A 72089-nucleotide genomic window follows, 5' to 3' on the forward strand; every position below is an offset into this window, starting at 1 on the left:
GATATCTGAGGGTGAGTAGAGTGCAGATATCTGAGGGTGAGTAGAGTGTAGATATCTGAGGGTGAGTAGAGTGTAGATATCTGAGGGTGAGTAGAGAGTAGATATCTGAGGGTGAGTAGAGTGTAGATATCTGAGGGTGAGTAGAGTGCAGATATCTGAGGGTGAGTAGAGTGTAGATATCTGTTCAGGTGAGTAGAGTGTAGATATCTGTGCAGGTGAGTAGAGTTTAGATATCTGTGCAGGTGAGTAGAGTGCAGATATCTGTGGAAGTGAGTAGAGTGTAGATATCTGAGGGTGAGTAGAGTGTAGATATCTGTGCAGGTGAGTAGAGTGTAGATATATGTGGAGGTGAGTAGAGTGTAGATATCTGTGGAGGTGAGTAGAGTGTAGATATCTGAGGGTGAGTAGAGTGAAGATATCTGAGGGTGAGTAGAGTGTAGATATCTGTTCAGGTGAGTAGAGTGTAGATATCTGTGCAGGTGAGTAGAGTTTAGATATCTGTGCAGGTGAGTAGAGTGCAGATATCTGTGGAAGTGAGTAGAGTGTAGATATCTGAGGGTGAGTAGAGTGTAGATATCTGTGCAGGTGAGTAGAGTGTAGATATCTGTGCAGGTGAGTAGAGTGCAGATATCTGTGGAGGTGAGTAGAGTGCAGATATCTGTGGAGGTGAGTAGAGTGCAGATATCTGAGGGTGAGTAGAGTGCAGATATCTGAGGGTGAGTAGAGTGTAGACATCTGAGGGTGAGTAGAGAGTAGATATCTGAGGGTGAGTAGAGTGTAGATATCTGAGGGTGAGTAGAGTGCAGATATCTGAGGGTGAGTAGAGTGTAGATATCTGAGGGTGAGTAGAGTGTAGATATCTGAGGGTGAGTAGAGAGTAGATATCTGAGGGTGAGTAGAGTGTAGATATCTGAGGGTGAGTAGAGTGCAGATATCTGAGGGTGAGTAGAGTGTAGATATCTGAGGGTGAGTAGAGTGTAGATATCTGAGGGTGAGTAGAGTGCAGATATCTGAGGGTGAGTAGAGTGTAGATATCTGAGGGTGAGTAGAGAGTAGATATCTGAGGGTGAGTAGAGTGTAGATATCTGAGTGTGAGTAGAGTGCAGATATCTGAGGGTGAGTAGAGTGTAGATACCTGAGGGTGAGTAGAGTGTAGATATCTGAGGGTGAGTAGAGAGTAGATATCTGAGGGTGAGTAGAGTGTTGATATCTGAGGGTGAGTAGAGTGCAGATATATGAGGGTGAGTAGAGTGTAGATATCTGAGGGTGAGTAGAGTGCAGATATCTGAGGGTGAGTAGAGTGTAGATATCTGAGGGTGAGTAGAGTGTAGATATTTGAGGGTGAGTAGAGTGTAGATTTCTGGGGGTGAGTAGAGTGTAGATATCTGAGGGTATGTAGAGTGTAGATATCTGTGGAGGTGAGTAGAGTGTAGATATCTGTGGAGGTGAGTAGAGTGTAGATATCTGTGCAGGTGAGTAGAGTGCAGATATCTGTGGAAGTGAGTAGAGTGTAGATATCTGAGGGTGAGTAGAGTCTAGATATCTGTGCAGGTGAGTAGAGTGTAGATATCTGTGCAGGTGAGTAGAGTGCAGATATCTGTGGAGGTGAGTAGAGTGTAGATATCTGAGGGTGAGTAGAGTGTAGATATCTGTGCAGGTGAGTAGAGTGTAGATATCTGTGTAGGTGAGTAGAGTGCAGATATCTGTGGAGGTGAGTAGAGTGTAGATATCTGAGGGTGAGTAGAGTGCAGATATCTGAGGGTGAGTAGAGTGTAGATATCTGAGGGTGAGTAGAGTGTAGATATCTGAGGGTGAGTAGAGTGTAGATATCTGAGGGTGAGTAGAGTGTAGATATCTGAGGGTGTGTAGAGTGTAGATATCTGCGGAGGTGAGTAGAGTGTAGATATCTGTGGAGGTGAGTAGAGTGTAGATATCTGAGGATGAGTAGAGTGTAAATATCTGAGGGTGAGTAGAGTGTAGATATTTGAGGGTGAGTAGAGTGTAGATATCTGAGGGTGAGTATAGTGTAGATTTCTGTGAAGGTGAGTAGAGTGTAGATATCTGTGCAGGTGAGTAGAGTGTAGATATCTGTGCAGGTGAGTAGAGTGCAGATATCTGTGGAAGTGAGTAGAGTGTAGATATCTGAGGGTGAGTAGAGTCTAGATATCTGTGCAGGTGAGTAGAGTGTAGATATCTGTGCAGGTGAGTAGAGTGTAGATATCTGTGGAGGTGAGTAGAGTGTAGATATCTGAGGGTGAGTAGAGTGTAGATATCTGTGCAGGTGAGTAGAGTGTAGATATCTGTGTAGGTGAGTAGGGTGCAGATATCTGTGGAGGTGAGTAGAGTGTAGATATCTGAGGGTGAGTAGAGTGCAGATATCTGAGGGTGAGTAGAGTGTAGATATCTGAGGGTGAGTAGAGTGTAGATATCTGAGGGTGAGTAGAGTGTAGATATCTAAGGGTGAGTAGAGTGTAGATATCTGAGGGTGTGTAGAGTGTAGATATCTGTGGAGGTGAGTAGAGTGTAGATATCTGTGGAGGTGAGTAGAGTGTAGATATCTGAGGGTGAGTAGAGTGTAGATATCTGTGGGTGAGTAGAGTGCAGATATCTGAGGAGCTGAGTTTACATATCTATGGAGCTGAATATTGTGCAGCAGATATCTGAGGACGTGAGTAGACGGCTGTTATCTGGAAGTATAATATTACTTTACAAAGAATATGATTCCACAAAACACCTGCCACTTGGTTAAATCGGTCCGGTATCATACGCTGCAGACAGTGAGCATCAAGTTTGAAGCTTTTTACTCTTACCAAACTTTAGTTGTTCCTGTTAGAGGCGTAGACATGGATAGCAGACATGGATAGACATGGGGGCACCCCGCCACCCCCCCCCCCCCCCCGAAAAGATGCCTGGTAGAAACTCTGATGGGTAGTGGCGCGTTTTGTGGAGGTTTTGTCCACGTCAAGGAAAATATTAATAGAGTACTAATTAAGGGAATCAGTTTCATATAGTTTTGACTTGTAATGATTAACATAATATCTTCGCAATGAAAGCTCAGAGTATTAGTATAAATAATCGTGTGTGACGTGTTTTGTAAAAGCTTCGGATACATTTCGTTCTCGTCTTCTCAGCACCTTTGAAGCGTAAAACAACTAAAATTTGTCATAATAAGACTAATTAAAACAATTAGACTAATTAACACAATTAGACTAATTAACACGATAAGACGAATTAACACAATAAGACAACTCAATACAATAAGACAAACGATACAATACGTCTGATTAACACAATAAGACATATCAACACAATACGACTAAACACAATACGACTAGACACATTACGACTAAACAAAGGTTCCCAGAAAGAACCGCAACGGAAAAAAGCGCAACGGAAAAAAGCGCAAATCAAAAAGCGCAACGGAAATAAGCGCACACGGAAAAAAGCGCAAAGAGAAAAAAGCGCACACAGAAAAAAGCGCAAACAGAAAAAAGCGCAAACGGAAAAAAGCGCAAAGAGAAAAAAGCGCACACAGAAAAAAGCGCAAACAGAAAAAAGCGCAAACGGAAAAAAGCGCAAAGAGAAAAAAGCGCACACGGAAAAAAGCGCAAAGAGAAAAAAGCGCAAACAGAAAAAAGCGCAAAGAGAAAAAAGCGCACACAGAAAAAAGCGCAAACAGAAAAAAGCGCAAACGGAAAAAAGCGCAAACAGAAAAAAGCGCAAACGGAAAAAAGCGCAAACAGAAAAAAGCGCACACGGAAAAAAGCGCAAACGGAAAAAAGCGCAAACGGAAAAAAGCGCAAACAGAAAAAAGCGCAAACGGAAAAAAGCGCAAACAGAAAAAAGCGCACACAGAAAAAAGCGCAAACAGAAAAAAGCGCAAACGGAAAAAAGCGCAAACGGAAAAAAGCGCACACAGAAAAAAGCGCAAACGGAAAAAAGCGCAAACAGAAACAGAAAAATGCGCAACCAGAAAAAACACAACGAAAAATGTGCAAAAGAGAAATTTAGCACAAAGACCATATGGACTAGATGACACATTTATACATGACTGTTAGGGCTGCTGTGAGAGTGTCGTGTTTGATCACGTGATCTACTACCATTTAAAGCGTACCACTACCATCTGCATTCCCATCATCACGATACAGGCGATAATCACTTTACACAATGCCTATTATTTTCTTGGTCAATAATTATTCAACTACTATTCTCGTATAAACATAAAACTATCGACATTACACGAAGTATCTTTCACATTCTCCCTAGTCCGAACTACCTAGCTTGCATACTATAACAACCCGTTCCTATGGCAAAACTTCACTCTCTTTCATCCGCGTCATCAAACATGCATTCGTCATATCTCTCGTAACAACATTCATTCGCACCAAAATAACAATTTTGTATTTAATATTTTTTCACATCATGACGCACCTACCTACCTACCTACTACCCACCTACCCACCTACCTACCTACCTACCTAACTACCCACCTACCCACCTACCCACTTACCCACTTACCCACTTACCCACCTACCCACCTACCCGCCTAGCATGTAATTGAGTTAGTTCGAAGTGAGTTTTCATACAAGCCCAACGCACTAATTAAGGTTGTCGCAAAATGTAACATATATGTAACAAATGTCAATGATGTCAATGAATTTTCATTAAAAAAATGATGTCTAGTACAGTTTACGAAACTTACGAACTTAGCCGATCCTTTTTTGGTGGGTAGTTTGGTAAGTATGTAGGCGGGTAAGTGGGTAAGTGGGTAGGTGGGTAGTTAGGTAGGTAGGTAGGTAGGTGGGTAGGTGGGTAGTAGGTAGGTAGGTAGGTGCGTCATGATGTGAAAAAATATTAAATACAAAATTGTTATTTTGGTGCGAATGAATGTTGTTACGAGAGATATGACGAATGCATGTTTGATGACGCGGATGAAAGAGAGTGAAGTTTTGCCATAGGAACGGGTTGTTATAGTATGCAAGCTAGGTAGTTCGGACTAGGGAGAATGTGAAAGATACTTCGTGTAATGTCGATAGTTTTATGTTTATACGAGAATAGTAGTTGAATAATTATTGACCAAGAAAATAATAGGCATTGTGTAAAGTGATTATCGCCTGTATCGTGGTGATGGGAATGCAGATGGTAGTGGTACGCTTTAAATGGTAGTAGATCACGTGATCAAACACGACACTCTCACAGCAGCCCTAACAGTCATGTATAAATGTGTCATCTAGTCCATATGGTCTTTGTGCTAAATTTCTCTTTTGCACATTTTTCGTTGTGTTTTTTCTGGTTGCGCATTTTTCTGTTTCTGTTTGCACTTTTTTCCGTTTGCGCTTTTTTCTGTGTGCGCTTTTTTCCGTTTGCGCTTTTTTCTGTTTGCGCTTTTTTCTGTGTGCGCTTTTTTCTGTTTGCGCTTTTTTCCGTTTGCGCTTTTTTTCTGTTTGCGCTTTTTTCCGTTTGCGCTTTTTTCCGTTTGCGCTTTTTTCCGTGTGCGCTTTTTTCTGTTTGCGCTTTTTTCCGTTTGCGCTTTTTTCTGTTTGCGCTTTTTTCCGTTTGCGCTTTTTTCTGTTTGCGCTTTTTTCTGTGTGTGCTTTTTTCTGTTTGCGCTTTTTTCCGTTTGCGCTTTTTTCTGTTTGCGCTTTTTTCCGTTTGCGCTTTTTTCCGTTTGCGCTTTTTTCCGTGTGCGCTTTTTTCTGTTTGCGCTTTTTTCCGTTTGCGCTTTTTTCTGTGTGCGCTTTTTTCCGTTTGCGCTTTTTTCTGTTTGCGCTTTTTTCTGTGTGCGCTTTTTTCTGTTTGCGCTTTTTTCCGTTTGCGCTTTTTTTCTGTTTGCGCTTTTTTCCGTTTGCGCTTTTTTCCGTTTGCGCTTTTTTCCGTGTGCGCTTTTTTCTGTTTGCGCTTTTTTCCGTTTGCGCTTTTTTCTGTTTGCGCTTTTTTCCGTTTGCGCTTTTTTCTGTTTGCGCTTTTTTCTGTGTGTGCTTTTTTCTGTTTGCGCTTTTTTCCGTTTGCGCTTTTTTCTGTTTGCGCTTTTTTCCGTTTGCGCTTTTTTCCGTTTGCGCTTTTTTCCGTGTGCGCTTTTTTCTGTTTGCGCTTTTTTCCGTTTGCGCTTTTTTCTGTTTGCGCTTTTTTCCGTTTGCGCTTTTTTCTGTTTGCGCTTTTTTCTGTGTGCGCTTTTTTCTCTTTGCGCTTTTTTCTGTTTGCGCTTTTTTCTCTTTGCGCTTTTTTCCGTGTGCGCTTTTTTCTCTTTGCGCTTTTTTCCGTTTGCGCTTTTTTCTGTTTGCGCTTTTTTCTGTGTGCGCTTTTTTCTCTTTGCGCTTTTTTTCCGTTTGCGCTTTTTTCTCTTTGCGCTTTTTTCTGTGTGCGCTTTTTTCTCTTTGCGCTTTTTTCCGCGTGCGCTTATTTCCGTTGCGCTTTTTGTTTTGCGCTTTTTTCCGTTGCGCTTTTTGTTTTGCGCTTTTTTCCGTTGCGCTTTTTTCCGTTGCGGTTCTTTCCGGCCACCCTAAACAAAATACGACTAAAAATACGACTAAACACAATACGACTAAACACAATACAAATAAACACAATACGACTAAACAAAATACGACTAAACACAATACGACTAAACACAATACAAATAAACACAATACGACTAAACACAATACGACTAAACAAAATACGACTAAACACAGTACGACTAAAAATACGACTATACACAATACGACTAATTAAAATACGACTAAACACAATACGGCTAAACACAATACGACTAAACACAATACGAATAAACACAATACGGCTAAACACAATACGACTAAAAAATACGACTAAACACAATATGATTAATTAAAATACGACTAAACACAATACGACTAAACACAATACGACTAAACACAATAAGGCTTATCTTCACAGAAAATTTGGATGTCACAGATACTGCCTGGAGTCCAAAATAAGATAAAAGTGGCTCTTGTTTTGACAAGTTTCACGTAAAGTTTGACTATCATAATGGCGATTATACCAGAAAGGGTTGAATCATGGTGTATCGTAATGGACACTGAACCCAATTCTGCTGTTGGTTCAAGTCGTGTTGCATGTTACAATATAAATATCGTTGGGTCACTGTAGCCATTGAATAGTTTTACAATCAGAATATATATAAATATATATATATATATATATATATATATATATATATATATATATATATATATATATATATATATATATATATATATATATATTGGAATATAACGAGTATCGTACAAGGATTTTGCTTAAACAATACAGTTAAATCAGGACGGCTTAATCTTATAGGTCGTCTCTCTCTCTCTCTCTCTCTCTCTCTCTCTCACTCCCTCCCTCTCGCTATGTATATATATATATATATATATATATATATATATATATATATATATATATATGTGTGTGTGTGTGTGTGTGTGTGTGTGTGTCTGTATGTATGTATGTATGTGTGTATGTATGTATGTATGCTAAAGGCTTGAATATAACTTGGCATTCTCTGCCCTTCTCCCAATCAAAACCCTGACGACGCCCCTGGTGAAACTGAGACATATTATTTATTATCATGTTAAGGATAAAGCTGCTTAAAATCTTGTGTTCTACCATATTATTTTCTCATGGAACAGGAAACTATGAGAGTAATAGAGATTATCAAATGCGGGTCACTAACTTAGTCCTTAAAAGAAGCAGTGGATTTTTAAAACGTGTGCAGGTTCAAAACATAGTGTATGTAGGAGTGACAGGTACTAAAACTACATCTGTATAGAAAAGAGAACTTGTAAGTACATAAGGGTTAAGAACTTTTAAATTGTAGATTATTTGCTCCGTATATTTCTATTTGTAAGATATTTATGTCAACTATTTTAAGTTTAAAAAATAACGATTACTCAAGATGTAACAAGTAACAAAAAATTTTTTATCATTGTCCATAAAACTCACAAACAATTTCAGCGTCAATAATGGCCTGCGTCGGCGGTCTGACGGCAGTTTTTCTACTGCTGCTAGCGCCACTACATGACTGCTACATCTACCCGCTACCTAACCTGTTCAAACCAAAAGCACCACTGCCAAACCCACAACCAAAATCATCAAACCCATACCTACTTAATCCACATCTAAAACCATCAAACCCACACCTATTTAACCAACAGCCAAAACCATCAAACCTACATATACTAAACCCACGCCTACTAAACCCAAACCTACTAAACCCAAAACTAATAAACCCAAATTTACTAAACCCACATCTACTAAACCCAAATCTACTAAACCCACATCTACTAAACCCACATCTACTAAACCCACACCTACTAAACCCAAACCTACTAAACCCACACCTATTAAACCCACACCTACTAAACCCACACCTACCATACCCACAACCGCTACAACCACCACCACAACTACGACCAATAAACCCAAAACCAGCTATGTTTCACCTTCCTACATATATCACCACGCCAACAACCACCACAACTAAACACCCAATAAGCACAACCACCCAAAAATACACAACTACAAAGTCAAAATTATCAACTCCTAATACCACATCAACACTAAACAGCACCACCCTAAAAAACATAACCAAAACATCAATCATTCCTACCACAACACCAGCAACAACCACAAAGCCCTCAATAAACAACAAAGACCTAAAAAACGCAACCATTACTCCAAAACTATCTACTTATAATACCACAACAAATCCAGCAAACACTACAACACAAAAAGTAAACAAAACCACTTTAAAATATACAACCACAAATTCAAAATTATCCACAACTACAAAACACCCAATAAACAGCACAACACTAAAATACACAAACAAAACAACAACCATTCCTACAAAAACCACAATACCAGCAACAACTACAAAGCCCCTAATAAACAGCACAGCCTTAAAATACACAACCATCTCCCAAAACTTGTCGAATTTTAATAACAAAACGACAGCAACCACTACAAAAATCCCAATAAAAAGCACAACCCTAAATTACACAAGTACCACTCCAAAACGATCCACTAAGAATACCACCGCAACACCAGCAACCACTAGAAATCACCCAATAAACATCACCACCCCAAAGTACACAACCATAAACCCAAAATTATCCACCTCTAATAACATTGATACACCAGCTACAATTTCAAAAAACCCAATGAAAAGCAACTTAACCATTCCGACCACAACCAGAACACCAGAAACCATTGCAATAAACACTCCTACTAAACCCACAACAAATACAACACGAGACATTTCTACAAATAGAAAAAAAATTCTTACTACCACCACAAAACCAGAAAATATTACTACAACTACACCTAACATTCCAAATATAACCACAACACCACAAAACATTAGAACAGCTAAAACCACAAATCGTATTAAAACCACAGCACAAGAAACAGTTACAACAACTACACCTACTATTCCTACCACCACTACAAAAACAGCAGCCATATTTAAACCGACCACATTAACCATTCCTGCCTCAAACAAAACCTCAGAAACCATTACAACTAATAAAATAAGCATTCCTACTATCACCACAACAATTACAACACCTACAAAAATAATTCCTATCACCACAACTACACGAGAGACCATTACAACAACTAGATTAACCATGCCTACTACAACCACAACACCAGAAAACATTACAACAACTAAACCAACCATTCCTTCCACCACAACAACCAAATACATTGCAACAGCTACAACAACTATTCCTACCACCACCACAACACCAAAAACAATTACAACAACTACAAAAATAATTCCTACAACCACAACACCAGAAAAATATACACCAGAGACAATTCCAACACTTACACCAACCATTCCTACTACAACCACAACGGCAGAAAACATTACAACAACAAATCGTATTACAACCACAGCACAAGAAACAATGACAACAAGCACATCTACTATTCCTCCCATCATTACAACACCGGAAGCCATCTTTACACCAACCATAAAACCACCCATTACTGCTGCAACCACAAAACCAGAATCCTTAACAACTAATCACACAACCATTCCAAATATAATCACAACTACAGAGAACATTACAACAAGTACACCAATCATTTCTTCCACCACCACAAAACCAGAAACAATTACAACAGCTACAAATATAATTCCTACCACCACAACTACACCAGAGACCATTACAACAACTAGACTAACCATGCCTACCACAACCACAACAACAGAAACCATTACAACAACTAAACCCACCATTCCTTCCACCACAACAACCGAAAACATTGCAACAGCTGCACCAACCATTCCTACCACCACCACCACACCAAAAACAATTACAACAACTACAAAAATAATTCCTACAACCACAACACCAGAAACCAGTACAACAACTAAACCAACCATTCCTTCCACCACAACAACCGAAAACATTGCGACAGCTACACCAACCATTCCTCCCACAACCACAACACCAAAAACAATTACAACAACTACAAAAATAATTCCTACAACCACAACACAAGAAACAATTACAACAACTACTCAAATAATTCCTGCCACCACAACTACACCAGAGACCATTTCAACACTTACACCAACCATTCCTACAACCACCACAACGGCAGAAAACATTACAACAACAAATCGTATTACAACCACAGCACAAGAAACAATGACAACAAGCACATCTACTATTCCTCCCATCATTACAACACCGGAAGCCATCTTTACACCAACCATAAAACCACCCATTACTGCTGCAACCACAAAACCAGAATCCTTAACAACTAATCGCACAACCATTCCAAATCTCACCACAACACCCGAGAACATTACAACAAGTACACCAACCATTTCTTCCACCACCACAAAACCAGAAACAATTACAACAGCTACAAAAATAATTCCTACCACCACAACTACACCAGAGACCATTACAACAACTAGACTAACCATGCCTACCAGAACCACAACCGAAAACATTACAACAACTAAACCCACCATTCCTTCCACCACAACATCCGAAAACATTGCAAAAGCTGCACCAACCATTCCTACCACACCCACCACACCAAAAAAAATTACAACAACTACAAAAATAATTCCTATAACCACAACACCAGAAACCAGTACAACAACTAAACCAACCATTCCTTCCACCACAACAACCGAAAACATTGCGACAGCTACACCAACCATTCCTCCCACAACCACAACACCAAAAACAATTACAACAACTACAAAAACAATTCCTACAACCACAACACAAGAAACAATTACAACAACTACTCAAATAATTCCTACCACCACAACTACGCCAGAGACCATTTCAACACTTACACCAACCATTCCTACAACCACCACAACGGCAGAAAACATTACAAGAACAAATCGTATTACAACCACAGCACAAGAAACAATGACAACAAGCACATCTACTATTCCTCCCATCATTACAACACCGGAAGCCATCTTTACACCAACCATAAAACCACCCATTACCGCTGCAACCACAAAACCAGAATCCTTAACAACTAATCGCACAACCATTCCAAATCTTATCACAACACCCGAGAACATTACAACAAGTACACCAACCATTTCTTCCACCACCACAAAACCAGAAACAATTACAACAGCTACAAAAATAATTCCTACCACCACAACTACACCAGAGACCATTACAACAACTAGACTAACCATGCCTACCACAACCACAACAATAGAAACCATTACAACAACCAAACCCACCATTCCTTCCACCCCAACAACCGAAAACATTGCAACAGCTGCACCAACCATTCCTACCACCACCACCACAACAAAATTAATTACAACAACTACAAAAATAATTCCTACAACCACAACACAAGAAACAATTACAACAACTACTCAAATAATTCCTACCACCACAACTACACCAGAGACCATTTCAACACTTACACCAACCATTCCTACAACCACCACAACGGCAGAAAACATTACAACAACAAATCGTATTACAACCACAGCACAAGAAACAATGACAACAAGCACATCTACTATTCCTCCCATCATTACAACACCGGAAGCCATCTTTACACCAACCATAAAACCACCCATTACTGCTGCAACCACAAAACCAGAATCCTTAACAACTAATCGCACAACCATTCCAAATCTCACCACAACACCCGAGAACATTACAACAAGTACACCAACCATTTCTTCCACCACCACAAAACCAGAAACAATTACAACAGCTACAAAAATAATTCCTACCACCACAACTACACCAGAGACCATTACAACAACTAGACTAACCATGCCTACCAGAACCACAACCGAAAACATTACAACAACTAAACCCACCATTCCTTCCACCACAACATCCGAAAACATTGCAAAAGCTGCACCAACCATTCCTACCACACCCACCACACCAAAAAAAATTACAACAACTACAAAAATAATTCCTATAACCACAACACCAGAAACCAGTACAACAACTAAACCAACCATTCCTTCCACCACAACAACCGAAAACATTGCGACAGCTACACCAACCATTCCTCCCACAACCACAACACCAAAAACAATTACAACAACTACAAAAACAATTCCTACAACCACAACACAAGAAACAATTACAACAACTACTCAAATAATTCCTACCACCACAACTACGCCAGAGACCATTTCAACACTTACACCAACCATTCCTACAACCACCACAACGGCAGAAAACATTACAACAACAAATCGTATTACAACCACAGCACAAGAAACAATGACAACAAGCACATCTACTATTCCTCCCATCATTACAACACCGGAAGCCATCTTTACACCAACCATAAAACCACCCATTACCGCTGCAACCACAAAACCAGAATCCTTAACAACTAATCGCACAACCATTCCAAATCTTATCACAACACCCGAGAACATTACAACAAGTACACCAACCATTTCTTCCACCACCACAAAACCAGAAACAATTACAACAGCTACAAAAATAATTCCTACCACCACAACTACACCAGAGACCATTACAACAACTAGACTAACCATGCCTACCACAACCACAACAATAGAAACCATTACAACAACCAAACCCACCATTCCTTCCACCCCAACAACCGAAAACATTGCAACAGCTGCACCAACCATTCCTACCACCACCACCACAACAAAATTAATTACAACAACTACAAAAATAATTCCTACAACCACAACACAAGAAACAATTACAACAACTACTCAAATAATTCCTACCACCACAACTACACCAGAGACCATTTCAACACTTACACCAACCATTCCTACAACCACCACAACGGCAGAAAACATTACAACAACAAATCGTATTACAACCACAGCACAAGAAACAATGACAACAAGCACATCTACTATTCCTCCCATCATTACAACACCGGAAGCCATATTTACACCAACCATAAAACCACCCATTACTGCTGCAACCACAAAACCAGAATCCTTAACAACTAATCGCACAACCATTCCAAATCTCACCACAACACCCGAGAACATTACAACAAGTACACCAACCATTTCTTCCACCACCACAAAACCAGAAACAATTACAACAGCTACAAAAATAATTCCTACCACCACAACTACACCAGAGACCATTACAACAACTAGACTAACCATGCCTACCAGAACCACAACCGAAAACATTACAACAACTAAACCCACCATTCCTTCCACCACAACATCCGAAAACATTGCAAAAGCTGCACCAACCATTCCTACCACACCCACCACACCAAAAAAAATTACAACAACTACAAAAATAATTCCTATAACCACAACACCAGAAACCAGTACAACAACTAAACCAACCATTCCTTCCACCACAACAACCGAAAACATTGCGACAGCTACACCAACCATTCCTCCCACAACCACAACACCAAAAACAATTACAACAACTACAAAAACAATTCCTACAACCACAACACAAGAAACAATTACAACAACTACTCAAATAATTCCTACCACCACAACTACGCCAGAGACCATTTCAACACTTACACCAACCATTCCTACAACCACCACAACGGCAGAAAACATTACAACAACAAATCGTATTACAACCACAGCACAAGAAACAATGACAACAAGCACATCTACTATTCCTCCCATCATTACAACACCGGAAGCCATCTTTACACCAACCATAAAACCACCCATTACCGCTGCAACCACAAAACCAGAATCCTTAACAACTAATCGCACAACCATTCCAAATCTTATCACAACACCCGAGAACATTACAACAAGTACACCAACCATTTCTTCCACCACCACAAAACCAGAAACAATTACAACAGCTACAAAAATAATGCCTACCACCACAACTACACCAGAGACCATTACAACAACTAGACTAACCATGCCTACCACAACCACAACAATAGAAACCATTACAACAACCAAACCCACCATTCCTTCCACCCCAACAACCGAAAACATTGCAACAGCTGCACCAACCATTCCTACCACCACCACCACAACAAAATTAATTACAACAACTACAAAAATAATTCCTACAACCACAACACAAGAAACAATTACAACAACTACTCAAATAATTCCTACCACCACAACTACACCAGAGACCATTTCAACACTTACACCAACCATTCCTAAAAAAACTACAACGGCAGAAAACATTACAACAACAAATCGTATTACAACCACAGCACAAGAAACAATGACAACAAGCACATCTACTATTCCTCCCATCATTACAACACCGGAAGCCATCTTTACACCAACCATAAAACCACCCATTACTGCTGCAACCACAAAATCAGAATCCTTAACAACTAATCGCACAACCATTCCAAATCTCATCACAACACCCGAGAACATTACAACAAGTACACCAACCATTTCTTCCACCACCACAAAACCAGAAACAATTACAACAGCTACAAAAATAATTCCTACCACCACAACTACACCAGAGACCATTACAACAACTAGACTAACTATGCCTACCACAACCACAACAACAGAAACCATTACAACAACTAAACCCACCATTCCTTCCACAACCACAACCGAAAACATTGCAACAGCTGCACAAACCATTCCTACCACCACTACCACAACAAAATTAATTACAACAACTATAAAAAAAATTCCTACAACCACAACACCAGAAACCAGTTCAACAACTAAACCAACCATTCCTTCCACCACAACAACCGAAAACATTGCGACAGCTACACCAACCATTCCTCCCACAACCACAACACCAAAAACAATTACAACAACTACAAAATATATTCCTACAACCACAACACAAGAAACAATTACAACAACTACTCAAATAATTCCTGCCACCACAACTACACCAGAGACCATTTCAACACTTACACCAACCATTCCTACAACCACCACAACGGCAGAAAACATTACAACAACAAATCGTATTACAACCACAGCACAAGAAACAATGACAACAAGCACATCTACTATTCCTCCCATCATTACAACACCGGAAGTCATCTTTACACCAACCATAAAACCACCCATTACTGCTGCAACCACAAAACCAGAATCCTTAACAACTAATCGCACAACCATTCCAAATCTCACCACAACACCCGAGAACATTACAGCAAGTACACCAACCATTTCTTCCACCACCACAAAACCAGAAACAATTACAACAGCTACAAAAATAATTCCTACCACCACAACTACACCAGAGACCATTACAACAACTAGACTAACCATGCCTACTTCAACCACAACAATTAAAACCATTACAACAACTAAACCCACCATTCCTTCCACCACAACAACCGAAAACATTGCAACAGCTGCACCAACCATTCCTACCACCACCACCACACCAAAAACAATTACAACAACTACAAAAATAATTCCTACAACCACAACACCAGAAACCAGTACAACAACTAAACCAACCATTCCTTCCACCACAACAACCGAAAACATTGCGACAGCTACACCAACCATTCCTCCCACAACCACAACACCAAAAACAATTACAACAACTACAAAAATAATCCCTACAACCACAACACAAGAAACAATTACAACAACTACTCAAATAATTCCTACCACCACAACTACGCCAGAGACCATTTCAACACTTACACCAACCATTCCTACAACCACCACAACGACAGAAAACATTACAACAACAAATCGTATTACAACCACAGCACAAGAAACAATGACAACAAGCACATCTACTATTCCTCCCATCATTACAACACCGGAAGCCATCTTTACACCAACCATAAAACCACCCATTACTGCTGCAACCACAAAACCAGAATCCTTATCAACTAATCGCACAACCATTCCAAATCTCACCACAACATTCGAGAACATTACAACAAGTACACCAACCATTTCTTCCACCACCACAAAACCAGAAACAATTACAACAGCTACAAAAATAATTCCTACCACCACAACTACACCAGAGACCATTGCAACAACTAGACTAACCATGCCTACCACAACCACAACAACAGAAACCATTACAACAACTAAACCCACCATTCCTTCCACCACAACAACCGAAAACATTGCAACAGCTGCACCAACCATTCCTACCACCACCACCACCACACCAAAAACAATTACAACAACTACAAAAATAATTCCTACAACCACAACACCAAAAACCAGTACAACAACTAAACCAACCATTCCTTCCACCACAACATCCGAATACATTGCGACAGCTACACCAACCATTCCTCCCACAACCACAACACCAAAAACAATTACAACAACTACAAAAATAATTCCTACAACCACAACACAAGAAACAATTACAACAACTACTCAAATAATTCCTACCACCACAACTACACCAGAGACCATTTCAACACTTACACCAACCATTCCTACAACCACCACAACGGCAGAAAACATTACAACAACAAATCGTATTACAACCACAGCACAAGAAGCAATGACAACAAGCACATCTACTATTCCTCCCATCATTACAACACCGGAAGCCATCTTTACACCAACCATAAAACCACCCATTACGGCTGCAACCACAAAACCAGAATCCTTAACAACTAATCGCACAACCATTCCAAATCTCACCACAACACCCGAGAACATTACAACAAGTACACCAACCATTTCTTCAACCACCACAAAACCAGAAACAATTACAACAGCTACAAAAATAATTCTTACCACCACAACTACACCAGAGACCATTACAACAACTACACTAACCATGCCTACCGCAACCACAACAACAGAAACCATTACAACAACTAAACCCACCATTCCTTCCACCACAACAACCGAAAACATTGCAACAGCTGCACCAACCATTCCTCCCACCACCACCACACCAAAAACAATTACAACAACTACAAAAATAATTCCTACAACCACAACACAAGAAACAATTACAACAACTACTCAAATAATTCCTACCACCACAACTACACCAGAGACCATTTCAACACTTACACCAACCATTCCTACAACCACCACAACGGCAGAAAACATTACAACAACAAATCTTATTACAACCACAGCACAAGAAACAATGACAACAAGCACATCTACTATTCTTCCCATCATTACAACACCGGAAGCCATCTTTACACCAACCATAAAACCACCCATTACTGCTGCAACCACAAAACCAGAATCCTTAACAACTAATCGCACAACCATTCCAAATCTTATCACAACACCCGAGAACATTACAACAAGTACACCAACCATTTCTTCCACCACCACAAAACCAGAAACAATTACAACAGCTACAAAAATAATTCCTACCACCACAACCACAACAACAGAAACCATTACAACAACTAAACCCACCATTTCTTCCACCACAACAACCGAAAACATTGCAACAGCTGCACCAACCATTCCTACCACCACCACCACACCAAAAACAATTACAACAACTACAAAAATAATTCCTACAACCACAACACCAGAAACCAGTACAACAACTAAACCAACCATTCCTTCCACCACAACAACCGAAAACATTGCGACAGCTACACCAACCATTTCTCCCACAACCACAACACCAAAAACAATTACAACAATTACAAAAATAATTCCTAAAACCACAACACAAGAAACAATTACAACAACTACTCAAATTATTCCTACCACCACAACTACACCAGAGACCATTTCAACACTTACACCAACCATTCCTACAACCACCACAACGGCAGAAAACATTACAACAACAAATCGTATTACAACCACAGCACAAGAAACAATGACAACAAGCACATCTACTATTCCTCCTATCATTACAACACCGGAAGCCATCTTTACACCAACCATAAAACCACCCATTACTGCTGCAACCACAAAACCAGAATCCTTAACAACTAATCGCACAACCATTCCAAATCTCACCACAACACCCGAGAACATTACAACAAGTACACCAACGATTTCTTTCACCACCACAAAACCAGAAACAATTACAACAGCTACAAAAATAATTCCTACCACCACAACTACACCAGAGACCATTACAACAACTAGACTTATCATGCCTACCACAACCACAACAACAGAAACCATTACAACAACTAAACCCACCATTCCTTCCACCACAACAACCGAAAACATTGCAACAGCTGCACCAACCATTCCTGCCACCACCACCACACCAAAAACAATTACAACAACTACAAAAATAATTCCTACAACCACAACACCAGAAACCAGTACAACAACTAAACCAACCATTCCTTCCACCACAACAACCGAAAACATTGCGACAGCTACACCAACCATTCCTCCCACAACAACAACACCAAAAACAATTACAACAACTACAAAAAAAAATCCCTACAACCACAACACAAGAAACAATTACAACAACTACTCAAATAATTCCTACCACCACAACTACGCCAGAGACCATTTCAACACTTACACCAACCATTCCTACAACCACCACAACGACAGAAAACATTACAACAACAAATCGTATTACAACCACAGCACAAGAAACAATGACAACAAGCACATCTACTATTCCTCCCATCATTACAACACCGGAAGCCATCTTTACACCAACCATAAAACCACCCATTACTGCTGCAACCACAAAACCAGAATCCTTAACAACTAATCGCACAACCATTCCAAATCTCACCACAACATTCGAGAACATTACAACAAGTACACCAACCATTTCTTCCACCACCACAAAACCAGAAACAATTACAACAGCTACAAAAATAATTCCTACCACCACAACTACACCAGAGACCATTGCAACAACTAGACTAACCATGCCTACCACAACCACAACAACAGAAACCATTACAACAACTAAACCCACCATTCCTTCCACCACAACAACCGAAAACATTGCAACAGCTGCACCAACCATTCCTACCACCACCACCACCACACCAAAAACAATTACAACAACTACAAAAATAATTCCTACAACCACAACACCAAAAACCAGTACAACAACTAAACCAACCATTCCTTCCACCACAACAACCGAAAACATTGCGACAGCTACACCAACCATTCCTCCCACAACCACAACACCAAAAACAATTACAACAACTACAAAAATAATTCCTACAACCACAACACAAGAAACAATTACAACAACTACTCAAATAATTCCTACCACCACAACTACACCAGAGACCATTTCAACACTTACACCAACCATTCCTACAACCACCACAACGGCAGAAAACATTACAACAACAAATCGTATTACAACCACAGCACAAGAAACAATGACAACAAGCACATCTACTATTCCTCCCATCATTACAACACCGGAAGCCATCTTTACACCAACCATAAAACCACCCATTACTGCTGCAACCACAAAACCAGAATCCTTAACAACTAATCGCACAACCATTCCAAATCTCACCACAACACCCGAGAACATTACAACAAGTACACCAACCATTTCTTCCACCACCACAAAACCAGAAACAATTACAACAGCTACAAAAATAATTCCTACCACCACAACTACATCAGAGACCATTACAACAACTACACTAACCATGCCTACCGCAACCACAACAACAGAAACCATTACAACAACTAAACCCACCATTCCTTCCACCACAACAACCGAAAACATTGCAACAGCTGCACCAACCATTCCTCCCACCACCACCACACCAAAAACAATTACAACAACTACAAAAATAATTCCTACAACCACAACACAAGAAACAATTACAACAACTACTCAAATAATTCCTACCACCACAACTACACCAGAGACCATTTCAACACTTACACCAACCATTCCTACAACCACCACAACGGCAGAAAACATTACAACAACAAATCTTATTACAACCACAGCACAAGAAACAATGACAACAAGCACATCTACTATTCCTCCCATCATTACAACACCGGAAGCCATCTTTACACCAACCATAAAACCACCCATTACTGCTGCAACCACAAAACCAGAATCCTTAACAACTAATCGCACAACCATTCCAAATCTCACCACAACACCCGAGAAAATTACAACAAGTACACCAACCATTTCTTCCACCACCACAAAACCAGAAACAATTACAACAGCTACAAAAATAATTCCTACCACCACAACCACAACAACAGAAACCATTACAACAACTAAACCCACCATTTCTTCCACCACAACAACCGAAAACATTGCAACAGCTGCACCAACCATTCCTACCACCACCACCACACCAAAAACAATTACAACAACTACAAAAATAATTCCTACAACCACAACACCAGAAACCAGTACAACAACTAAACCAACCATTCCTTCCACCACAACAACCGAAAACATTGCGACAGCTACACCAACCATTCCTCCCACAACCACAACACCAAAAACAATTACAACAATTACAAAAATAATTCCTAAAACCACAACACAAGAAACAATTACAACAACTACTCAAATTATTCCTACCACCACAACTACACCAGAGACCATTTCAACACTTACACCAACCATTCCTACAACCACCACAACGGCAGAAAACATTACAACAACAAATCGTATTACAACCACAGCACAAGAAACAATGACAACAAGCACATCTACTATTCCTCCTATCATTACAACACCGGAAGCCATCTTTACACCAACCATAAAACCACCCATTACTGCTGCAACCACAAAACCAGAATCCTTAACAACTAATCGCACAACCTTTCCAAATCTCACCACAACACCCGAGAACATTACAGCAAGTACACCAACCATTTCTTCCACCACCACAAAACCAGAAACAATTACAACAGCTACAAAAATAATTCCTACCACCACAACTACACCAGAGACCATTACAACAACTAGACTAACCATGCCTACCACAACCACAACAATTAAAACCATTACAACAACTAAACCCACCATTCCTTTCACCACAACAACCGAAAACATTGCAACAGCTGCACCAACCATTTCTACCACCACCACCACACCAAAATTAATTACAACAACTATAAAAATAATTCCTACAACCACAACACCAGAAACCAGTACAACAACTAAACCAACCTTTCCTTCCACCACAACAACCGAAAACATTGCGACAGCTACACCAACCATTCCTCCCACAACCACAACACCAAAAACAATTACAACAACTACAAAAATAATCCCTACAACCACAACACAAGAAACAATTACAACAACTACTCAAATAATTCCTACCACCACAACTACACCAGAGACCATTTCAACACTTACACCAACCATTCCTACAACCACCACAACGGCAGAAAACATTACAACAACAAATCGTATTACAACCACAGCACAAAAAACAATGACAACAAGCACATCTACTATTCCTCCCACCATTACAACACCGGAAGCCATCTTTACACCAACCATAAAACCACCCATTACTGCTGCAACCACAAAACCAGAATCCTTAACAACTAATCGCACAACCATTCCAAATCTCACCACAACACCCGAGAACATTACAACAAGTACACCAACCATTTCTTCCACCACCACAAAACCAAAAACAATTACAACAGCTACAAAAATAATTCCTACCACCACAACTACACCAGAGACCATTTCAACACTTACACCAATTATTCCTACAACCACCACAACGGCAGAAAACATTACAACAACAAATCGTATTACAACCACAGCACAAGAAACAATGACAACAAGCACATCTACTATTCCTCCCATCATTACAACACCGGAAGCCATCTTTACACCAACCATAAAACCACCCATTACTGCTGCAACCACAAAACCAGAATCCTTAACAACTAATCGCACAACCATTCCAAATCTCACCACAACACCCGAGAACATTACAACAAGTACACCAACCATTTCTTCCACCACCACAAAACCAGAAACAATTACAACAGCTACAAAAATAATTCCTACCACCACAACCACAACAACAGAAACCATTACAACAACTAAACCCACCATTTCTTCCACCACAACAACCGAAAACATTGCAACAGCTGCACCAACCATTCCTACCACCACCACCACACCAAAAACAATTACAACAACTACAAAAATAATTCCTACAACCACAACACCAGAAACCAGTACAACAACTAAACCAACCATTCCTTCCACCACAACAACCGAAAACATTGCGACAGCTACACCAACCATTCCTCCCACAACCACAACACCAAAAACAATTACAACAATTACAAAAATAATTCCTAAAACCACAACACAAGAAACAATTACAACAACTACTCAAATTATTCCTACCACCACAACTACACCAGAGACCATTTCAACACTTACACCAACCATTCCTACAACCACCACAACGGCAGAAAACATTACAACAACAAATCGTATTACAACCACAGCACAAGAAACAATGACAACAAGCACATCTACTATTCCTCCTATCATTACAACACCGGAAGCCATCTTTACACCAACCATAAAACCACCCATTACTGCTGCAACCACAAAACCAGAATCCTTAACAACTAATCGCACAACCTTTCCAAATCTCACCACAACACCCGAGAACATTACAGCAAGTACACCAACCATTTCTTCCACCACCACAAAACCAGAAACAATTACAACAGCTACAAAAATAATTCCTACCACCACAACTACACCAGAGACCATTACAACAACTAGACTAACCATGCCTACCACAACCACAACAATTAAAACCATTACAACAACTAAACCCACCATTCCTTTCACCACAACAACCGAAAACATTGCAACAGCTGCACCAACCATTTCTACCACCACCACCACACCAAAATTAATTACAACAACTATAAAAATAATTCCTACAACCACAACACCAGAAACCAGTACAACAACTAAACCAACCTTTCCTTCCACCACAACAACCGAAAACATTGCGACAGCTACACCAACCATTCCTCCCACAACCACAACACCAAAAACAATTACAACAACTACAAAAATAATCCCTACAACCACAACACAAGAAACAATTACAACAACTACTCAAATAATTCCTACCACCACAACTACACCAGAGACCATTTCAACACTTACACCAACCATTCCTACAACCACCACAACGGCAGAAAACATTACAACAACAAATCGTATTACAACCACAGCACAAAAAACAATGACAACAAGCACATCTACTATTCCTCCCACCATTACAACACCGGAAGCCATCTTTACACCAACCATAAAACCACCAATTACTGCTGCAACCACAAAACCAGAATCCTTAACAACTTATCGCACAACCATTCCAAATCTCACCACAACACCCGAGAACATTACAACAAGTACACCAACCATTTCTTCCACCACCACAAAACCAGAAACAATTACAACAGCTACAAAAATAATTCCTACCACCACAACTACACCAGAGACCATTACAACAACTAGACTAACCATGCCTACCACAACCACAACAACAGAAACCATTACAACAACTAAACCCACCATTCCTTCCACCACAACAACCGAAAACATTGCAACAGCTGCACCAACCATTTCTACCACCACCACCACACCAAAAACAATTACAACAACTACAAAAATAATTCCTAAAACCACAACACAAGAAACAATTACAACAAATACTCAAATAATTCCTACCACCACAACTACACCAGAGACCATTTCAACACTTACAACAACCATTCCTACAACCACCACAACGGCAGAAAACATTACAACAACAAATCGTATTACAACCACAGCACAAAAAACAATGACAACAAGCACATCTACTATTCCTCCCATCATTACAACACCGGAAGCCATCTTTACACCAACCATAAAACCACCCATTACTGCTGCAACCACAAAACCAGAATCCTTAACAACTAATCGCACAACCATTCCAAATCTCACCACAACACCCGAGAACATTACAGCAAGTACACCAACCATTTCTTCCACCACCACAAAACCAGAAACAATTACAACAGCTACAAAAATAATTCCTACCACCACAACTACACCAGAGACCATTACAACAACTAAACTAACCATGCCTACTTCAACCACAACAATTAAAACCATTACAACAACTAAACCCACCATTCCTTCCACCACAACAACCGAAAACATTGCAACAGCTGCACCAACCATTCCTACCACCACCACCACACCAAAAACAATTACAACAACTACAAAAATAATTCCTACAACCACAACACCAGAAACCAGTACAACAACTAAACCAACCATTCCTTCCACCACAACAACCGAAAACATTGCGACAGCTACACCAACCATTCCTCCCACAACCACAACACCAAAAACAATTACAACAACTACAAAAATAATCCCTACAACCACAACACAAGAAACAATTACAACAACTACTCAAATAATTCCTACCACCACAACTACGCCAGAGACCATTTCAACACTTACACCAACCATTCCTACAACCACCACAACGACAGAAAACATTACAACAACAAATCGTATTACAACCACAGCACAAGAAACAATGACAACAAGCACATCTACTATTCCTCCCATCATTACAACACCGGAAGCCATCTTTACACCAACCATAAAACCACCCATTACTGCTGCAACCACAAAACCAGAATCCTTAACAACTAATCGCACAACCATTCCAAATCTCACCACAACATTCGAGAACATTACAACAAGTACACCAACCATTTCTTCCACCACCACAAAACCAGAAACAATTACAACAGCTACAAAAATAATTCCTACCACCACAACTACACCAGAGACCATTACAACAACTACACTAACCATGCCTACCACAACCACAACAACAGAAACCATTACAACAACTAAACCCACCATTCCTTCCACCACAACAACCGAAAACATTGCAACAGCTGCACCAACCATTCCTACCACCACCACCACCACACCAAAAACAATTACAACAACTACAAAAATAATTCCTACAACCACAACACCAGAAACCAGTACAACAACTAAACCAACCATTCCTTCCACCACAACAACCGAAAACATTGCGACAGCTACACCAACCATTCCTCCCACAACCACAACACCAAAAACAATTACAACAACTACAAAAATAATTCCTACAACCACAACACAAGAAACAATTACAACAACTACTCAAATAATTCCTACCACCACAACTACACCGGAGACCATTTCAACACTTACACCAACCATTCCTACAACCACCACAACGACAGAAAACATTACAACAACAAATCGTATTACAACCACAGCACAAGAAACAATGACAACAAGCACATCTACTATTCCTCCCATCATTACAACACCGGAAGCCATCTTTACACCAACCATAAAACCACCCATTACTGCTGCAACCACAAAACCAGAATCCTTAACAACTAATCGCACAACCATTCCAAATCTCACCACAACATTCGAGAACATTACAACAAGTACACCAACCATTTCTTCCACCACCACAAAACCAGAAACAATTACAACAGCTACAAAAATAATTCCTACCACCACAACTACACCAGAGACCATTACAACAACTACACTAACCATGCCTACCACAACCACAACAACAGAAACCATTACAACAACTAAACCCACCATTCCTTCCACCACAACAACCGAAAACATTGCAACAGCTGCACCAACCATTCCTACCACCACCACCACCACACCAAAAACAATTACAACAACTACAAAAATAATTCCTACAACCACAACACCAGAAACCATTACAACAACTAAACCAACCATTCCTTCCACCACAACAACCGAAAACATTGCGACAGCTACACCAACCATTCCTCCCACAACCACAACACCAAAAACAATTACAACAACTACAAAAATAATTCCTACAACCACAACACAAGAAACAATTACAACAACTACTCAAATAATTCCTACCAACACAACTACACCAGAGACCATTTCAACACTTACACCAACCATTCCTACAACCACCACAACGGCAGAAAACATTACAACAACAAATCGTATTACAACCACAGCACAAGAAACAATGACAACAAGCACATCTACTATTCCTCCCATCATTACAACACCGGAAGCCATATTTACACCAACCATAAAACCACCCATTACTGCTGCAACCACAAAACCAGAATCCTTAACAACTAATCGCACAACCATTCCAAATCTCACCACAACACCCGAGAACATTACAACAAGTACACCAACCATTTCTTCCACCACCACAAAACCAGAAACAATTACAACAGCTACAAAAATAATTCCTACCACCACAACTACACCAGAGACCATTACAACAACTAGACTAACCATGCCTACCACAACCACAACAACAGAAACCATTACAACAACTAAACCCACCATTCCTTCCACCACAACAACCGAAAACATTGCAACAGCTGCACTAACCATTCCTACCACCACTACCACACCAAAAACAATTACAACAACTACAAAAATAATTCCTACAACCACAACACCAGAAACCAGTACAACAACTAAACCAACCATTCCTTCCACCACAACAACCGAAAACATTGCGACAGCTACACCAACCATTCCTCCCACAACCACAACACCAAAAACAATTACAACAACTACAAAAATAATTCCTACAACCACAACACCAGAAACCAGTACAACAACTAAACCAAACATTACTTCCACCACAACAACTGAAAACATTGCGACAGCTACACCAACCATTCCTCCCACAACCACAACACCAAAAACAATTACAACAACTACAAAAATAATTCCTACAACCACAACACAAGAAACAATTACAACAACTACTCAAATAATTCCTACCAACACAACTACACCAGAGACCATTTCAACACTTACACCAACCATTCCTACAACCACCACAACGGCAGAAAACATTACAACAACAAATCGTATTACAACCACAGCACAAGAAACAATGACAACAAGCACATCTACTATTCCTCCCATCATTACAACACCGGAAGCCATATTTACACCAACCATAAAACCACCCTTTACTGCTGCAACCACAAAACCAGAATCCTTAACAACTAATCGCACAACCATTCCAAATCTCACCACAACACCCGAGAACATTACAACAAGTACACCAACCATTTCTTCCACCACCACAAAACCAGAAACAATTACAACAGCTACAAAAATAATTCCTACCACCACAACTACACCAGAGACCATTACAACAACTAGACTAACCATGCCTACCACAACCACAACAACAGAAACCATTACAACAACTAAACCCACCATTCCTTCCACCACAACAACCGAAAACATTGCAACAGCTGCACCAACCATTCCTACCACCACCACCAAACCAAAAACAATTACAACAACTACAAAAATAATTCCTACAACCACAACACCAGAAACCAGTACAACAACTAAACCAGCCATTCCTTCCACCACAACAACCGAAAACATTGCGACAGCTACACCAACCATTCCTCCCACAACCACAACACCAAAAACAATTACAACAACTACAAAAATAATTCCTACAACCACAACACAAGAAACAATTACAACAACTACTCAAATAATTCCTACCACCACAACTACACCAGAGACCATTTCAACACTTACACCAACCATTCCTACAACCACCACAACGGCAGAAAACATTACAACAACAAATCGTATTACAACCACAGCACAAGAAACAATGACAACAAGCACATCTACTATTCCTCCCATCATTACAACACCGGAAGCCATCTTTGCACCAACCATAAAACCACCCATTACTGCTGCAACCACAAAACCAGAATCCTTAACAACTAATCGCACAACCATTCCAAATCTCACCACAACACCCGAGAACATTACAACAAGTACACCAACCATTTCTTCCACCACCACAAAACCAGAAACAATTACAACAGCTACAAAAATAATTCCTACCACCACAACTACATCAGAGACCATTACAACAACTACACTAACCATGCCTACCGCAACCACAACAACAGAAACCATTACAACAACTAAACCCACCATTCCTTCCACCACAACAACCGAAAACATTGCAACAGCTGCACCAACCATTCCTCCCACCACCACCACACCAAAAACAATTACAACAACTACAAAAATAATTCCTACAACCACAACACAAGAAACAATTACAACAACTACTCAAATAATTCCTACCACCACAACTACACCAGAGACCATTTCAACACTTACACCAACCATTCCTACAACCACCACAACGGCAGAAAACATTACAACAACAAATCTTATTACAACCACAGCACAAGAAACAATGACAACAAGCACATCTACTATTCCTCCCATCATTACAACACCGGAAGCCATCTTTACACCAACCATAAAACCACCCATTACTGCTGCAACCACAAAACCAGAATCCTTAACAACTAATCGCACAACCATTCCAAATCTCACCACAACACCCGAGAAAATTACAACAAGTACACCAACCATTTCTTCCACCACCACAAAACCAGAAACAATTACAACAACTACAAAAATAATTCCTACAACCACAACACCAGAAACCAGTACAACAACTAAACCAACCATTCCTTCCACCACAACAACCGAAAACATTGCGACAGCTACACCAACCATTCCTCCCACAACCACAACACCAAAAACAATTACAACAATTACAAAAATAATTCCTAAAACCACAACACAAGAAACAATTACAACAACTACTCAAATTATTCCTACCACCACAACTACACCAGAGACCATTTCAACACTTACACCAACCATTCCTACAACCACCACAACGGCAGAAAACATTACAACAACAAATCGTATTACAACCACAGCACAAGAAACAATGACAACAAGCACATCTACTATTCCTCCTATCATTACAACACCGGAAGCCATCTTTACACCAACCATAAAACCACCCATTACTGCTGCAACCACAAAACCAGAATCCTTAACAACTAATCGCACAACCTTTCCAAATCTCACCACAACACCCGAGAACATTACAGCAAGTACACCAACCATTTCTTCCACCACCACAAAACCAGAAACAATTACAACAGCTACAAAAATAATTCCTACCACCACAACTACACCAGAGACCATTACAACAACTAGACTAACCATGCCTACCACAACCACAACAACAGAAACCATTACAACAACTAAACCCACCATTCCTTCCACCACAACAACCGAAAACATTGCAACAGCTGCACCAACCATTCCTGCCAACACCACCACACCAAAAACAATTACAACAACTACAAAAATAATTCCTACAACCACAACACCAGAAACCAGTACAACAACTAAACCAAACATTACTTCCACCACAACAACTGAAAACATTGCGACAGCTACACCAACCATTCCTCCCACAACCACAACACCAAAAACAATTACAACAACTACAAAAATAATTCCTACAACCACAACACAAGAAACAATTACAACAACTACTCAAATAATTCCTACCACCACAACTACACCAGAGACCATTTCAACACTTACACCAACCATTCCTACAACCACCACAACGGCAGAAAACATTACAACAACAAATCGTATTACAACCACAGCACAAGAAACAATGACAACAAGCACATCTACTATTCCTCCCATCATTACAACACCGGAAGCCATCTTTACACCAACCATAAAACCACCCATTACTGCTGCAACCACAAAACCAGAATCCTTAACAACTAATCGCACAACCATTCCAAATCTCACCACAACACCCGAGAACATTACAACAAGTACACCAACCATTTCTTCTACCACCACAAAACCAGAAACAATTACAACAGCTACAAAAATAATTCCTACCACCACAACTACACCAGAGACCATTACAACAACTAGACTAACCATGCCTACCACAACCACAACAACAGAAACCATTACAACAACTAAACCCACCATTCCTTCCACCACAACAACCGAAAACATTGCAACAGCTGCACCAACCATTCCTACCACCACCACAACACCAAAAACAATTACAACAACTACAAAAATAATTCCTACAACCACAACACCAGAAACCAGTACAACAACTAAACCAACCATTCCTTCCACCACAACAACCGAAAACATTGCGACAGCTACATCAACCATTCCTCCCACAACCACAACACCAAAAACAATTACAACAACTACAAAAATAATTCCTACAACCACAACACAAGAAACAATTACAACAACTACTCAAATAATTCCTACCACCACAACTACACCAGAGACCATTTCAACACTTACACCAACCATTCCTACAACCACCACAACGGCAAAAAACATTACAACAACAAATCGTATTACAACCACAGCACAAGAAACAATGACAACAAGCACATCTACTATTCCTCCCATCATTACAACACCGGAAGCCATATTTACACCAACCATAAAACCACCCATTACTGCTGCAACCACAAAACCAGAATCCTTAACAACTAATCGCACAACCATTCCAAATCTCACCACAACACCCGAGAACATTACAACAAGTACACCAACCATTTCTTCCACCACCACAAAACCAGAAACAATTACAACAGCTACAAAAATAATTCCTACCACCACAACTACACCAGAGACCATTACAACAACTAGACTAACCATGCCTACCACAACCACAACAACAGAAACCATTACAACAACTAAACCCACCATTCCTTCCACCACAACAACCGAAAACATTGCAACAGCTGCACCAACCATTCCTACCACCACCACCACCACCACACCAAAAACAATTACAACAACTACAAAAATAATTCCTACAACCACAACACCAGAAACCAGTACAACAACTAAACCAACCATTCCTTCCACCACAACAACCGAAAACATTGCGACAGCTACACCAACCATTCCTCCCACAACCACAACACCAAAAACAATTACAACAACTACAAAAATAATTCCTACAACCACAACACAAGAAACAATTACAACAACTACTCAAATAATTCCTACCACCACAACTACACCAGAGACCATTTCAACACTTACACCAACCATTCCTACAACCACCACAACGGCAGAAAACATTACAACAACAAATCTTATTACAACCACAGCACAAGAAACAATGACAACAAGCACATCTACTATTCCTCCCATCATTACAACACCGGAAGCCATCTTTACACCAACCATAAAACCACCCATTACTGCTGCAACCACAAAACCAGAATCCTTAACAACTAATCGCACAACCATTCCAAATCTCACCACAACACCCGAGAAAATTACAACAAGTACACCAACCATTTCTTCCACCACCACAAAACCAGAAACAATTACAACAGCTACAAAAATAATTCCTACCACCACAACCACAACAACAGAAACCATTACAACAACTAAACCCACCATTTCTTCCACCACAACAACCGAAAACATTGCAACAGCTGCACCAACCATTCCTACCACCACCACCACACCAAAAACAATTACAACAACTACAAAAATAATTCCTACAACCACAACTACACCAGAGACCATTACAACAACTAGACTAACCATGCCTACCACAACCACAACAATTAAAACCATTACAACAACTAAACCCACCATTCCTTTCACCACAACAACCGAAAACATTGCAACAGCTGCACCAACCATTTCTACCACCACCACCACACCAAAATTAATTACAACAACTATAAAAATAATTCCTACAACCACAACACCAGAAACCAGTACAACAACTAAACCAACCTTTCCTTCCACCACAACAACCGAAAACATTGCGACAGCTACACCAACCATTCCTCCCACAACCACAACACCAAAAACAATTACAACAACTACAAAAATAATCCCTACAACCACAACACAAGAAACAATTACAACAACTACTCAAATAATTCCTACCACCACAACTACACCAGAGACCATTTCAACACTTACACCAACCATTCCTACAACCACCACAACGGCAGAAAACATTACAACAACAAATCGTATTACAACCACAGCACAAAAAACAATGACAACAAGCACATCTACTATTCCTCCCACCATTACAACACCGGAAGCCATCTTTACACCAACCATAAAACCACCCATTACTGCTGCAACCACAAAACCAGAATCCTTAACAACTAATCGCACAACCATTCCAAATCTCACCACAACACCCGAGAACATTACAACAAGTACACCAACCATTTCTTCCACCACCACAAAACCAGAAACAATTACAACAGCTACAAAAATAATTCCTACCACCACAACTACACCAGAGACCATTTCAACACTTACACCAACCATTCCTACAACCACCACAACGGCAGAAAACATTACAACAACAAATCGTATTACAACCACAGCACAAGAAACAATGACAACAAGCACATCTACTATTCCTCCCATCATTACAACACCGGAAGCCATCTTTACACCAACCATAAAACCACCCATTACTGCTGCAACCACAAAACCAGAATCCTTAACAACTAATCGCACAACCATTCCAAATCTCACCACAACACCCGAGAACATTACAACAAGTACACCAACCATTTCTTCCACCACCACAAAACCAGAAACAATTACAACAGCTACAAAAATAATTCCTACCACCACAACTACATCAGAGACCATTACAACAACTTCACTAACCATGCCTACCGCAACCACAACAACAGAAACCATTACAACAACTAAACCCACCATTCCTTCCACCACAACAACCGAAAACATTGCAACAGCTGCACCAACCATTCCTCCCACCACCACCACACCAAAAACAATTACAACAACTACAAAAATAATTCCTACAACCACAACACAAGAAACAATTACAACAACTACTCAAATAATTCCTACCACCACAACTACACCAGAGACCATTTCAACACTTACACCAACCATTCCTACAACCACCACAACGGCAGAAAACATTACAACAACAAATCTTATTACAACCACAGCACAAGAAACAATGACAACAAGCACATCTACTATTCCTCCCATCATTACAACACCGGAAGCCATCTTTACACCAACCATAAAACCACCCATTACTGCTGCAACCACAAAACCAGAATCCTTAACAATTAATCGCACAACCATTCCAAATCTCACCACAACACCCGAGAACATTACAGCAAGTACACCAACCATTTCTTCCACCACCACAAAACCAGAAACAATTACAACAGCTACAAAAATAATTCCTACCACCACAACTACACCAGAGACCATTACAACAACTAGACTAACCATGCCTACCACAACCACAACAACAGAAACCATTACAACAACTAAACCCACCATTCCTTCCACCACAACAACCGAAAACATTGCAACAGCTGCACCAACCATTCCTACCACCACCACCACCACACCAAAAACAATTACAACAACTACAAAAATAATTCCTACAACCACAACACCACAAACCAGTACAACAACTAAACCAACCATTCCTTCCACCACAACAACCGAAAACATTGCGACAGCTACACCAACCATTCCTCCCACAACCACAACACCAAAAACAATTACAACAACTACAAAAATAATTCCTAAAACCACAACACAAGAAACAATTACAACAACTACTCAAATAATTCCTACCACCACAACTACACCAGAGACCATTTCAACACTTACACCAACCATTCCTACAACCACCACAACGGCAGAAAACATTACAACAACAAATCGTATTACAACCACAGCACAAGAAACAATGACAACAAGCACATCTACTATTCCTCCCATCATTACAACACCGGAAGCCATCTTTACACCAACCATAAAACCACCCATTACTGCTGCAACCACAAAACCAGAATCCTTAACAACTAATCGCACAACCATTCCAAATCTCACCACAACACCCGAGAACATTACAGCAAGTACACCAACCATTTCTTCCACCACCACAAAACCAGAAACAATTACAACAGCTACAAAAATAATTCCTACCACCACAACTACACCAGAGACCATTACAACAACTAGACTAACCATGCCTACTTCAACCACAACAATTAAAACCATTACAACAACTAAACCCACCATTCCTTCCACCACAACAACCGAAAACATTGCAACAGCTGCACCAACCATTCCTACCACCACCACCACCACACCAAAAACAATTACAACAACTACAAAAATAATTCCTACAACCACAACACCAGAAACCAGTACAACAACTAAACCAACCATTCTTTCCACCACAACAACCGAAAACATTGCGACAGCTACACCAACAATTCCTCCCACAACCACAACACCAAAAACAATTACAACAACTACAAAAACAATTCCTACAACCACAACACAAGAAACAATTACAACAACTACTCAAATAATTCCTACCACCACAACTACACCAGAGACCATTTCAACACTTACACCAACCATTCCTACAACCACCACAACGGCAGAAAACATTACAACAACAAATCGTATTACAACCACAGCACAAGAAACAATGACAACAAGCACATCTACTATTCCTCCCATCATTACAACACCGGAAGCCATCTTTACACCAACCATAAAACCACCCATTACTGCTGCAACCACAAAACCAGAATCCTTAACAACTAATCGCACAACCATTCCAAATCTCACCACAACACCCGAGAACATTACAGCAAGTACACCAACCATTTCTTCCACCACCACAAAACCAGAAACAATTACAACAGCTACAAAAATAATTCCTACCACCACAACTACACCAGAGACCATTACAACAACTAGACTAACCATGCCTACCACAACCACAACAACAGAAACCATTACAACAACTAAACCCACCATTCCTTCCACCACAACAACCGAAAACATTGCAACAGCTATACCAACCATTCCTACCACCAACACCACACCAAAAACAATTACAACAACTACAAAAATAATTCCTACAACCACAACACCAGAAACCAGTACAACAACTAAACCAACCATTCTTTCCACCACAACAACCGAAAACATTGCGACAGCTACACCAACCATTCCTCCCACAACCACAACACCAAAAACAATTACAACAACTACAAAAACAATTCCTACAACCACAACACAAGAAACAATTACAACAACTACTCAAATAATTCCTACCACCACAACTACACCAGAGACCATTTCAACACTTACACCAACCATTCCTACAACCACCACAACGGCAGAAAACATTACAACAACAAATCGTATTACAACCACAGCACAAGAAACAATGACAACAAGCACATCTACTATTCCTCCCATCATTACAACACCGGAAGCCATCTTTACACCAACCATAAAACCACCCATTACTGCTGCAACCACAAAACCAGAATCCTTAACAACTAATCGCACAACCATTCCAAATCTCACCACAACACCCGAGAACATTACAGCAAGTACACCAACCATTTCTTCCACCACCACAAAACCAGAAACAATTACAACAGCTACAAAAATAATTCCTACCACCACAACTACACCAGAGACCATTACAACAACTAGACTAACCATGCCTACCACAACCACAACAACAGAAACCATTACAACAACTAAACCCACCATTCCTTCCACCACAACAACCGAAAACATTGCAACAGCTGCACCAACCATTCCTACCACCACCACCACCACACCAAAAACAATTACAACAACTACAAAAATAATTCCTACAACCACAACACCAGAAACCAGTACAACAACTAAACCAACCATTCCTTCCACCACAACAACCGAAAACATTGCGACAGCTACACCAACCATTCCTCCCACAACCACAACACCAAAAACAATTACAACAACTACAAAAATAATTCCTACAACCACAACACAAGAAACAATTACAACAACTACTCAAATAATTCCTACCACCACAACTACACCAGAGACCATTTCAACACTTACACCAACCATTCCTACAACCACCACAACGGCAGAAAACATTACAACAACAAATCGTATTACAACCACAGCACAAGAAACAATGACAACAAGCACATCTACTATTCCTCCCATCATTACAACACCGGAAGCCATCTTTACACCAACCATAAAACCACCCATTACTGCTGCAACCACAAAACCAGAATCCTTAACAATTAATCGCACAACCATTCCAAATCTCACCACAACACCCGAGAACATTACAGCAAGTACACCAACCATTTCTTCCACCACCACAAAACCAGAAACAATTACAACAGCTACAAAAATAATTCCTACCACCACAACTACACCAGAGACCATTACAACAACTAGACTAACCATGCCTACCACAACCACAACAACAGAAACCATTACAACAACTAAACCCACCATTCCTTCCACCACAACAACCGAAAACATTGCAACAGCTGCACCAACCATTCCTACCACCACCACCACCACACCAAAAACAATTACAACAACTACAAAAATAATTCCTACAACCACAACACCAGAAACCAGTACAACAACTAAACCAACCATTCCTTCCACCACAACAACCGAAAACATTGCGACAGCTACACCAACCATTCCTCCCACAACCACAACACCAAAAACAATTACAACAACTACAAAAATAATTCCTACAACCACAACACAAGAAACAATTACAACAACTACTCAAATAATTCCTACCACCACAACTACACCAGAGACCATTTCAACACTTACACCAACCATTCCTACAACCACCACAACGGCAGAAAACATTACAACAACAAATCGTATTACAACCACAGCACAAGAAACAATGACAACAAGCACATCTACTATTCCTCCCATCATTACAACACCGGAAGCCATCTTTACACCAACCATAAAACCACCCATTACTGCTGCAACCACAAAACCAGAATCCTTAACAACTAATCGCACAACCATTCCAAATCTCACCACAACACCCGAGAACATTACAGCAAGTACACCAACCATTTCTTCCACCACCACAAAACCAGAAACAATTACAACAGCTACAAAAATAATTCCTACCACCACAACTACACCAGAGACCATTACAACAACTAGACTAACCATGCCTACTTCAACCACAACAATTAAAACCATTACAACAACTAAACCCACCATTCCTTCCACCACAACAACCGAAAACATTGCAACAGCTGCACCAACCATTCCTACCACCACCACCACACCAAAAACAATTACAACAACTACAAAAATAATTCCTACAACCACAACACCAGAAACCAGTACAACAACTAAACCAACCATTCCTTCCACCACAACAACCGAAAACATTGCGACAGCTACACCAACCATTCCTCCCACAACCACAACACCAAAAACAATTACAACAACTACAAAAATAATCCCTACAACCACAACACAAGAAACAATTACAACAACTACTCAAATAATTCCTACCACCACAACTACGCCAGAGACCATTTCAACACTTACACCAACCATTCCTACAACCACCACAACGACAGAAAACATTACAACAACAAATCGTATTACAACCACAGCACAAGAAACAATGACAACAAGCACATCTACTATTCCTCCCATCATTACAACACCGGAAGCCATCTTTACACCAACCATAAAACCACCCATTACTGCTGCAACCACAAAACCAGAATCCTTAACAACTAATCGCACAACCATTCCAAATCTCACCACAACATTCGAGAACATTACAACAAGTACACCAACCATTTCTTCCACCACCACAAAACCAGAAACAATTACAACAGCTACAAAAATAATTCCTACCACCACAACTACACCAGAGACCATTACAACAACTAGACTAACCATGCCTACCACAACCACAACAACAGAAACCATTACAACAACTAAACCCACCATTCCTTCCACCACAACAACCGAAAACATTGCAACAGCTGCACCAACCATTCCTACCACCACCACCACCACACCAAAAACAATTACAACAACTACAAAAATAATTCCTACAACCACAACACCAGAAACCAGTACAACAACTAAACCAACCATTCTTTCCACCACAACAACCGAAAACATTGCGACAGCTACACCAACCATTCCTCCCACAACCACAACACCAAAAACAATTACAACAACTACAAAAATAATTCCTACAACCACAACACAAGAAACAATTACAACAACTACTCAAATAATTCCTACCACCACAACTACACCAGAGACCATTTCAACACTTACACCAACCATTCCTACAACCACCACAACGGCAGAAAACATTACAACAACAAATCGTATTACAACCACAGCACAAGAAACAATGACAACAAGCACATCTACTATTTCTCCCATCATTACAACACCGGAAGCCATCTTTACACCAACCATAAAACCACCCATTTCTGCTGCAACCAAAAAACCAGAATCCTTAACAACTAATCGCACAACCATTCCAAATCTCACCACAACACCCGAGAACATTACAACAAGTACACCAACCATTTCTTCCACCACCACAAAACCAGAAACAATTACAACAGCTACAAAAATAATTCCTACCACCACAACTACACCAGAGACCATTACAACAACTAGACTAACCATGCCTACCACAACCACAACAACAGAAACCATTACAACAACTAAACCCACCATTCCTTCCACCACAACAACCGAAAACATTGCAACAGCTGCACTAACCATTCCTACCACCACCACCACACCAAAAACAATTACAACAACTACAAAAATAATTCCTACAACCACAACACCAGAAACCAGTACAACAACTAAACCAACCATTCCTTCCACCACAACAACCGAAAACATTGCGACAGCTACACCAACCATTCCTCCCACAACCACAACACCAAAAACAATTACAACAACTACAAAAATAATTCCTACAACCACAACACAAGAAACAATTACAACAACTACTCAAATAATTCCTACCACCACAACTACACCAGAGACCATTTCAACACTTACACCAACCATTCCTACAACCACCACAACGGCAGAAAACATTACAACAACAAATCGTATTACAACCACAGCACAAGAAACAATGACAACAAGCACATCTACTATTCCTCCCATCATTACAACACCGGAAGCCATCTTTACACCAACCATAAAACCACCCATTACTGCTGCAACCACAAAACCAGAATCCTTAACAACTAATCGCACAACCATTCCAAATCTCACCACAACACCCGAGAACATTACAGCAAGTACACCAACCATTTCTTCCACCACCACAAAACCAGAAACAATTACAACAGCTACAAAAATAATTCCTACCACCACAACTACACCAGAGACCATTACAACAACTAGACTAACCATGCCTACCACAACCACAACAACAGAAACCATTACAACAACTAAACCCACCATTCCTTCCACCACAACAACCGAAAACATTGCAACAGCTGCACCAACCATTCCTACCACCACCACCACCACACCAAAAACAATTACAACAACTACAAAAATAATTCCTACAACCACAACACCAGAAACCAGTACAACAACTAAACCAACCATTCCTTCCACCACAACAACCGAAAACATTGCGACAGCTACACCAACCATTCCTCCCACAACCACAACACCAAAAACAATTACAACAACTACAAAAATAATTCCTACAACCACAACACAAGAAACAATTACAACAACTACTCAAATAATTCCTACCACCACAACTACACCAGAGACCATTTCAACACTTACACCAACCATTCCTACAACCACCACAACGGCAGAAAACATTACAACAACAAATCGTATTACAACCACAGCACAAGAAACAATGACAACAAGCACATCTACTATTCCTCCCATCATTACAACACCGGAAGCCATATTTACACCAACCATAAAACCACCCATTACTGCTGCAACCACAAAACCAGAATCCTTAACAACTAATCGCACAACCATTCCAAATCTCACCACAACACCCGAGAACATTACAACAAGTACACCAACCATTTCTTCCACCACCACAAAACCAGAAACAATTACAACAGCTACAAAAATAATTCCTACCACCACAACTACACCAGAGACCATTACAACAACTACACTAACCATGCCTACCACAACCACAACAACAGAAACCATTACAACAACTAAACCCACCATTTCTTCCACCACAACAATCGAAAACATTGCAACAGCTGCACCAACCATTCCTACCACCACCACCACCACACCAAAAACAATTACAACAACTACAAAAATAATTCCTACAACCACAACACCAGAAACCAGTACAACAACTAAACCAACCATTCCTTCCACCACAACAACGGAAAACATTGCGACAGCTACACCAACCATTCCTCCCACAACCACAACACCAAAAACAATTACAACAACTACAAAAACAATTCCTACAACCACAACACAAGAAACAATTACAACAACTACTCAAATAATTCCTACCACCACAACTACACCAGAGACCATTTCAACACTTACACCAACCATTCCTACAACCACCACAACGGTAGAAAACATTACAACAACAAATCGTATTACAACCACAGCACAAGAAACAATGACAACAAGCACATCTACTATTCCTCCCATCATTACAACACCGGAAGCCATCTTTACACCAACCATAAAACCACCCATTACTGCTGCAACCACAAAACCAGAATCCTTAACAACTAATCGCACAACCATTCCAAATCTCACCACAACACCCGAGAACATTACAACAAGTACACCAACCATTTCTTCCACCACAACAAAACCAGAAACAATTACAACAGCTACAAAAATAATTCCTACCACCACAACTACACCAGAGACCATTACAACAACTAGACTAACCATGCCTACCACAACCACAACAACAGAAACCATTACAACAACTAAACCCACCATTCCTTCCACCACAACAACCGAAAACATTGCAACAGCTGCACTAACCATTCCTACCACCACTACCACACCAAAAACAATTACAACAACTACAAAAATAATTCCTACAACCACAACACCAGAAACCAGTACAACAACTAAACCAGCCCTTCCTTCCACCCTAACAACCGAAAACATTGCGACAGCTACACCAACCATTCCTCCCACAACCACAACACCAAAAACAATTACAACAACTACAAAAATAATTCCTACAACCACAACACAAGAAACAATTACAACAACTACTCAAATAATTCCTACCACCACAACTACACCAGAGACCATTTCAACACTTACACCAACCATTCCTACAACCACCACAACGGCAGAAAACATTACAACAACAAATCGTATTACAACCACAGCACAAGAAACAATGACAACAAGCACATCTACTATTCCTCCCATCATTACAACACCGGAAGCCATCTTTACACCAACCATAAAACCACCCATTACTGCTGCAACCACAAAACCAGAATCCTTAACAACTAATCGCACAACCATTCCAAATCTCACCACAACACCCGAGAACATTACAACAAGTACACCAACCATTTCTTCCACCACCACAAAACCAGAAACAATTACAACAGCTACAAAAATAATTCCTACCACCACAACTACACCAGAGACCATTACAACAACTAGACTAACCATGCCTACCACAACCACAACAACAGAAACCATTACAACAACTAAACCCACCATTCCTTCCACCACAACAACCGAAAACATTGCAACAGCTGCACCAACCATTCCTACCACCACCACCAAACCAAAAACAATTACAACAACTACAAAAATAATTCCTACAACCACAACACCAGAAACCAGTACAACAACTAAACCAGCCATTCCTTCCACCACAACAACCGAAAACATTGCGACAGCTACACCAACCATTCCTCCCACAACCACAACACCAAAAACAATTACAACAACTACAAAAGTAATTCCTACAACCACAACACAAGAAACAATTACAACAACTACTCAAATAATTCCTACCACCACAACTACACCAGAGACCATTTCAACACTTACACCAACCATTCCTACAACCACCACAACGGCAGAAAACATTACAACAACAAATCGTATTACAACCACAGCACAAGAAACAATGACAACAAGCACATCTACTATTCCTCCCATCATTACAACACCGGAAGCCATCTTTGCACCAACCATAAAACCACCCATTACTGCTGCAACCACAAAACCAGAATCCTTAACAACTAATCGCACAACCATTTCAAATCTCACCACAACACCCGAGAACATTACAACAAGTACACCAACCATTTTTTCCACCACCACAAAACCAGAAACAATTACAACAGCTACAAAAATAATTCCTACCACCACAACTACACCAGAGACCATTACAACAACTACACTAACCATGCCTACCACAACCACAACAACAGAAACCATTACAACAACTAAACCCACCATTTCTTCCACCACAACAACCGAAAACATTGCAACAGCTGCACCAACCATTCCTACCACCACCACCACCACACCAAAAACAATTACAACAACTACAAAAATAATTCCTACAACCACAACACCAGAAACCAGTACAACAACTAAACCAACCATTCCTTCCACCACAACAACCGAAAACATTGCGACAGCTACACCAACCATTCCTCCCACAACCACAACACCAAAAACAATTACAACAACTACAAAAATAATTCCTACAACCACAACACAAGAAACAATTACAACAACTACTCAAATAATTCCTACCACCACAACTACACCAGAGACCATTTCAACACTTACACCAACCATTCCTACAACCACCACAACGGCAGAAAACATTACAACAACAAATCGTATTACAACCACAGCACAAGAAACAATGACAACAAGCACATCTACTATTCCTCCCATCATTACAACACCGGAAGCCATCTTTACACCAACCATAAAACCACCCATTACTGCTGCAACCACAAAACCAGAATCCTTAACAACTAATCGCACAACCATTCCAAATCTCACCACAACACCCGAGAACATTACAACAAGTACACCAACCATTTCTTCCACCACCACAAAACCAGAAACAATTACAACAGCTACAAAAATAATTCCTACCACCACAACTACACAAGAGACCATTGCAACAACTAGACTAACCATGCCTACCACAACCACAACAACAGAAACCATTACAACAACTAAACCCACCATTCCTTCCACCACAACAACCGAAAACATTGCAACAGCTGCACTAACCATTCCTACCACCACTACCACACCAAAAACAATTACAACAACTACAAAAATAATTCCTACAACCACAACACCAGAAACCAGTACAACAACTAAACCAACCATTCCTTCCACCACAACAACCGAAAACATTGCGACAGCTACACCAACCATTCCTCCCACAACCACAACACCAAAAACAATTACAACAACTACAAAAATAATTCCTACAACCAAAACACCAGAAACCAGTACAACAACTAAACCAAACATTACTTCCACCACAACAACTGAAAACATTGCGACAGCTACACCAACCATTCCTCCCACAACCACAACACCAAAAACAATTACAACAACTACAAAAATAATTCCTACAACCACAACACAAGAAACAATTACAACAACTACTCAAATAATTCCTACCAACACAACTACACCAGAGACCATTTCAACACTTACACCAACCATTCCTACAACCACCACATCGGCAGAAAACATTACAACAACAAATCGTATTACAACCACAGCACAAGAAACAATGACAACAAGCACATCTACTATTCCTCCCATCATTACAACACCGGAAGCCATCTTTACACCAACCATAAAACCACCCATTACTGCTGCAACCACAAACCCAGAATCCTTAACAACTAATCGCACAACCATTCCAAATCTCACCACAACACCCGAGAACATTACAACAAGTACACCAACCATTTCTTCCACCACCACAAAACCAGAAACAATTACAACAGCTACAAAAATAATTCCTACCACCACAACTACACCAGAGACCATTACAACAACTAGACTAACCATGCCTACCACAACCACAACAACAGAAACCATTACAACAACTAAACCCACCATTCCTTCCACCACAACAACCGAAAACATTGCAACAGCTGCACTAACCATTCCTACCACCACTACCACACCAAAAACAATTACAACAACTACAAAAATAATTCCTACAACCACAACACCAGAAACCAGTACAACAACTAAACCAACCATTCCTTCCACCACAACAACCGAAAACATTGCGACAGCTACACCAACCATTCCTCCTACAACCACAACACCAAAAACAATTACAACAACTACAAAAATAATTCCTACAACCACAACACAAGAAACAATTACAACAACTACTCAAATAATTCCTACTAACACAACTACACCAGAGACCATTTCAACACTTACACCAACCATTCCTACAACCACCACAACGGCAGAAAACATTACAACAACAAATCGTATTATAACCACAGCACAAGAAACAATGACAACAAGCACATCTACTATTCCTCCCATCATTACAACACCGGAAGCCATCTTTACACCAACCATAAAACCACCCATTACTGCTGCAACCACAAAACCAGAATCCTTAACAACTAATCGCACAACCATTCCAAATCTCACCACAACACCCGAGAACATTACAACAAGTACACCAACCATTTCTTCCACCACCACAAAACCAGAAACAATTACAACAGCTACAAAAATAATTCCTACCACCACAACTACACCAGAGACCATTACAACAACTAGACTAACCATGCCTACCACAACCACAACAACAGAAACCATTACAACAACTAAACCCACCATTCCTTCTACCACAACAACCGAAAACATTGCAACAGCTGCACCAACCATTCCTACCACCACCACCAAACCAAAAACAATTACAACAACTACAAAAATAATTCCTACAACCACAACACCAGAAACCAGTACAACAACTAAACCAGCCCTTCCTTCCACCCTAACAACCGAAAACATTGCGACAGCTACACCAACCATTCCTCCCACAACCACAACACCAAAAACAATTACAACAACTACAAAAATAATTCCTACAACCACAACACAAGAAACAATTACAACAACTACTCAAATAATTCCTACCACCACAACTACACCAGAGACCATTTCAACACTTACACCAACCATTCCTACAACCACCACAACGGCAGAAAACATTACAACAACAAATCGTATTACAACCACAGCACAAGAAACAATGACAACAAGCACATCTACTATTCCTCCCATCATTACAACACCGGAAGCCATCTTTACACCAACCATAAAACCACCCATTACTGCTGCAACCACAAAACCAGAATCCTTAACAACTAATCGCACAACCATTCCAAATCTCACCACAACACCCGAGAACATTACAACAAGTACACCAACCATTTCTTCCACCACCACAAAACCAGAAACAATTACAACAGCTACAAAAATAATTCCTACCACCACAACTACACCAGAGACCATTACAACAACTAGACTAACCATGCCTACCACAACCACAACAACAGAAACCATTACAACAACTAAACCCACCATTCCTTCCACCACAACAACCGAAAACATTGCAACAGCTGCACCAACCATTCCTACCACCACCACCACCACACCAAAAACAATTACAACAACTACAAAAATAATTCCTACAACCACAACACCAGAAACCAGTACAACAACTAAACCAACCATTCCTTCCACCACAACAACCGAAAACATTGCGACAGCTACACCAACCATTCCTCCCACAACCACAACACCAAAAACAATTACAACAACTACAAAAATAATTCCTACAACCACAACACAAGAAACAATTACAACAACTACTCAAATAATTCCTACCACCACAACTACACCAGAGACCATTTCAACACTTACACCAACCATTCCTACAACCACCACAACGGCAGAAAACATTACAACAACAAATCGTATTACAACCACAGCACAAGAAACAATGACAACAAGCACATCTACTATTTCTCCCATCATTACAACACCGGAAGCCATCTTTACACCAACCATAAAACCACCCATTTCTGCTGCAACCAAAAAACCAGAATCCTTAACAACTAATCGCACAACCATTCCAAATCTCACCACAACACCCGAGAACATTACAACAAGTACACCAACCATTTCTTCCACCACCACAAAACCAGAAACAATTACAACAGCTACAAAAATAATTCCTACCACCACAACTACACCAGAGACCATTACAACAACTAGACTAACCATGCCTACCACAACCACAACAACAGAAACCATTACAACAACTAAACCCACCATTCCTTCCACCACAACAACCGAAAACATTGCAACAGCTGCACTAACCATTCCTACCACCACTACCACACCAAAAACAATTACAACAACTACAAAAATAATTCCTACAACCACAACACCAGAAACCAGTACAACAACTAAACCAACCATTCCTTCCACCACAACAACCGAAAACATTGCGACAGCTACACCAACCATTCCTCCCACAACCACAACACCAAAAACAATTACAACAACTACAAAAATAATTCCTACAACCACAACACAAGAAACAATTACAACAACTACTCAAATAATTCCTACTAACACAACTACACCAGAGACCATTTCAACACTTACACCAACCATTCCTACAACCACCACAACGGCAGAAAACATTACAACAACAAATCGTATTATAACCACAGCACAAGAAACAATGACAACAAGCACATCTACTATTCCTCCCATCATTACAACACCGGAAGCCATCTTTACACCAACCATAAAACCACCCATTACTGCTGCAACCACAAAACCAGAATCCTTAACAACTAATCGCACAACCATTCCAAATCTCACCACAACACCCGAGAACATTACAACAAGTACACCAACCATTTCTTCCACCACCACAAAACCAGAAACAATTACAACAGCTACAAAAATAATTCCTACCACCACAACTACACCAGAGACCATTACAACAACTAGACTAACCATGCCTACCACAACCACAACAACAGAAACCATTACAACAACTAAACCCACCATTCCTTCTACCACAACAACCGAAAACATTGCAACAGCTGCACCAACCATTCCTACCACCACCACCAAACCAAAAACAATTACAACAACTACAAAAATAATTCCTACAACCACAACACCAGAAACCAGTACAACAACTAAACCAGCCCTTCCTTCCACCCTAACAACCGAAAACATTGCGACAGCTACACCAACCATTCCTCCCACAACCACAACACCAAAAACAATTACAACAACTACAAAAATAATTCCTACAACCACAACACAAGAAACAATTACAACAACTACTCAAATAATTCCTACCACCACAACTACACCAGAGACCATTTCAACACTTACACCAACCATTCCTACAACCACCACAACGGCAGAAAACATTACAACAACAAATCGTATTACAACCACAGCACAAGAAACAATGACAACAAGCACATCTACTATTCCTCCCATCATTACAACACCGGAAGCCATCTTTACACCAACCATAAAACCACCCATTACTGCTGCAACCACAAAACCAGAATCCTTAACAACTAATCGCACAACCATTCCAAATCTCACCACAACACCCGAGAACATTACAACAAGTACACCAACCATTTCTTCCACCACCACAAAACCAGAAACAATTACAACAGCTACAAAAATAATTCCTACCACCACAACTACACCAGAGACCATTACAACAACTAGACTAACCATGCCTACCACAACCACAACAACAGAAACCATTACAACAACTAAACCCACCATTCCTTCCACCACAACAACCGAAAACATTGCAACAGCTGCACCAACCATTCCTACCACCACCACCACCACACCAAAAACAATTACAACAACTACAAAAATAATTCCTACAACCACAACACCAGAAACCAGTACAACAACTAAACCAACCATTCCTTCCACCACAACAACCGAAAACATTGCGACAGCTACACCAACCATTCCTCCCACAACCACAACACCAAAAACAATTACAACAACTACAAAAATAATTCCTACAACCACAACACAAGAAACAATTACAACAACTACTCAAATAATTCCTACCACCACAACTACACCAGAGACCATTTCAACACTTACACCAACCATTCCTACAACCACCACAACGGCAGAAAACATTACAACAACAAATCGTATTACAACCACAGCACAAGAAACAATGACAACAAGCACATCTACTATTTCTCCCATCATTACAACACCGGAAGCCATCTTTACACCAACCATAAAACCACCCATTTCTGCTGCAACCAAAAAACCAGAATCCTTAACAACTAATCGCACAACCATTCCAAATCTCACCACAACACCCGAGAACATTACAACAAGTACACCAACCATTTCTTCCACCACCACAAAACCAGAAACAATTACAACAGCTACAAAAATAATTCCTACCACCACAACTACACCAGAGACCATTACAACAACTAGACTAACCATGCCTACCACAACCACAACAACAGAAACCATTACAACAACTAAACCCACCATTCCTTCCACCACAACAACCGAAAACATTGCAACAGCTGCACCAACCATTCCTACCACCACCACCACCACACCAAAAACAATTACAACAACTACAAAAATAATTCCTACAACCACAACACCAGAAACCAGTACAACAACTAAACCAACCATTCCTTCCACCACAACAACCGAAAACATTGCGACAGCTACACCAACCATTCCTCCCACAACCACAACACCAAAAACAATTACAACAACTACAAAAATAATTCCTACAACCACAACACAAGAAACAATTACAACAACTACTCAAATAATTCCTACCACCACAACTACACCAGAGACCATTTCAACACTTACACCAACCATTCCTACAACCACCACAACGGCAGAAAACATTACAACAACAAATCGTATTACAACCACAGCACAAGAAACAATGACAACAAGCACATCTACTATTCCTCCCATAATTACAACACCGGAAGCCATCTTTACACCAACCATAAAACCACCCATTACTGCTGCAACCACAAAACCAGAATCCTTAACAACTAATCGCACAACCATTCCAAATCTCACCACAACACCCGAGAACATTACAACAAGTACACCAACGATTTCTTCCACCACCACAAAACCAGAAACAATTACAACAGCTACAAAAATAATTCCTACCACCACAACTACACCAGAGACCATTACAACAACTAGACTAACCATGCCTACCACAACCACAACAACAGAAACCATTACAACAACTAAACCCACCATTCCTTCCACCACAACAACCGAAAACATTGCAACAGCTGCACCAACCATTCCTACCACCACCACCACCACACCAAAAACAATTACAACAACTACAAAAATAATTCCTACAACCACAACACCAGAAACCAGTACAACAACTAAACCAACCATTCCTTCCACCACAACAACCGAAAACATTGCGACAGCTACACCAACCATTCCTCCCACAACCACAACACCAAAAACAATTACAACAACTACAAAAATAATTCCTACAACCACAACACAAGAAACAATTACAACAACTACTCAAATAATTCCTACCACCACAACTACACCAGAGACCATTTCAACACTTACACCAACCATTCCTACAACCACCACAACGGCAGAAAACATTACAACAACAAATCGTATTACAACCACAGCACAAGAAACAATGACAACAAGCACATCTACTATTTCTCCCATCATTACAACACCGGAAGCCATCTTTACACCAACCATAAAACCACCCATTTCTGCTGCAACCAAAAAACCAGAATCCTTAACAACTAATCGCACAACCATTCCAAATCTCACCACAACACCCGAGAACATTACAACAAGTACACCAACGATTTCTTCCACCACCACAAAACCAGAAACAATTACAACAGCTACAAAAATAATTCCTACCACCACAACTACACCAGAGACCATTACAACAACTAGACTAACCATGCCTACCACAACCACAACAACAGAAACCATTACAACAACTAAACCCACCATTCCTTCCACCACAACAACCGAAAACATTGCAACAGCTGCACCAACCATTCCTACCACCACCACCACCACACCAAAAACAATTACAACAACTACAAAAATAATTCCTACAACCACAACACCAGAAACCAGTACAACAACTAAACCAACCATTCCTTCCACCACAACAACCGAAAACATTGCGACAGCTACACCAACCATTCCTCCCACAACCACAACACCAAAAACAATTACAACAACTACAAAAATAATTCCTACAACCACAACACAAGAAACAATTACAACAACTACTCAAATAATTCCTACCACCACAACTACACCAGAGACCATTTCAACACTTACACCAACCATTCCTACAACCACCACAACGGCAGAAAACATTACAACAACAAATCGTATTACAACCACAGCACAAGAAACAATGACAACAAGCACATCTACTATTTCTCCCATCATTACAACACCGGAAGCCATCTTTACACCAACCATAAAACCACCCATTTCTGCTGCAACCAAAAAACCAGAATCCTTAACAACTAATCGCACAACCATTCCAAATCTCACCACAACACCCGAGAACATTACAACAAGTACACCAACCATTTCTTCCACCACCACAAAACCAGAAACAATTACAACAGCTACAAAAATAATTCCTACCACCACAACTACACCAGAGACCATTACAACAACTAGACTAACCATGCCTACCACAACCACAACAACAGAAACCATTACAACAACTAAACCCACCATTCCTTCCACCACAACAACCGAAAACATTGCAACAGCTGCACCAACCATTCCTACCACCACCACCACCACACCAAAAACAATTACAACAACTACAAAAATAATTCCTACAACCACAACACCAGAAACCAGTACAACAACTAAACCAACCATTCCTTCCACCACAACAACCGAAAACATTGCGACAGCTACACCAACCATTCCTCCCACAACCACAACACCAAAAACAATTACAACAACTACAAAAATAATTCCTACAACCACAACACAAGAAACAATTACAACAACTACTCAAATAATTCCTACCACCACAACTACACCAGAGACCATTTCAACACTTACACCAACCATTCCTACAACCACCACAACGGCAGAAAACATTACAACAACAAATCGTATTACAACCACAGCACAAGAAACAATGACAACAAGCACATCTACTATTCCTCCCATCATTACAACACCGGAAGCCATCTTTACACCAACCATAAAACCACCCATTACTGCTGCAACCACAAAACCAGAATCCTTAACAACTAATCGCACAACCATTCCAAATCTCACCACAACACCCGAGAACATTACAACAAGTACACCAACGATTTCTTCCACCACCACAAAACCAGAAACAATTACAACAGCTACAAAAATAATTCCTACCACCACAACTACACCAGAGACCATTACAACAACTAGACTAACCATGCCTACCACAACCACAACAACAGAAACCATTACAACAACTAAACCCACCATTCCTTCCACCACAACAACCGAAAACATTGCAACAGCTGCACCAACCATTCCTACCACCACCACCACCACACCAAAAACAATTACAACAACTACAAAAATAATTCCTACAACCACAACACCAGAAACCAGTACAACAACTAAACCAACCATTCCTTCCACCACAACAACCGAAAACATTGCGACAGCTACACCAACCATTCCTCCCACAACCACAACACCAAAAACAATTACAACAACTACAAAAATAATTCCTACAACCACAACACAAGAAACAATTACAACAACTACTCAAATAATTCCTACCACCACAACTACACCAGAGACCATTTCAACACTTACACCAACCATTCCTACAACCACCACAACGGCAGAAAACATTACAACAACAAATCGTATTACAACCACAGCACAAGAAACAATGACAACAAGCACATCTACTATTCCTCCCATCATTACAACACCGGAAGCCATCTTTACACCAACCATAAAACCACCCATTACTGCTGCAACCACAAAACCAGAATCCTTAACAACTAATCGCACAACCATTCCAAATCTCACCACAACACCCGAGAACATTACAACAAGTACACCAACCATTTCTTCCACCACCACAAAACCAGAAACAATTACAACAGCTACAAAAATAATTCCTACCACCACAACTACACCAGAGACCATTACAACAACTAGACTAACCATGCCTACCACAACCACAACAACAGAAACCATTACAACAACTAAACCCACCATTCCTTCCACCACAACAACCGAAAACATTGCAACAGCTGCACCAACCATTCCTACCACCACCACCACCACACCAAAAACAATTACAACAACTACAAAAATAATTCCTACAACCACAACACCAGAAACCAGTACAACAACTAAACCAACCATTCCTTCCACCACAACAACCGAAAACATTGCGACAGCTACACCAACCATTCCTCCCACAACCACAACACCAAAAACAATTACAACAACTACAAAAATAATTCCTACCACCACAACTACACCAGAGACCATTTCAACACTTACACCAACCATTCCTACAACCACCACAACGGCAGAAAACATTACAACAACAAATCGTATTACAACCACAGCACAAGAAACAATGACAACAAGCACATCTACTATTCCTCCCATAATTACAACACCGGAAGCCATCTTTACACCAACCATAAAACCACCCATTACTGCTGCAACCACAAAACCAGAATCCTTAACAACTAATCGCACAACCATTCCAAATCTCACCACAACACCCGAGAACATTACAACAAGTACACCAACCATTTCTTCCACCACCACAAAACCAGAAACAATTACAACAGCTACAAAAATAATTCCTACCACCACAACTACACCAGAGACCATTACAACAACTAGACTAACCATGCCTACCACAACCACAACAACAGAAACCATTACAACAACTAAACCCACCATTCCTTCCACCACAACAACCGAAAACATTGCAACAGCTGCACCAACCATTCCTACCACCACCACCACCACACCAAAAACAATTACAACAACTACAAAAATAATTCCTACAACCACAACACCAGAAACCAGTACAACAACTAAACCAACCATTCCTTCCACCACAACAACCGAAAACATTGCGACAGCTACACCAACCATTCCTCCCACAACCACAACACCAAAAACAATTACAACAACTACAAAAATAATTCCTACAACCACAACACAAGAAACAATTACAACAACTACTCAAATAATTCCTACCACCACAACTACACCAGAGACCATTTCAACACTTACACCAACCATTCCTACAACCACCACAACGGCAGAAAACATTACAACAACAAATCGTATTACAACCACAGCACAAGAAACAATGACAACAAGCACATCTACTATTCCTCCCATCATTACAACACCGGAAGCCATATTTACACCAACCATAAAACCACCCATTACTGCTGCAACCACAAAACCAGAATCCTTAACAACTAATCGCACAACCATTCCAAATCTCACCACAACACCCGAGAACATTACAGCAAGTACACCAACCATTTCTTCCACCACCACAAAACCAGAAACAATTACAACAGCTACAAAAATAATTCCTACCACCACAACTACACCAGAGACCATTACAACAACTAGACTAACCATGCCTACCACAACCACAACAACAGAAACCATTACAACAACTAAACCCACCATTCCTTCCACCACAACAACCGAAAACATTGCAACAGCTGCACCAACCATTCCTACCACCACCACCACCACACCAAAAACAATTACAACAACTACAAAAATAATTCCTACAACCACAACACCAGAAACCAGTACAACAACTAAACCAACCATTCCTTCCACCACAACAACCGAAAACATTGCGACAGCTACACCAACCATTCCTCCCACAACCACAACACCAAAAACAATTACAACAACTACAAAAATAATTCCTACAACCACAACACAAGAAACAATTACAACAACTACTCAAATAATTCCTACCAACACAACTACACCAGAGACCATTTCAACACTTACACCAACCATTCCTACAACCACCACAACGGCAGAAAACATTACAACAACAAATCGTATTACAACCACAGCACAAGAAACAATGACAACAAGCACATCTACTATTTCTCCCATCATTACAACACCGGAAGCCATCTTTACACCAACCATAAAACCACCCATTTCTGCTGCAACCACAAAACCAGAATCCTTAACAACTAATCGCACAACCATTCCAAATCTCACCACAACACCCGAGAACATTACAACAAGTACACCAACCATTTCTTCCACCCCCACAAAACCAGAAACAATTACAACAGCTACAAAAATAATTCCTACCACCACAACTACACCAGAGACCATTACAACAACTAGACTAACCATGCCTACCACAACCACAACAACAGAAACCATTACAACAACTAAACCCACCATTCCTTCCACCACAACAACCGAAAACATTGCAACAGCTGCACCAACCATTCCTACCACCACCACCACCACACCAAAAACAATTACAACAACTACAAAAATAATTCCTACAACCACAACACCAGAAACCAGTACAACAACTAAACCAACCATTCCTTCCACCACAACAACCGAAAACATTGCGACAGCTACACCAACCATTCCTCCCACAACCACAACACCAAAAACAATTACAACAACTACAAAAATAATTCCTACAACCACAACACAAGAAACAATTACAACAACTACTCAAATAATTCCTACCACCACAACTACACCAGAGACCATTTCAACACTTACACCAACCATTCCTACAACCACCACAACGGCAGAAAACATTACAACAACAAATCGTATTACAACCACAGCACAAGAAACAATGACAACAAGCACATCTACTATTTCTCCCATCATTACAACACCGGAAGCCATCTTTACACCAACCATAAAACCACCCATTTCTGCTGCAACCACAAAACCAGAATCCTTAACAACTAATCGCACAACCATTCCAAATCTCACCACAACACCCGAGAACATTACAACAAGTACACCAACCATTTCTTCCACCACCACAAAACCAGAAACAATTACAACAGCTACAAAAAAAATTCCTACCACCACAACTACACCAGAGACCATTACAACAACTAGACTAACCATGCCTACCACAACCACAACAACAGAAACCATTACAACAACTAAACCAACCATTCCTTCCACCACAACAACCGAAAACATTGCGACAGCTACACCAACCATTCCTCCCACAACCACAACACCAAAAACAATTACAACAACTACAAAAATAATTCCTACAACCACAACACAAGAAACAATTACAACAACTACTCAAATAATTCCTACCACCACAACTACACCAGAGACCATTTCAACACTTACACCAACCATTCCTACAACCACCACAACGGCAGAAAACATTACAACAACAAATCGTATTACAACCACAGCACAAGAAACAATGACAACAAGCACATCTACTATTCCTCCCATCATTACAACACCGGAAGCCATCTTTACACCAACCATAAAACCACCCATTACTGCTGCAACCACAAAACCAGAATCCTTAACAACTAATCGCACAACCATTCCAAATCTCACCACAACACCCGAGAACATTACAACAAGTACACCAACCATTTCTTCCACCACCACAAAACCAGAAACAATTACAACAGCTACAAAAATAATTCCTACCACCACAACTACACCAGAGACCATTACAACAACTAGACTAACCATGCCTACCACAACCACAACAACAGAAACCATTACAACAACTAAACCCACCATTCCTTCCACCACAACAACCGAAAACATTGCAACAGCTGCACCAACCATTCCTACCACCACCACCACCACACCAAAAACAATTACAACAACTACAAAAATAATTCCTACAACCACAACACCAGAAACCAGTACAACAACTAAACCAACCATTCCTTCCACCACAACAACCGAAAACATTGCGACAGCTACACCAACCATTCCTCCCACAACCACAACACCAAAAACAATTACAACAACTACAAAAATAATTCCTACAACCACAACACAAGAAACAATTACAACAACTACTCAAATAATTCCTACCACCACAACTACACCAGAGACCATTTCAACACTTACACCAACCATTCCTACAACCACCACAACGGCAGAAAACATTACAACAACAAATCGTATTACAACCACAGCACAAGAAACAATGACAACAAGCACATCTACTATTCCTCCCATCATTACAACACCGGAAGCCATCTTTACACCAACCATAAAACCACCCATTACTGCTGCAACCACAAAACCAGAATCCTTAACAACTAATCGCACAACCATTCCAAATCTCACCACAACACCCGAGAACATTACAACAAGTACACCAACCATTTCTTCCACCACCACAAAACCAGAAACAATTACAACAGCTACAAAAATAATTCCTACCACCACAACTACACCAGAGACCATTACAACAACTAGACTAACCATGCCTACCACAACCACAACAACAGAAACCATTACAACAACTAAACCCACCATTCCTTCCACCACAACAACCGAAAACATTGCAACAGCTGCACCAACCATTCCTACCACCACCACCACCACACCAAAAACAATTACAACAACTACAAAAATAATTCCTACAACCACAACACCAGAAACCAGTACAACAACTAAACCAACCATTCCTTCCACCACAACAACCGAAAACATTGCGACAGCTAAACCAACCATTCCTCCCACAACCACAACACCAAAAACAATTACAACAACTACAAAAATAATTCCTACCACCACAACTACACCAGAGACCATTTCAACACTTACACCAACCATTCCTACAACCACCACAACGGCAGAAAACATTACAACAACAAATCGTATTACAACCACAGCACAAGAAACAATGACAACAAGCACATCTACTATTCCTCCCATAATTACAACACCGGAAGCCATCTTTACACCAACCATAAAACCACCCATTACTGCTGCAACCACAAAACCAGAATCCTTAACAACTAATCGCACAACCATTCCAAATCTCACCACAACACCCGAGAACATTACAACAAGTACACCAACCATTTCTTCCACCACCACAAAACCAGAAACAATTACAACAGCTACAAAAATAATTCCTACCACCACAACTACACCAGAGACCATTACAACAACTAGACTAACCATGCCTACCACAACCACAACAACAGAAACCATTACAACAACTAAACCCACCATTCCTTCCACCACAACAACCGAAAACATTGCAACAGCTGCACCAACCATTCCTACCACCACCACCACCACACCAAAAACAATTACAACAACTACAAAAATAATTCCTACAACCACAACACCAGAAACCAGTACAACAACTAAACCAACCATTCCTTCCACCACAACAACCGAAAACATTGCGACAGCTACACCAACCATTCCTCCCACAACCACAACACCAAAAACAATTACAACAACTACAAAAATAATTCCTACAACCACAACACAAGAAACAATTACAACAACTACTCAAATAATTCCTACCACCACAACTACACCAGAGACCATTTCAACACTTACACCAACCATTCCTACAACCACCACAACGGCAGAAAACATTACAACAACAAATCGTATTACAACCACAGCACAAGAAACAATGACAACAAGCACATCTACTATTCCTCCCATCATTACAACACCGGAAGCCATATTTACACCAACCATAAAACCACCCATTACTGCTGCAACCACAAAACCAGAATCCTTAACAACTAATCGCACAACCATTCCAAATCTCACCACAACACCCGAGAACATTACAGCAAGTACACCAACCATTTCTTCCACCACCACAAAACCAGAAACAATTACAACAGCTACAAAAATAATTCCTACCACCACAACTACACCAGAGACCATTACAACAACTAGACTAACCATGCCTACCACAACCACAACAACAGAAACCATTACAACAACTAAACCCACCATTCCTTCCACCACAACAACCGAAAACATTGCAACAGCTGCACCAACCATTCCTACCACCACCACCACCACACCAAAAACAATTACAACAACTACAAAAATAATTCCTACAACCACAACACCAGAAACCAGTACAACAACTAAACCAACCATTCCTTCCACCACAACAACCGAAAACATTGCGACAGCTACACCAACCATTCCTCCCACAACCACAACACCAAAAACAATTACAACAACTACAAAAATAATTCCTACAACCACAACACAAGAAACAATTACAACAACTACTCAAATAATTCCTACCAACACAACTACACCAGAGACCATTTCAACACTTACACCAACCATTCCTACAACCACCACAACGGCAGAAAACATTACAACAACAAATCGTATTACAACCACAGCACAAGAAACAATGACAACAAGCACATCTACTATTTCTCCCATCATTACAACACCGGAAGCCATCTTTACACCAACCATAAAACCACCCATTTCTGCTGCAACCACAAAACCAGAATCCTTAACAACTAATCGCACAACCATTCCAAATCTCACCACAACACCCGAGAACATTACAACAAGTACACCAACCATTTCTTCCACCCCCACAAAACCAGAAACAATTACAACAGCTACAAAAATAATTCCTACCACCACAACTACACCAGAGACCATTACAACAACTAGACTTACCATGCCTACCACAACCACAACAACAGAAACCATTACAACAACTAAACCCACCATTCCTTCCACCACAACAACCGAAAACATTGCAACAGCTGCACCAACCATTCCTACCACCACCACCACCACACCAAAAACAATTACAACAACTACAAAAATAATTCCTACAACCACAACACCAGAAACCAGTACAACAACTAAACCAACCATTCCTTCCACCACAACAACCGAAAACATTGCGACAGCTACACCAACCATTCCTCCCACAACCACAACACCAAAAACAATTACAACAACTACAAAAATAATTCCTACAACCACAACACAAGAAACAATTACAACAACTACTCAAATAATTCCTACCACCACAACTACACCAGAGACCATTTCAACACTTACACCAACCATTCCTACAACCACCACAACGGCAGAAAACATTACAACAACAAATCGTATTACAACCACAGCACAAGAAACAATGACAACAAGCACATCTACTATTTCTCCCATCATTACAACACCGGAAGCCATCTTTACACCAACCATAAAACCACCCATTTCTGCTGCAACCACAAAACCAGAATCCTTAACAACTAATCGCACAACCATTCCAAATCTCACCACAACACCCGAGAACATTACAACAAGTACACCAACCATTTCTTCCACCACCACAAAACCAGAAACAATTACAACAGCTACAAAAAAAATTCCTACCACCACAACTACACCAGAGACCATTACAACAACTAGACTAACCATGCCTACCACAACCACAACAACAGAAACCATTACAACAACTAAACCAACCATTCCTTCCACCACAACAACCGAAAACATTGCAACAGCTGCACCAACCATTCCTACCACCACCACCACCACACCAAAAACAATTACAACAACTACAAAAATAATTCCTACAACCACAACACCAGAAACCAGTACAACAACTAAACCAACCATTCCTTCCACCACAACAACCGAAAACATTGCGACAGCTACACCAACCATTCCTCCCACAACCACAACACCAAAAACAATTACAACAACTACAAAAATAATTCCTACAACCACAACACAAGAAACAATTACAACAACTACTCAAATAATTCCTACCACCACAACTACACCAGAGACCATTTCAACACTTACACCAACCATTCCTACAACCACCACAACGACAGAAAACATTACAACCACAAATCGTATTACAACCACAGCACAAGAATTAATGACAACAAGCACAGCTACTATTCCTCCCATTATTACAACACCGAAAGCCATCTTTACACCAACCACAAAACCCATTACTACTGCAACCACAACACCAGAAACCTTTACAACTAATCACACAACCATTCCAAATCTCACCACAACACCAGAAAACATTACAACAACTAAACCAACCATTATAATAACTACACAAATAATTCCTCCCACCACAACTACAGGGGAGACCATTTCAACACTCACACCAACCACCATAACACCAAAAACAATTACAACATCTACAAAATTAATTCCTACCACCACAGCACAAGAAACTATTACAACAACTCCACAAATAACTCCAACCAGCAAAACTACACCAGAGACCATTACATCAACTCGGCTAACCTTGCTATCGACAACCATAACACCAGAAACCATTACAACACTTACACCAACCATACCTACCACGACTACAATAACAGAAAACGTTGCAACAGCTACACCAACCAGTCTTACTACCATCACAACACTAGAAACCATAACATCTAATAAAACAACCATTCCTGTTAGTACCACGACTCCAGAATTATTTACAACAAAAACTTCGACGACCACTAAACATCCAGTACTATTTACAACAACTACAACAACTTCTCCTACCACCTTTTCAACACCAGAAACCAATACATCTAAGACAGCAGCCAATACTATTACGACATCAACACCAGAAAGCATTGCAACAACTGCAACAATTCTTCCTACTACCACCACAGCATCAGAAACATTTACAAGAACTAGAACAACTAATCCTAACACCACCACAACAACAGAAACCTTTTCAACAACTACAACAACCAATCCTACTACCACCAGAAAAACAGAAAACTTTACAACAATTACAACAACTAATCCCAACACCACCAAAACACTAGAAAGCATTACAACGACTACAAACACCAATCTTACTTTAACCATATTATCAGAAACTATAACAACAACTGTATTAACTAATCCTAACCCCACCACAACATCTGAAATTATCACAACAACTACAACTACCAATCTTAATAACACCATAACAACAGAAATCATTACAACAACTACATCGATTAATCTTACTAGCACTACCATTAAAACAACTACAACATCCTATCCTACTACCACCACAACACAAGAAACCATTACCAAAATTACAACAAAAAATCCTAACACTACCACACCAGAAACCAGTACAACAACTACAAAGTCCAATCATACCACTACCACAACATCAAAAACCAATTCAATAACTAAAACAACTAATCCTACCACCACTAAAACAACACCAGAAACTATTACGACATCTACAAGAACCAATGTTACTACCACCACAAGATCAAAAACCATTACAACATCTGCAATAACTGATCCTACAGCCAGAACTTTATCAAAAACCTTTACAAATACAACGACTAATCTTACTAACACCACAACATCAGAAATCATTTCAACAACAACAACTAATCCTACTACCACCACAACACCAGGAACCTTTACAACAGCTTCAACAATCAATCTTACTACCACCACGACATCAGAAACCATTACAACAACTACAACAACTAATCCTTCCACCAAATTACCGGAAACCCATACAACAACTATAACAACCATGCCTACGACAACCACAACATCGAAAACCATTACAACAACTACAACAACCAATCCTAACACCACAACACCAGAAACCATTACAACTACAATCACTACAACAACTAATCCTAACACCACCACAATAACAGAAACCATTACAAAAACTACAACGACCTTTCCTAACATGACAATGGTGGAAACTCCAACATCGTCTCGCACCGGTACGTACGGTTTTACTTAATTTCTTTTGTTAAATAATACTTTTTTTTAAATTTCCCAAATAAATGTGATCCATTTTAAGCTAATTTAATTTGCCCTGTTTTAAAGTTCGTACTCCCAGTGCTACCACTACCAGCTGTTTTTATTTCTCTTTTGCTATCCTAAATTTATTTGCATTAAAAATTGTTTTCTTTTTTTTTTTTTGGCCTTAGATGCTATTGTTGTATCTTTTTTTTTCATGCTCAAAGATTGTTGTTAACTGACCTTCACTTGAATAAATTAACAGCGTACCAAATAAAGCGGGAGTCATTGCCCCTACATTGTTTGGTCCTCTAATAGTAAAATAACAATAATTGTGGTATAGAGCTATAGAAATATAGGTTTGTAAGAAATCCGCTTGTTTTTACAAGCTTTTAATTAACTAACTGTCTCAGTCGTTCTGTAGTCAGTCTGTCTGTCTGTTTAGATCAAAACGCCCGAGCGAAATTTTGACCAATTAAGTCACATTTAATGTCAGATTGCATTGTATTCATGCCTTGACCCACGTGCCAACTTTGAACCGTGTCTATCAGTTAGAAGTGCTCGTAATTTCGCTCGGGCGTTTCGATCTAGACAGACTGACAACAGTCCCACAGAAACAGTGAATTAATTAAAAGCTTGCAAAAAAATTCATAATTAACGTTTTAATAACAAGCTTGTATGTAATAATGTAATTATATATATATATATATATATATATATATATATATATATATATATATATATATATATATATATATATATATTGACAGCATTTGTGGGCAAATCGATAGCTGGATCGTGCAACACGTATCCGTGGATGGTCAGACTTGTGGTGGACGATGATGTTTGTGGTGGTCTTATAATAGATGCAACCCACATTCTCACATCGGCACATTGTGCTAGGTACGTCAACCTCCTGCATTTTTGTACAGAACACAGTGGTCATATAATTCCCACCTTTATTATACAACACAGTGGCCATATAATTCCCACCTTTCTCATACAACACAGTGGTCTTATAATTCCCACCTTTATTTTTCAACACAGTGACCTTACAATTCCTACCTTTGTTATAATTATACAACACAGTAACCACTTAAATAATTGAACACAGTGACCACTTGACCGTATAATTCCCACCTGTATACTAGAACACGGTGACCATATAATTCCCACTTTTATAATTGACCACAATGACCATATAATTTCTACCTTTGTACTTGACAATGACCACAGTCAGAAGACCAGCATCCAGGCCACAGTTGGAGAGTGCGATACGTCTGTCGTGGAGGGAACAGAACAAGTCTTTGTTGTCAACATGGCGACTGGTGTCTCCGTCCATCCAGCCTTTGACTACATTGCTAAAAGTAAGACGAAAATATTGGGTACCTTTTAGTTAGGCTTGTATTTATAAAATCTGTGAATTTTTACTTAAATCTACCTTTTTACTTTCGCGTATATTGAGTATAGAGGAAGTCTTCCTTTATATTCCGTATAGAAAAAGTGCGAAAGATCTAAAGCGAGATCTCGATATTCTTCGAGATTTTACAACTTTCTGAGTCGGAAAAGCCAGTTTGTCTGTCTGCCTTGCTGCCTGCCTGCCTGCCTGCCTAACAATCGTCCGTTCCACTGGATGAGCCATAACAACACGTAATTTGATATAACTAAAAACGAGAAAGGTCCGGGAAGATCACTCCCACTTTTTTTAAATAAATGAAAATTATTTTTTTTCTCTTATTCTATTTAGCCAATGCTATAGCCGTTCTTACCTTAGACACGCCTATAAACCTAACTAGAACATGCGCCAAACCCATTTCTTTGGACCCGACGTATCAAGTTGTATCGGGACAGAAATGTCAAATTGCTGGCTGGGGTGTTACAGATGGTGAGGTTCTAAGTCTGTTTTTGTAACTAAATGTCAGGTTTTCAGTCTGGTTTTGTAACTAAATGTCAGGTTTTCAGTCTGGTTTTGTAACTAAATGTCAGGTCCTAAGTCTGTTTTCGTAATAAAAATGTCAGGTTTTTTGTCTGTTTTTGTAACTAAATGTCAGGTCCTAAGTCTGTTTTCGTAATAAAAATGTCAGGTTTTTTGTCTGTTTTTGTAACTAAATGTCAGGTCCTAAGTCTGTTTTCGTAATAAAAATATCAGGGTTTTTTGTCTGTTTTTGTAACTAAATGTCAGGTCCTAAGTCTGTTTTCGTAATAAAAATATCAGGGTTTTTTGTCTGTTTTTGTAACTAAATGTCAGGTCCTAAGTCTGTTTTCGTAATAAAAATATCAGGTTTTTTGTCTGTTTTTGTAACTAAATGTCAGGTCCTAAGTCTGTTTTCGTAATAAAAATATCAGGGTTTTTTGTCTGTTTTTGTAACTAAATGTGATGTCCTAAGTCTGTTTTCGTAATAAAAATATCAGGGTTTTTTGTCTGTTTTTGTAACTAAATGTCAGGTCCTAAGTCTGTTTTCGTAATAAAAATGTCAGGTTTTTTGTCTGTTTTTGTAACTAAATGTCAGGTCCTAAGTCTGTTTTCGTAATAAAAATATCAGGGTTTTTTGTCTGTTTTTGTAACTAAATGTCAGGTCCTAAGTCTGTTTTCGTAATAAAAATATCAGGGTTTTTTGTCTGTTTTTGTAACTAAATGTCAGGTCCTAAGTCTGTTTTCGTAATAAAAATATCAGGGTTTTTTGTCTGTTTTTGTAACTAAATGTCAGGTCCTAAGTCTGTTTTCGTAATAAAAATGTCAGGTTTTTTGTCTGTTTTTGTAACTAAATGTCAGGTCCTAAGTCTGTTTTCGTAATAAAAATATCAGGGTTTTTTGTCTGTTTTTGTAACTAAATGTCAGGTCCTAAGTCTGTTTTCGTAATAAAAATATCAGGGTTTTTTGTCTGTTTTTGTAACTAAATGTCAGGTCCTAAGTCTGTTTTCGTAATAAAAATATCAGGGTTTTTTGTCTGTTTTTGTAACTAAATGTCAGGTCCTAAGTCTGTTTTCGTAATAAAAATATCAGGGTTTTTTGTCTGTTTTTGTAACTAAATGTCAGGTCCTAAGTCTGTTTTCGTAATAAAAATGTCAGGTTTTTTGTCTGTTTTTGTAACTAAATGTCAGGTCCTAAGTTCTCTTTTTTTAATGTGAGTTTTTAAATAACTTTAAGGTTCTTATTATTTTTATTTAATTAGACGAAAGAAAATATTAGTCTTTACATGTAGCAGTGCTTTAGGCTATAAATCGGTCTATATAAGTTTGTTTTAGAACTACCAGTATTTAATACATCTATGAGCTAACAAGCATCCATACCCAGTCGTATCTTTTGAGAGCCCTTGACTTAATCATCACTTGGTTAATTTCCTAGAAAATGCTTTTCGGCCATCCACAACACTGCAGACAGCATCAATAACAACCTACCAAGGTGAAGATTGCTACGCCCAATTTCCTTTAGCTGGCCAGGACTACTTCACTGACCCCACCAGACAGCTTTGTGCTGGTGAAACCACAGGAGGAGTTGATGCTTGTTCGGTACGTCGAGATTTCATATATAACTTTCGAACGATTTCCGGTAACCAGAAGTGGGACTTTTTTTTATCTGTGGGAACAAGAGTACGCTTTAGTCCATTATATTGATGCCAGCAATAAACTTAATACTGTCGTGCAATTTTTAAGACATACTATACGTTTGTATTGACAGTACGCATAATCAAAGGCGACACCATTTAGGGGGGGGGGGTGACACCAAGGCAAAAAGTAGCAAAACATATAAAGAAAAATGATAATGATTCACTGTAGTTAGTTAAAATGTCTTTTAAAGCAAAGTTGACAAATCCCGACAAATGGGGGTGGGGGGTGACACCATGACGTAATCCAGGCTAATGATAGAGAAAACATTGCTACATCCAACTGTATTAATAGCCGACTATAGATGAACATCGTTAGTATTGCAGTTTAAAGCTATCACATGTAAAGGGGGGACGGAGAGTTACATCTACCAAACGTTGCAAAACTTACATGAGGTAAACGGTTTGATTGAGAATCGTAATAACGTATGCGTGAATCCATGTCTGGGGGAGGGGGCGCGGGGTGACATCAAATTTTATAATTAACTACAAAACAAAGATTTTGCAATTGAATAAATAACTGTTAGAATAAGGCTCCCAAATACTTTTCCTAGGTAGATTAATATATTGTTTGCACAAAATTGACGCCATTCGACGAAACGTAAGGGAGCGGGTGTCACCAAATACACCGTCCACTGAAGTGGATTTGGTTGAAACCACATAGAAAATTTACAAATATACATATCTTTCGATAAGGAAATTATTATAAAACAGCCCACGAGTTTGTACCTATGTTTGTGTGTGTGTTTGTAAGTGTGTAAGTGTGTAATTGTGTGACACCAATGGAACGATAGTTGTACATTTGATTGTGCTTAAATAATTTAGCCTTGTGTCGATGTTCTTTTTTTTTTTTACTGATTTGTTATCCATGATTTGTGATATGTTTATGGGTTATTAATCTGTTCCTGTTAAAAGTTGGTTGATAAATGTTTAAAATAAATGTATAATTATCTTTTTCACTGTTTTGTGTCATTGTCGTAAATAGTTTTCATTATGTAATAGTTTAAATGAAAACATTTTGTTTTTTAATTACTATTTAAAAGTGGGTGTTACGCATTACTGCATTATGCTATGGATTATAATAAATTAAAATAATTTGATTACAAATTTAGTATACCCATAAAATATAAAGAGCCTCTAGCGGATGAAAACGTAAATAAGTATTGGTCGCTTTATTTCTCTACACATTAAAATTTGAAGGACAAAGTTCAGTCAAAAGTACGAAGCTCAGAAAACATAAACATCCAGAAAAAAAAGATATATATATATATATATATATATATATATATATATATATATATATATATATATATATATATATATATATATATATATATATATTCTTTGGGGGGGTGAGAGACTGACACCATTAGATGCCGCACCGGGTGACACCCGACCTCGCTATGCCAATGCGCATAATTAATCACAATAATTTTTACATTCACATTTTTTTCATAGAAAAGTATATATAAAATAACAATTGAATAGACTGCACATTTCTGAAGCTGTAATCACTAACAACAATAATTTTTCTTTCAGGGAGATTCAGGAGGACCCCTGTTCTGTCTGAACTCTGCGACCAACACTTGGGTGGCTGCTGGGGTCGTCTCCTACGGTCAAGGCTGCGCTAGGACCAACTACCCCGGCGTGTATACTGACGTCAGCGCCTACTACGACTGGATCCAACAGCAACTGTAGAGGCAGACAAGAGACAGACAAGGCATACAATCAGCTATAATGACTGATTAAAATTTTACAACTATCAACAAGCAGTGCTTTTATTTTTCACTTTTAGAATCGAGACACAAAGTACATAATAGTCTACCCGCTCCTTCACCGGTTCCCCGAACGTCCCCTCCCCACCACTCGCCTCCAACACCCACCTCCCGTCACCATCCAACCCCCCCCCCCCCCCATCCTGTGCTTCCCTTCCCTCCACTCCCATCCTGTGCTTCCCTTCCTGCCACTCCCATCCTGTGCTTTCCTTCCAACACTCCCATCCTATGCTCCCTTTCCCCCACTCCCATCCTGTGCTCCCCTTCCCCCCACTCCCATCCTGTGCTCCCCTTCCCCCCACTCCCATCCTATGCTCCCTTTCCCCCACTCCCATCCTGTGCTCCCCTTCCCCCCACTCCCATCCTGTGCTCCCCTTCCCCCCACTCCCATCCTGTGCTCCCCTTCCCCCCACTCCCATCCTGTGCTTCCCTTCCTGCCACTCCCATCCTGTGCTTCCCTTCCCCCCACTCCCATCCCGTGCTTTCCTTCCAACACTCCCATCCTGTGCTTCCCTTCCTGCCACTCCCATCCTGTGCTTCCCTTCCCCCCACTCCCATCCCGTGCTTTCCTTCCAACACTCCCATCCTGTGCTCCCCTTCCCCCCACTCCCATCCTGTGCTTCCCTTCCCCCCACTCCCATCCCGTGCTTTCCTTCCAACACTCCCATCCTGTGCTTCCCTTCCCCGCACTCCCATCCCGTGCTTTCCTTCCAACACTCCCATCCTGTGCTCCCCTTCCCCCCACTCCCATCCTGTGCTTCCCTTCCTGCCACTCCCATCCTGTGCTTCCCTTCCCCCCACTCCCATCCCGTGCTTTCCTTCCAACACTCCCATCCTGTGCTCCCCTTCCCCCCACTCCCATCCTGTGCTTCCCTTCCCCCCACTCCCATCCTGTGCTTTCCTTCCCCCCACTCCCATCCCGTGCTTTCCTTCCAACACTCCCATCCTGTGCTTCCCTTCCCCCCACTCCCATCCCGTGCTTTCCTTCCAACACTCCCATCCTGTGCTCCCCTTCCCCCCACTCCCATCCTGTGCTTCCCTTCCTGCCACTCCCATCCTGTGCTTCCCTTCCCCCCACTCCCATCCCGTGCTTTCCTTCCAACACTCCCATCCTGTGCTTCCCTTCCCCCCACTCCCATCCCGTGCTTTCCTTCCAACACTCCCATCCTGTGCTTCCCTTCCCCCCACTCCCATCCTGTGCTCCCCTTCCCCCCACTCCCATCCTGTGCTCCCCTTCCCCCCACTCCCATCCTGTGCTCCCCTTCCCCCCACTCCCATCCCGTGCTTTCCTTCCAACACTCCCATCCTGTGCTTCCCTTCCCCCCACTCCCATCCCGTGCTTTCCTTCCAACACTCCCATCCTGTGCTTCCCTTCCCCCCACTCCCATCCTGTGCTCCCCTTCCCCCCACTCCCATCCCGCGCTCCCCTTCCCCCCACTCCCAACTCGTGAATTTAGTTTATGAAAACAATTATTATCAGCTGTTGGAACCTTTGGAAAAAAACAAATTAATAATTCGTTCAAATTAATATGATTTCACAAAACTTAGAGCCAATCTAAGTGAGTAGAGTACAGATATCTGTGGAGGTGAGTAGAGTGCAGATATCTGAGGGTGAGTAGAATGCAGATATCTGTGGAGGTAAGTAGAGTGCAGATATCTCATGGTGAGTTGAGTGCAGATATCTGAGGAGCTGAGTGTACATATATATGGAGGTGAATAGTGTGCAGTAGATATCTGTAGACATGAGTAGACGGCTGTTATCTGGAAGTGTAATATTACTTTACAAAGAATATGATTCCACAAAACACCTGCTACTTGTTTAACTCAGTCCCGTATCACTCGCTACAGGCAGTGAGCATCCAGCTTCAAGCTTTTTATTCTTACCATACGTTGCTCGAAATAGAGGCGTAGTCAATGTTACACAACATAGAGGCGCTCTTTTCGGAGGTTTATCCAAGTTAGGGAAAATAGTTAAGGAATAGTAATTAAGTGAATTGAAGTTTCATAAACGTTTATCTCCACCTTTTGTTTTTGGTCGGAATTTGGTCCCATAAACGTCCTTCCCCCCCCCCTCCCCTCCGCACCGCGGGGCCTGGCTGCATGGTAGATCCGCCACTGTCTACATGAACACAAAGTTTGATCTAATGTTTACATATTCACAGGCGTTCTCTCTGTTTTCATGACAACTAATCTGGCGGCAGTGTTGAGCAGAGTTTCTTCCAGGCATCTCTTCGGGGGGGCGGAGCCCCCCCGAAAAATTTTTACCGCCCCCCCGAACGAAATGAAATTTATATAATTTATATAGAAAATATATACTTTTAACAGTGTCCGCCCCCCCGAAGAAAGTTTACCGCCCCCCCGAAGATTTCAAGTGCCCCCCCGGAGAAAAAAGTCTGGAAGAAACACTGGTGTTGAGTTTGGTCGTCTTTCATAGGAGCGGCTCAAACTTCTGCTATACTTAAGGTTTTACTAGTTACGCGCTTGTATCAACACAACTAGACTAATCAACTCATTTAGACTAATCAACACATTTAGCCTAATCAACACATTTAGCTTAATCAACACATTTAGACTAATCAACATATTTAGACTAATCAACACATTTAGCCTAATCAACACATTTAGACTAATCAACACATTTAGACTAATCAACACATTTAGCTTAATCAACACATTTAGATTAATCAACACATTTAGACTAATCAACACATTTAGACTAATCAACACATTTAGACTAATCAGCACATTTAGACTAATCAACACATTTAGACTAATCAACACATTTAGACTAATCAGCACATTTAGACTAATCAACACATTTAGACTAATCAACACATTTAGACTAATCAACACATTTAGACTAATCAACACATTTAGCTTAATCAACACATTTATCTTAATCATCACATTTAGCTTAATCAACACATTTAGACTAATCAACACATTTAGACTAATCAACACATTTAGACTAATCAACACATTTAGACTAATCAACACATTTAGACTAATCAGCACATTTAGGCTAATCAACACATTTAGGCTAATCAACACATTTAGACTAATCAACACATTTAGACTAATCAGCACATTTAGACTAATCAACACATTTATACTAATCAACACATTTAGACTAATCAACACATTTAGACTAATCTACACATTTAGACTAATCAACACATTTAGCTTAATCAACACATTTAGCTTAATCAACGCATTTAGACTAATCAACACATTTAGACTAATCAACACATTTAGACTAATCAACACATTTAGACTAATCAGCACATTTAGACTAATCAACACATTTAGACTAATCAACACATTTAGACTAATCAGCACATTTAGGCTAATCAACACATTTAGGCTAATCAACACATTTAGACTAATCAACACATTTAGACTAATCAGCACATTTAGACTAATCAACACATTTAGACTAATCAACACATTTAGCTTAATCAACACATTTATCTTAATCATCACATTTAGCTTAATCAACACATTTAGCTTAATCAACGCATTTAGACTAATCAACACATTTAGACTAACCAACATATTTAGACTAATCAGCACATTTAGATTAATCAACACATTTAGACTAATCAACACATTTAGACTAACCAACACATTTAGACTAATCAACACATTTAGACTAATCAACACATTTAGACTAATCAACACATTTAGACTAATCAGCACATTTAGACTAATCAACACATTTAGACTAATCAACACATTTAGACTAATCAGCACATTTAGGCTAATCAACACATTTAGACCAATCAACACATTTAGCTTAATCTACACATTTAGACTAATCAACACATTTAGCCAAATCAACACATTTAGACTAATCAACACATTTATACTAATCAACACATTTAGACTAACCAACACATTTAGACTAATCAACACATTTAGACTAATCAAGACATTTAGACTAATCACCACATTTAGGCTAATCACCACATTTAGTCTAACCAAACACATTTAGACTAATCAACACATTTAGACTAATCAACACATTTAGCCAAATTAACACATTTAGACTAATCAACACATTTATACTAATCAACACATTTAGACTAACCAACACATTTAGACTAATCAACACATTTAGACTAATCAACACATTTAGACTAATCAACACATTTAGACTAATCAACACATTTAGACTAACCAAACACATTTAGACTAATCAACACATTTAGACTAATCAACACATTTAGACTAATCAACACATTTAGACTAACCAAACACATTTAGACTAATCAACACATTTAGACTAACCAAACACATTTAGACTAATCAACACATTTAGACTAATCAACACAGTATGACAAAGCTCGGATATTACAAAGACTTTCTCTTAAGCCAAGTCACACATGTGGATGAAAGCGGTGTTTGTTTTGACAAGTCTCGCTCTACGAGCTGTCGTAAAATTTGACTTCCCATAATGGTGACTA

The 72089-nt window shown here is 39.9% G+C and overlaps 4 protein-coding genes across 4 annotated transcripts; all 4 read left to right on the forward strand.

The window, feature by feature from the left end:
- Positions 1-13442: 13442 nt before the first annotated feature.
- LOC131951670 (salivary glue protein Sgs-3-like) lies at positions 13443-14994 on the forward strand (the record flags this gene model as incomplete). Its single annotated transcript, XM_059314027.1, has 4 exons — positions 13443-13529; positions 13920-13935; positions 14173-14280; positions 14990-14994. Coding segments are annotated over 4 exons (216 nt in total), but the record flags the coding sequence as incomplete, so codon positions are not given.
- Positions 14995-21831: 6837 nt separating this feature from the next.
- Positions 21832-25992, forward strand: LOC131951671 (integumentary mucin C.1-like; the record flags this gene model as incomplete). Its single annotated transcript, XM_059314028.1, has 4 exons — positions 21832-22002; positions 24955-25119; positions 25528-25567; positions 25979-25992. Coding segments are annotated over exons 1-4 (390 nt in total), but the record flags the coding sequence as incomplete, so codon positions are not given.
- A 2313-nt stretch (positions 25993-28305) lies between these two features.
- Positions 28306-59112, forward strand: LOC131951673 (mucin-2-like; the record flags this gene model as incomplete). The annotated part of the gene is made up of 7 exons (XM_059314029.1): positions 28306-28356; positions 28738-28956; positions 33178-33225; positions 41851-41898; positions 42970-43350; positions 45829-45873; positions 59053-59112. Coding segments are annotated over 7 exons (852 nt in total), but the record flags the coding sequence as incomplete, so codon positions are not given.
- A 1278-nt stretch (positions 59113-60390) lies between these two features.
- Positions 60391-67553, forward strand: LOC131951674 (mucin-2-like). The gene is made up of 6 exons (XM_059314030.1): positions 60391-62224; positions 63014-63146; positions 63480-63610; positions 63991-64128; positions 65590-65753; positions 67388-67553. Exons 1-6 carry the CDS (start codon positions 60391-60393, stop codon positions 67544-67546), a joined length of 2559 nt encoding a protein of 852 aa, XP_059170013.1. The 3' UTR covers positions 67547-67553.
- Positions 67554-72089: the final 4536 nt, after the last annotated feature.

Source organism: Physella acuta, unplaced genomic scaffold (assembly GCF_028476545.2).
Source record: "Physella acuta isolate Inbredline_101_S28 unplaced genomic scaffold, ASM2847654v3 ptg000820l, whole genome shotgun sequence".
Classification (NCBI taxonomy): domain Eukaryota; kingdom Metazoa; phylum Mollusca; class Gastropoda; family Physidae; genus Physella; species Physella acuta.

Coding starts and splice junctions, on each gene's coding strand:
- LOC131951674 (XM_059314030.1), top strand. CDS start 60,391: ATGACAACAAGCACAGCTACTATTCCTCCCATTATTACAACACCGAAA. Junction 62,225..63,013: donor TCCAACATCGTCTCGCACCG/GTACGTACGGTT, acceptor ATATATTGACAG/CATTTGTGGGCAAATCGATA. Junction 63,611..63,990: donor CTTTGACTACATTGCTAAAA/GTAAGACGAAAA, acceptor TATTCTATTTAG/CCAATGCTATAGCCGTTCTT.